Below are 72,089 nucleotides of genomic sequence, written 5' to 3'. Positions count from 1 at the left end.
GGATGGTGAAGACAGGATATTAGCTTGGTGCACTGACATGTATGTGATTAAGTCATGTTGTATGGGACTTATGGATATAATATGATGTCTTGTCATTTGCATCCATGCACGTCAATGCCCTTCAGAAGAAGGGGATATGGAGAGCCGTTACCAAGAAGGTGCAGATCCTGGGGGTACACAGTGGGGGGGGGCGCTTACTGACGGAAGAGTTGGGAGGAACTGAGATGCTGGGCCCAGAAGACCGCAGAGGCCCAGCTAGGGCTGTCCTTCCCAATGAGGACGGGGGCGTGGGACCATGACCCCACTAATGGCCTGCAATTTGGTGGTGGCCAACCCGGAGTTGGATGTGCGTTTGATGGGGAGCACAGCAGCAGAAAGGGGTGAGTACTAGGCAAATTCATGCCTGACCCTTTTCCAGGTCCTTGAGTGAGGGACAGGCTGCTCCTCCTGACAATGTGGGATTTCATGTGTCACAGATCATCTGGGATCAAATTGGTATAGACAGGCCAACGGTTTTGAACTGGTGTGCACATCCTTTTGGAGCTGGGTCCTGGGACTTAACTGTGGGGCACTTTCAGTCCAATTGCACAGCACAGAACACACATGACTGTTTTTAGTGTACAAATCTTCTGCTTTACCCACTCTGCAGGGTGTTAGTTTCCACAAATCGATCACTCCTCCCAAATGTCACAGTCCAAAGCTAGGTAGGATGTGGCTCACTGTCCACTGCCATGTGTCTGGGGATATGTGTAGGTTGACATCTGCAAATCATGTGTAAGTTTTCTCCATTGTATGTTGGGTGCTGGTGCCTCACAGCAGTCTGTGATGCATGGGTGTCCATCATAAATGTGACATGACTTCAATGGTAAAATCTTGGCAGCTGTAACATACTACTTTTCCTTGGTAAGTAGGGAATGTGCGTTGTCATGGGTGATCTGTCACCAGTGTAGCCAACATTCTAGTTGCATACATGTCTGCATGCGCTCCATTCCCACTAGGATAGATGACAATGCATTAGATGTAGGCATGTGCAAGCCATGCAGATAGGATGATTTCTGGAATCTCTAACATACATGTCCAATGGGGACCTGTTGTTATAAAGGTAGATCTATGATGGCTGTCCATTTACTGTGATGCCCCAGACAGGATTGTGTCATCATCATTTGAAGTCTAATAGCATGTTATTAGTAATGTGTAAGTGCAGTAACCATGATGGACATGAAAGGTAGGGCCAGGGTGTGAACCCACTTCATGATCATTTGTACCCTTGATGTGGAATGTTGGTTGTAGGTACTCACCACCTGTGTGTTGATTGGGAATTGTGCACTGACATTTGGGATGCATCATGGATTTACTTGCAGTTATGTTTGTATCATATGTGTTTGGGCTCAGGGATTCATTCACAAAAGATGCCATACTTGCCATGTCTGATATGTGGTTAGTGTTGTAGCTTCTCATTGTACAACAATTTGGTGTCCTTCAGTTAGTGGTTGCAAGGTCTGTGTCTCTTCTTGCTGCATGGTACATTTGTCTACTACAAACACACTTAGAAGTAAACATGGAAATGGGTGTGAGACATTGGTGGGGACTATCCTGAACCTTTCAGGACCATTCTTGTGTGTATTGAGGGGACATCTCTCCATGATGTTTAGGACCTGATTTCATGTGGTGCACGTCTGAGTGGCCTTGCTACCACCCAGGAAGGGTTTTTGGAATTTTGGGCAGGTGTCACTTGTAGGACTGTACATTGTTGTTATCCATCCATAGTGACATGGATGTTTCCAAGTCTCCTAATCCAGGTATGACATGTTTTACAGTGTTGTCTGCATTTACTTAGCAACACCTGATATTGTTGATACATTAAATCAGTGTAAGTTGGATGTGTGCATACACTTGTGTCTGTTAAATTTGTAGGGTACCTTACAATGAGATCCAGTTGTTGCCTATTGGTTCACTGAGATGCTCTGATTGTGGCACAGGTTTGGGGTGGGGTAGTCATCTATTTGTGGTATGGTTAGTGTGGTAGCTAGACTTGTTATTGTAGTTGTGGGTGACCAAGTTTTGCTCTTGTGTTACATTTGTAATTCCAGATGGAATGCATGGTTTGTTATTGGCACATGTTGGTGCCACTTTGCTGGCACTTCATTTGGGGGCTTCTTGACATGATGGAATATGTGGTTTCTCAGAATTGTGATAGAAGTATTTTCATGTCTGTGTCATGACCCTACTTCACTTTCTTTTGTCACCATTAGCACTGGCAGGCATAGGAGATGGGGACATGCCGAAGGGGGAAGGATCTGGCCACAAGAGCTCAGGTCAAGACTCCATCAACAAACAGGGACTCAGATTCCCAGAGGGTGAGGTGAGTGCCATGGGGGAGACCGAATATTCTTCATCATAATTGGATTCCTCCTCCAGTGGCCACTCCAGAGTGGTGGCGGACCCATCGGGGACCAGCCCAGTACCATCTTTGTCCACCATCCCCATTCTATCACCTCTCTCCCTGTTGCTCCCCACCCAGTTGGCCGTGCCTGCTCACCCAAGAGAGTGGGCGTCTGCTTTGCCGCTGGCACCTCTGCCCCAGCCCCTGTTACCCCTGCTGCCGTCCCTCAAACACGCACCCAGGATATCCACTTCTACACTTCAGACAACTACTACCTCAACCTCCAAATCCTAACCCCCTTCTGATGATGGTCCTGTGTGTCTAAAAATGTTTCTATTGTGAGCTTGAGCTTCCCCTATTCACCCCCTGAGCCACCCCCAAATTGATTGTTTCCCTCCCAAAGTCCATCCCTTCCACCCCCAAGGCCTCCCGTGCCCCACCTGCAAGCACCCATGCCCCTCCCTCTGCCAAGAAGAAGTCCACCCCGACCCAGAAGGCTCCCCCTTCCCAGGCCCAAACCCATAACCCCACCCCCAAACCCAACCTCCCCTCCATCGCCCCCTAGATCAACGCTGAGCTGCCCGCCTGCCTGCCCTTTGATGCCCCCACCTGTGGAGCTTACATGGCAGTCAGAAGTTAAGTAGGGGCCCAGCAATCTCCCTTTTGGCCCAAGACTGTTTTTGGACTGGCCACTGGCCTTGGACTTTGGTTGACAAACATTATTTTGTAATAAAGCTCACCTGTTGTTGGTTTACTGAATGCACCTTTGTCCTGCGTTTCCTTCCCTAGCTTTCTGTTGTTCCTGAGTGACATTGGTGGGGTGCCTATAGTTGTGTGTGTTTGGGCTTCTTGCAGTATGTGAGTTTGTGTGCAGTGCTGTTGTCCCCCAAGGGAAAGGTGTGTGTTGTGTGATCGGTATGTGTGTGTAGCTGCAATGTTGGTGTCATGGCACTGTGTTGTGTTTGTTGTGGTATGTGTTTCTTTTTGTGTTCTGCAACATGGGCATGTATGGTGTAGGACTTGCCCCTCTGATGTGGCTGTTGTCTACCTGTGATGTATGTGCCTTGAGTTTTGGCAGTACAGACATGGTGTGTGTTGAGTTGGCCTAGCTTACTTTGCATTTGATTGTGCATGTATATATTTAGGTGTGTGTTCCTCACAAGTGGTTGATGTAGCGGTATGTCCCCTGGAGTGTGAATTGTGTGTGCTTTGTTGCCTTGCCTTTCCCCATTTTGTGACTGTGCATGACAATTGGTATTGGTATTGCTTGTCCCTTAGATCTAATTGGGGCGAAATCCTGTGTACATGTTGTCTGTGGCCCTGTTCAACGTGATGTGTCCCAGTGCAGCCTCCTTCCATGTATGATCCTGATGCTCCTATACCAGGTGTGCAGGCATTTTTCTTCCACTGTGCTATGTGTGTGTATGTGATGTGTGTGTTGATTGCATGATTGTTTTATGGCGGTGTTGTGTGTGTGCCATCGCACATATATGTATATGTGTTGTATGTGTGGCCAGTGTTAAGTGTGAATGTGGAATGTATTTGTATATGTGCAGTAGTTGTGTTGTTGCTGTGTGTGTGAATGTTGTGTGGCCTTCTGTGTCCCTGAGACCGTGCTGTGTAGCCATATGATTATGTGTAGTATTGCTGTGGAGTGTGTGTGTACTGGCCGAAATGTGTGTTGTGACTATGTGGATGTCCGTGTTGCAGTATTTGAGTGTGTGCATGTGGAATGTTAGGTGTAGCTGCTGCCCATGACGTCCTACCCCCTATGATGTGTTTGCTAGCAGTACAAGTTTTTTTGTAATATCAATGATACAGGTAGGTGTTTGTACTTACAGTTGCTGTTATCCACGTCAGCGTTGAATCCTTCTCTTTCGGTGAGCAGGAGCAGCCGCATGATGTTTAGGGATGGCCCCATGGCAGCTCCGGACGTGTATGGCTGTCTGCAGGTGGGTGTCTCCCTTTATACTGTCCATTTCTGTTTTCTGCTCCATGGTGGTGGGACCTCTGAGGTCACATTGGCAGTGTGCAACCTCCTAAAAGGTCCATCGGAAACATGGTCTCCTTTGGCCTGTTTGTGCTTGAGCAGCAGCACCTTACCGCAACATGGAACCCAGAAAATAGACTTAAAATGACACATATAGACTCCAAAATAGAAGGTAGCAGCACAAAATGGCAGCTAAATGAAACTAAAAAAGAAGACTACCTCCCCATAGAAATGAGTAGGAAATAATTAAAAAATGTTGAATAAATGTATGCCAAAATGTAAAATTTTCGTAAACATGTAAACAAATGTTTTTGAAACTGTAAATTATGAGTTAAGTGATAGTATATAATGTATAAAATTAATATATACTTTGTTAAAATGATGTTGAAAATATGTATATAAAACAATGAAAGAAATGTTAAAACAGGTCAAGCAAGTGAAAAAAGTGAATAATGTTCAACATATAATACTTTTTAAGTATGATTTTCATTCTTTATGTGTTTATAAAAATGTTTTATCTATCTATATGTAAAAGTTAATTTTTAAGTTGAACCATATCTTTAAAAGTGTTAACTTATACACATTAAAGGACCTTTGAAAACATAAATAAAGTTACAAAAATGTTAAAACAAAGGATTTCACACTAAAATTATAAAATAAAATAATCACTTTCCAACGTAAATAATTTTTAAGAAACTGTTGTACACTAAAAGAGTGACATTTACTATTCGCACTAAAAGCTATACCAATTTGGGTAAGGTATTTAACACTGAAGCGAGTCACTTACTATTCCAACCCCAATCTAAACCAATTTGTAGAAGGCGATGGACACTAAAGGGGTGACATTTAATATTATCATTGCAATCCAAATCAATTTGGGGAAGGTGTTGGATACTAAGGAGGTGACGTTTGCTATCCCCATTTCATTCTAAAACAATTTGTGGAAGACGTTGGCCACTAAAGGTATGACATTTACTATTATCACTCCAATCAAAACAAATTTGGACAAGGTGATGGACACTGAAGGAGTACCATTTAGACTTCCCACTCCAATGTAAACCAATCTGGAGAAAGTGAAGGACATTAAATGAGTGATATTTAGTATTCCCACTCAAATCTAAAACCATTAAGGGAAGGTGTTGGGCTCTAAAGGGGTGACATTTACTTGTCTGATTCCAATCAATGCCAATTTGAAGAACATGCTGGACACTAAAGGGGTGACATTTACCACTTCAATCAAAACAAATTTGGGAAAGTGATGGAAACTAAACAGGTGACTCAAGTTTCTATCGGGGTGTGTGACACATGTGGGCCATGCCGGGTGAAGCCTGAGTCAAGGGCAGGGCTCTCGTGCACCCTCAGAACAGGGAAGAGGCAGGGCAGGGCCTCCACCCTTGGCTCTGCTTGCTGGCTCATGTTGACTTTATCTGGTAAGCCTGTGTTCACTGTTCTCCTTCCCTCCATGCAAGGCTGTTAAAACTTTGGACCTCCTTATTAAATGGCTAGAGAGTGTGGGATCTCCCGTGAACCCTTTGCTCTCTGTTTGAGGACCTCATTACGAGTCTGGCGGTCTTTGGACCGACAGACTTGCAGTTGTGGTCGGACTGCCATACTCCTGGCGGTCCAACTGCCACATTACGACCTTGTGGTTCAGACTGTCAAGGGACCGCCACCACTGCCAGGAACATGGTTCCAGACAGGGTAGCGACGGTCAGAGTCGTGGTCAGTCATGGCAGCACTGAGTTCAGCGCAGGTCCACTTTCTGCCACCTTTTTCATGGTGGGGTCCCTGCCATGAAAAGATTGGTGGAAAGGAAGTGCTGGGGGCCTCAGATTTCTGAGGTTTACACTGGTCAGCCCATTGGAAACCACATAATAGGGCAGGAGAGAGCTCACCAGCCTAGTGGTGGACTCCTCTCCACAGCGGCTTTAACCATTTTTTATTCCTTTCTGAAATGGGGAAACAGAAGGCGTCAGGTCATCCTGGGGGGCCAGGGAAAGTCCCAAAATTGGCTAGGTGCCATGAAGCAGAAAACTGCACCCTTCAAGTATTTGACAATCGGATAATTAAGGTTGAGTACATGCTCAGTAGTGGGAGGCCGATGCCAGCCCCATCTTCATCCAGGAGAGAGAACATAGGATTATGAAATTCTACAAAGGTCAGGGCCCCATTGTGGACACTGCTCTGGGATCGCAGCCCCTTCTGAGTTGGCAATTAATGTGGAGCCACAGAGAGACCTTGCCAACATTTGCTTGATGCCAGCTCCACTCTCTCCCACCATTATTACTGGCCCATCCCAGAGGGCAGTAGAATCTGATCAAGGCACTACAGGCTTACCCTTATCCTCATTGCACCAGGGATCCACCGACACTGACCTACCAAGCTCTCGAGGCCTGCAACAAATTGCCCTGGTGTGGGCCCCCTTTGACATTGATTGCATGGATGATACTAAAAATATAGTTGTTAAGCTTAGTTCAGAGGTTGTCAAAGAGGAAGTATCCTTGAACACAAGATGTTGGATCTTATTGGAATCAATAATGATTTAATGGGTAAATTAAGGGAAAGAGAGTCCTGTTTTAACCCTCTTGGTGCCAATTTCCTATCACAGATGCTTATCCCTTTTGTCTCCAAAACAAGGGGATTCTCAGCAAGACAGGAACACTAACAGCGAGCAACCCAATATAGAAAAGCCTACCGTTCCCCTGTATTCACAGGTAGTGTCCTCCAGATTGGTTAGTGTCATGAGCCTGGTATGGAGAATCCTATGGGATGCCCAACCCATACACCTGTCAAGGACTCAGTCTAGGGACCCCTTCAGGAATGATTTTTAGATCTGGCTCCCGACTGGGATTCTTGTGTAGTTGTATTAAGGAACTTTCCTCCTTTTGGTAGAAACACTTATGAGGGTTTCCCACAATGTAGGAATAAAGTGTCTCATTGGTTATCTGTGAAAGTTGGAGCCCATGTTAATATCCATATACAGATAAACTTGGGGGCATATTTATACTCTGTTTGCACTGAATTTGAATCATTTTGTGTGAACCCACCTTGCATCAATGAGATGCAAGGTAGGCGTTCTCATCCAAAAAATTACTCAAAGCCCTTCAGCGCCTTATTTATCCTCCAGTGCAAAAAAGGTCCATGGGTGGGAGGCGGGCCTAAATAATGGCGCTAAGCCAGCTTAGGGCCACTATTTAATGCCTGGATCACAGCAGGTGTTAGGGGACCTGTGGACCCATTTCCATGATCAAACACCATGGAAGGGGCCCACAGGTGCCCACCCCAAGCTCCAAAAACACCTCCACCCACACCAGAGGGACACCAGAGGATGGGGGACCCCATCCCAGGTAAGTAAGGTGAGTATTAGTAAGTATTTTTTTTGTTATTATTTAAGTGCCATTGGGTGCCCTGAAATGCCACCCCCCTGCATGACATTGGGTGCAATGGCCATGCCCAGGGGATATTGGTCCCCTGTGCTGACCACTAGGGTGGTGAATATGACTCCTGTCTTTTATAATACAGGAGACATGTGGTATGGATGTTTTGCGTCCGGAAATAACGCTAGTCTGGTTAACAGCAGTTTTTTTTCCTCTAACCATCCTAGCATCAATTTTTTAAGACAAAACCTCATTCCCCCGTACCGCTACCCCCACCCGGCTAACGTCATTTTTCCTGACGCTAGCCCACCCTTAGTGCCGGCTTGCGGGGTTCCATAAATTTGGCACCCTGCTGGCACTTTGGAATGATGAAAGCCGGTGCTATACTTTTTGCCGCAAAACTGCGTTTGTTCAGTTTTGCGGAAAAAAGTATAAATATGGGCCTTGGTTTGTGCGGTGGGGTGAGTTGGCAGTGGTCCTAAGTTGTTTAAAGATGATTGCATTGTGGTGAATTTTAACCACAGATAGGCAGCTGCTACAATTTAGGCTTCTAGCCAGGGCCAAGAGAGACCAGGTATTGAGGTGTATCCCTTGAGTCTGGTCTTGGGCTGAAAGGTACTCCCTAATCCCGGGCATGCCATGTCCCCCAGTCCTCATACACACAAGGTGAAACCAATAGTGGGCAGTATGATTTTCCCATTCCCCTTGCTTCAGGGGTGCCCTCTTAAAGGCGATGAGTCTTCACATCCAGATTTTAAACACTGTTTTCAAGGGAACCAGTTGAATCTTTTCACTCATTCACAGAAGTTGTTTATACCTAACACCCAGGTAGCTCCCACCTATATAGGTAGTGGGGCAGAATTGATTGTGGAGTATTTCTTGAATTCTCTGCCACTTTTCAGCTATCTGTTGAGGTACCAGGTCAAATGTGCTGGTTAAAGTGATAATAACCCCTTGGAGTTGCTGTTAAAATATCAGTCAGTGCCCTTTTTGTGGCGATGTCTGCTACACAACGACTCATTAACTCAGATCAGGGGATACAATTAACTTGGTCTAAAATAATCCTGGTGTGGGTACTTATTCAGTCAGTTGGGTCCTGAGTTAGAAAGATATCTTAACCCTAATCTCCCTGGTAAGGAGGTTTTGACTGCTTTTCCCGCTCCTGGTCAGCATCTTCTGCCATCCCCAGCTCCTCTGGCTGCTGCTGCCTCTACCTTTGCTGGGACGAACTGAGAATCTCCTGACTCCCAGTTCGAAGCTCTCCTCCATCTTCAAACTCCTCCCTGGTGGTCTAGTGGCCATCACAAGTAAGTATTTCTTTCTCTCTGTCGCTCTTTCAATCTTGCTTTTTCTGCCTTTTTCTCTATATTCTCTCGTTTTTCCTCTATTTCTTTTTCCTTTCTCCCCTCTTTCCTCTAACCCTTGTGAAGCACCTTTCCCGCCCTCCCGCCTACCAGCTGACTGCTCTCCCACCCATCCCCTTCTAAATGCCTTTGCTGGGACGAACTGAGAGTTTCCTGACTCCCCTTCTTAATGTCGGCTGCATGCAGCAGGTGCACCACTGGCACGCCAAAGGCGCACAGAATGCAAAACCATCTGTGCCCGTCTGTGCCTGGACTGCGCCCAGCACCAGGAACCCTGGATCTCTGTTAAACCACCCCCTGAACTGCCTCCATTACAACTCCGAGACCCTCCTCCACCTCAACACCGGAAGTCTCATCCACTGCTGCACCATCTCCACCAAGGACACCCACAGACCTTTCACCTGCAGGAACTACAACTTCAGCACCAGCCTAAAAAAGCCAAAGGTATTGTCCGCACAAAAATATACCAACAACCTCCACAGCCCCATCAACTGCCTGATCCTGAACATCCGCTCCCTCCACAAACAGGCCACTGAACTCTGGGACTTGATCGACACCGCTCAACCGGACATCGCCTTCCTTATTGAGACCTGGACCAACCCCATTTCGGGTCCAGTCATCGCCATTCTCAATGGCTACAGCATCCTAACGAGGGACCGGCCCTCCTGCCCAGGCAGAGGACTCACCATTGTACACAAGTCCTCATTACGTGTCAAGGACGTCCCACAAGAACACTGCACCACCATGGAACATCTTCACTTCCTGGTCCACTCCATCCTCAAGTCCTCCATCTGTGGCACCCTAGTGTACAGGCCACCCCGTCCCCGCCCAGCTTTCACAGACAATGTTGTAGACATCACTACCCCCCAGGCCCTGGCGTCGGTTGACTACCTCCTCCTCGGCAGCCTGAATTTCCACCTAAAGGACCGCATCGACCCAAACACCACCACACTACTTGACAACCTCACTGGCCTCAGACAGTTGGTCTACGCACCCACACACATCACAGGACACACACTGGACCCCATCTTCACCTCAAGCAACCGGTTCACCATTAAGACCATCTACACCCCAGACTGTACTGACCACCACTTCATACACTTCACAATCGCCGCACCCAGCAGCCGCACCTCCAGGACCCCGCACAGAAAAATGGAAGAAGATCACCAATGAGCAACTCACCTCATTGCTCGCCCAATCCTTCCCTCCGACTACGCCAACACAGCAGCATGCAATCCCATTGCATGGATCACTGAATGTGCCTACACTCTAACCCCTCTCTCTGGCTGACATCGACCCAACGCGTACCTAAGAAAGCCAGCTGGTTCACCACCGAACTCCAAGAATCAAAGTGTACCCGCAGAAGTTTCTAGAAAAAATGGAGGAACAGCCAAAGCAGCGAAGAACTCACCTCATTCAGAGCCGCAACCGCCACCCACCAAAGAAAAATCAAGAATGCAAGGAAGGGTGCACTATAACAGCGCATCAACTCCTCCGCACACAACTCTAAGAAACTCTGCTCAGTCATCAACAAGTTCACAGATCCCCCCTCTGAAGCCACCAGCATCCCCATCACAGCACCTCTGCTTTAAACTTGCCTTCTTTTTCCACCAGAAGATCTAGGACATCTACAAAAGCTCCCTCTCAGAAAATCCTGGCACTGGAACCTGTGACTGAACCACCCACCCCCAGAGCCTACCCAGACCATCCACAGCTGGTTCACACTCACCAAAGAGGAAACACTCAACATCATGAACAGCACCCACTCCGGAGCCCCCTCGAACCCCTGCCCGTAACACATATACATCAGAGTCAGCACATCCATCGCCCCAAGCTCCATAACACAATCAATTGCTCCAGCAACACGGGCACCTTCCCCGAGAACTGGAAACATGCCAAAATACTCCCTCTCCTGAAGAAACCTTCAGCCAACCCATCAAGACTAAGGAATTTCCAGCCCATCTCGCTGCTACCCTACCCTGCCAATGTACTGGACAAAGCAATCAATGCACAACTACGGAATTTCATTGAGGCCAACAACTCCCTGGACAACTCCCAGTCTGGCATCAGCAGCAACCACAGCATGGAGACAGCCCTCCTGGCAGCCACCAATGACATCTGATTATTTCCAGACCACAGCCACACTGCAGCACTCATACTCCTCAACCTCTCAGTAGCATGCAACCCAGTCTCCCACAGCACTCTGCACACCAGACTCCACAACATAGGAATCCGTGGAAGAGCCCTGGAATGGATCAACTCCTTCCTTTCAAGGACGACTCCTGTCCTACACTTCCAGACCCACAGGATTCAACTGTAGAGTCCCCCAAGGATCTTCACTGAGTCCCACACTGCTCAACGTATACATGGCCCCTCTTGCTGCCATCGTCAGAAGCCACGGTATGAAGATCGTGTCATATGCCGATGATACACGACTCATCATTTCCCTCACCGAAAACCCAAACACAGCCAAAAGGAACTTCCACTCAGGAATGGAAACCGTTGCCACTTGAAGGAGAGAAAGCTGCCTCAAGCTCAACTCCGACAAAACTGAGTTCATCATCTTCGGAAACTCCACCTCAGCTTGGGATGTCTCTTGGTAGTCCACATCTCTTCAGATCCCTCAACTCCACCCAGATGGTACTGGCCACCATCCCTCGCATCAGCAAAACCACCGTCAGAGGATAATCTCTCACCTACACTGAGGCAAAGAGCTGGAACAACCTCCCCCTGCACCTCAGTCAAAGCCTGTCGCTCACCATCTTCAGGAAGAACCTCAAGACGTGACTATTTGGCTGAGGGCCCCCACAGTGCCTTGAGACCCTCACAGGTGAATAGCCATGCTTTACAAATATTGATTGATTGATAGGGGTGAAATGTGCCCTTAGTGTTCCCCTGCTGGGTTAACTGACTCAGAATAGCCCCCGGTGGTTTAATGTGGCATTTTCTAAAGCTCTACATGCTATAAAATAAGTCCTTAAACTTTCTCCTAGAAACAGGGAGAAGATTTTGAATCTCTGAAGTTACTGGCCCTTAGAAGCCTATCCAGCAATAAGGCCCCTGCCCCACCAATGTTTCGGCCTTCTTAAGAATGGCGTAGCTATTTGGGCACCCCTGCTGACTAATATTTTAAATGCTGTAGTGACGACAGGACCTCCCAGCTCCTGGTTCCAATCCGTCATTGTGCCAGTTTTCATTAAGGGTGACTGGGGAGATCCTAAATGTTACAGACACATTTCACTTATTGATACCACCATCAAAGTTTTGGGGCAGGTGGTCCTTAAGAGACTGTCAAATTGGGCAATGGAGAAGAATATCATTATTGACGCCCAGAATGGTTTTAGGCCCAGCTTGGGCGCTATTGATTAATGTTAGTACTTACATCTTGTGACCCAGAAATATACAGCAACCAAAAAGGCTTTACCTTTTTTGGGTGTTATGGATCTCTCCTCAGCCTTCGACTGGGTGAATTGGTCAAAGCTGTGGTCATTGTTATTGTCTTTAGGGGTGCTACGAGATCTGTTTTCCTTTCTGGCAAACCTTCACATGGGTATGTCTGCCTAACATAGATTTAGGGATGGTGGCACCAGTATCAAAAGTTTCCATATTACAAGAAGAGTCAGAGAGGGATGCATTTTGGCCCTTTTGTATTCATCATTTATATTAATGGGGTAGAGGCAGCTTTACTGAGAGTTCAAGGCGATCTCCCTCGGGTACGCACACGGGCACTCTATGTTCTTTTATATGTAGACAATGCAGTCTTTTTGTCAAGGACAGCATTAGGTCTGCAGCAACTGCTTGACTCCTATGTTGAGTTTATGGAGGGTCTGCATCTCTCCGTGAAGACTACAAAATCTTTTGTGACGGTTGAGGGGGTCAAAACCAGTTAAAAATCAAAAGTCATTTTTGCCTTAATGCCAAGATCTCTCAAGTTTGATCATTCACCTATCTGGGTATTTTGTTTGATGAGAAGCCTTCCTGGGGCCAATGTATCCTTTCGAAAAGGTTTACACTGGCGAGATTGTGTAGCTCGGTCCTGGATTCTAGTTTAAGGGTGGGTATGAAACCTATATATAGCCTTGATTAAAATGTATAAAGCTAAATGTGTCTCTGTAATCTGTTATGGCAGTGACATATGGAGTACCAGGAATGTAGTCCTATTAAATTAGAGGAAAACAAGTTTGTAGATCGGGTGCTTTGGATACCTACCTTTGCGGGACATGAGGAACCTGGCCCTGGATATATCAATAACCTAATTAAATTAAGGCCTTTAATATGTTGGTTCTTGATATGGTAAAAGAGGGAGACTTAACTTAAAAGGGTTTTAGTCAGGGACTGCCTCTCTCTCTCGACAACTACAAAGCAGTTCCGTGGTTGAGTTATATTAAGGGCCTGATTACAAGTTTGGCAGTCGGATGAGCCGACTGCCAGATTTGCAGGGATGAGACTGTTGTCATCCTGGCGGCTTCACCCCCAGTCGTGTTACAATGTTTCCTTCAGGCTGAGCAGTGGAAACAGCGCTACTGTATTGGTCTCGGCTCCCTTAAGGAAGCCATGATCAATACTGTAGCACAACAGCACCATCAGAATGCGCACTGTCTGCAACGTAGACATTGAGCATTCTGAGGCACTGGTGGCCTTCACTGCTCACAACATGGTTGTCGGCAGTGCAGGGGCCCGTCTGTGGCCGCCAGCACTTTCTTTCTGCCAGCCTTTTTATGGCAGTTAAATGGCGGTGCTGAATTCAGACCACTGTGGCTGACCCTGAGTCTGACCACCGTCTGCCCTTCAGGAACCATGCTCCTGGTGGGGATGGTGGTTCCCTGGTGGTCAGACCTCCAGGAGTGCAGCATTCTGACCTCCACTGCAAGGATGGCGGTCTCAAGACCGCCATCCCTGCAATGAGGCCCGAAGTCTGAATTAGTAGCCTTGGGCCGTCCTAACTTATTCACCCACCCAGAAGAGATTGTTAGGGATGACTTTCCAGGGTTAAACAGAACTTCCTTCAGTGTCTTTCTATTGTTAAAGAGGGTATTAAAATACAGAAAACAGCTGCCCAGGCATAATATTTGACTAAGGCCCTCATTTTGTCCTTGGCGGTAAAAGCTGCCTACCACCGCGGTGAGGGCCACCAAAATACCATCACCTCAGCTACCATCTGTCCGCCATATTATGATCACTTCCGCCACAAGAAGGTCGGAAATCAGTCAGTGATTATACTGGCGGATGGTGGTAAGATGGCGCTGCTGCTACCAGCACCACCATGCCAGTTGAATGCCACTAGCCATATCATGACCTATTATACGGCCTGGTGGTGTTCTGCTGGCGGACGCTGCTGGCAGTAGCAGCGCCCCTTCCCGTTCCCTGTCAGAAGACCTCCTAGAAGAAGGTAAGTCAGGCTTCCGTCAGGCTTCCGACAGGGGAGGGGGGTGGGGGATGTTGTGTTGTTTGTGTGGGCATATGCATGTGAGTGAATGCGTGTAAGAATGGTGAAGTGAGTGCGTGTCTGCATGTCAGTGTGATTGTGTGTAAGAATGTGCGAGCATGTCTGGAAGTATGCGTGTATGCCAGTGTGAGTGATTGGGTTATACGTGGTACAGGTGTGTGCGTGTATGGGGGTGGGGGAGTGAGAGGATTTGAGGGGGTGGGGGGAACTTGGATGGGGGGAGGTGGGTGGTGTCAAGTGTGTGTTCTGGGGGGTGCGGGAGCCGCACACAGGTGACAGGGAAGGAATTCCCTGTCACTGGTAGAGCCTACCGCCATGGTTTTTGTGGCATTGCTAACGCCACAAAAACCATCATAGTAGGCAGGCTCATAATGCCGCTGGTGGTACTATGCCAGCCGGCGGGTTGGAGATTGACATCTCCGTCCCTGCGGCTGATACCGCCATGGCGGTATGAGTGGAGAAGTGGCAGGTTGGCTACAGCCAACCCGCCATTCTCATAATGTGGCAGTATGAATTGCCAGCCCTGTTGGCAGTACTACCGCCACATTGACACCCACTGCAGGGGTGATAATGACCCCCTAAATGTGTTAAATCAATTGAACCATATTTGGCCTGCGTTACTAACGTCCACCACTGACAGCTCCTAACCAGGTTTAGGATGAACTCCTTCCTCCAACTAGTTAACTTTTCAAAAAGCTGGGCTCCTGCTGGCTCCTTAGGTTCATGTGTGGGTGATAGCGTTTCAGCTCAGACTATCAGCCATGTAGTATTGTTCTGTACTTTATACTCTACTCTTAGGCGAAAGTTTCTGGTTCCTGTATTATGGGCAGCCCACTTTAGACAGATAAAGCCTGCTTCTTTTTATGATGGGGGAGCAGGAGAGCAGGAGCTTTGTATCTGCATACAAATGGGCCATTTTTAAGTTGTATTGTCAAGTTGTGAGGGGCTGGGCCCAACCCCCACCCTTGAACGTTAGGTGAATTCTGCCTGTAACTGGTCTTTAATTATTTTATGGTCATGACTAGATTCTGACATTGTAACTGTTTACAAAGTGTATTTGGCCTAAAGGGCCTTAGGTTTGGTGTTGTATGTTTGCATGCGATTTTATGTTCGTTTTACTGTTTTATGGTTATGTTTTTAACTGAATAAAAAAAAAAAGTAAGTAGATAAGTAAATAGGTGACCGTTACTATTCCAACTCAAATCTAAACCGATTTGAGGAAGGTGTTGGACACTCAAGGGGTGATATTTACTATTCCCACTCCAAAATAAACTATTTGAAGAAAGTGTTGGAAACAAATGGGGTTTTATAGGGTTATGTTTTAAGCTGAATTAAAAAAAAGTAAGTGGATAAGTAAATAGGTGACAGTTACTATTCCCACTCGAATCTAAACCAATTTGAGGAAGGTTTTGGACACTCAAGGGGTGACATTTACTATTCACACTCCAAATTAAACTATTTGAAGAAAGTGTTGGACACTAATGGGGTGACATTTACTATTAGTGCTACAATGTAAAATATTTTATGCAAGGCACTACCCACTAAATATGTAATATACACAATCAATACTCCATATTCAAACACACATTTTTAACTCTAAATAAAAGAAAAATAAAGTACCTTAAAACGCAAACCTACATATTTATAGTTGACCATTTAACTATAATTCATTATTCTTATCATACATAACCTACTTGTAAAAATAAATGCTAATATTCCTAAACTTTTGACATAAAAAATATTCCCAACAACAGCACTCATTCAAATAATAAGCATCTGATAGATTTTTATGACTGATTTTTCATAAATAAACCATGAAATATCAATACACAACAAAATATAAATGTGTACAACATAATTAATACTTATATATTAATTTAAAATTACTATTAAACATTTAAGAAACACTTGAAATAAATCTAACTATAAAAATAAATTTTTTGCAAAAACGTTTTTACAATTGCATTATAATTTTCATATATCAAAAAGAAACCATTTTAATTTAGAAAAAAATGGGTATTTTTTAAAAGTCAAAATATAAATTTTATTTAAACAAATAAATGTATTTCACGTTATTAAAATAATATTTCTCAGATTTCATTTGACATCAATGTGTTATAAATGTATTCTTTATTTTAACATTTACAATTAAATGCTATTTTCTTAATTCAATATAATGAATATATATTCAAAACAATTATAAACTATTATGTTTTCAAAGTATTAATATAAGAAAATGAATTCAAAAGTTTTACTACGTTGGTGTGCATATCATTGAAATAATGAACATTACATTTAAAATATAAATCAGTTATTTTTAAACTTGAAAACAACTAAAAACAGTTATTTCAACAACTTCAAAAGTAATATATTATCTTCTAATAAACCCACAAATGTAAACATATAGGGGGTCATTCTGACCCTGGCGGTAAAAGGCAGTTACCGCCGGTCAGAAGACCGCCAGAACACCGCCGCGGCCAAGGAAAACCGCCAGGGTCATTCTGACCCACAACTGCCAAACCGCCAAAAACCCGACCCCGACTGCAGGCCGCCACATCAGCGGTCAGCAATAAACTGGAGATGACCAAACCTCCACCGTCACGCCAACAGAAATACGCCCATGCCATTCCGACCCACGAATCCACGCGGCGGTCTTTCAAACGCGGTATCCCATTGGCGGTACACACCGCTGCACTCAAAATACACACACATCTACAAAACACTGCCACATTGGACAAATACAAATACACACACCTGATACACATACAAACACCACTCCCACACAATCAATACGATATGAAACACACACCCACATCACCCACAAAACCCCACAAATCGAAATTCAGAGACAAGGCGCAATACACAGAGAGAGAGCACAGGGAACGCAAACCACAACACACACAGGAACCCAACATCATCCCCCACACTACATCTACGCACAAAACACCACACACCACTACACTCATCACCACAAACACCACCCCACACCTCATCCACACCACCCCATGGCACCCCAAAGACACCCCAGGTTCTCGGACCAAGAACTCAGGGTCGTGGTGGAGGAAATAATTAGGGTAGAGCCCCAGCTCTTCGGCACACAGGTGCAGCACACTACAATAGCCAGGAAGGCGGAGCTATGGCAAAGGATCGTCGACAGGGTCAACTCTGTGGGACAGCATCCCAGAAATCAGGAAGACATCCGAAAGCGCTGGAACGACCTACGGGGGAAGGTGCGGACGATGGTGTCAAGACACAACATCGCTGTGCAGAAGACTGGCGGAGGACCCCGACCCACTCCCCCGAATTCACAGCATGGGAGCAAGTGGTCTTGAACATCCTGCATCCTGAGGGCCTCGCTGGAGTAGGCGGAGGAATGGACTCTGGTAAGTCTAATCTCAACTACACCCCCCCAACCACCAGCATGCCAACCCACACCCCCACCCTCACCCCCAACCCCCCAGCACATATCCTCCCTGCTAATGTCTCACCAGCACAACCTACCCAAACCAACACCAACCCCTGAATGCCAACACAAACCATGGACACCCATCACCTAAGCATGACCACTGCACATACCCATCCCCCCCCCAAACCACCCTCACAACTCCTCCCACAAGGGAATGCCAGCACTGGGGGACAAGGGCACCCACAAATCGCACGCCATGGCACACACAGAAGCAATAACCATACTCTTTTTCCCCTGCAGGGCACGAACGCCAACACACCGGCTCGGAGGTTCCAGAAATGTCCATCCCACCCCCAGAACAGGCCCCCAGTGATGACAGCAGCTCTGTCGACCTAGAACCTGATGACCAGCCCGGACCATCGGGGACCTCTAGACAGTCGGTTCCCCTCAGGCAGCCACAGGCCACAGCAGACCTACCCCCCTCTGGAAACCCCAGCACAGCACCCACCCAGCGGGCCCATGCCTCTGTCTCCAGGACAGGTCAAGCAGCGGTGTGTCTACCACTACAGGGCACCCAGGGAAACCCACCACCCCAACAACAACAGGGACCTGGGGGCAGTGGTAGTGGGCACACCGTCCAGGGGACAGAGGCCCAGGAACAAAGGGGAACTGGGAGGGCTGCTGTGCGACAGAGGGAGGACAGGCCTAGTGAACCCACTGTCCAAGAGGCCCTCACCACCATCATGGGAGCGTACCACCACTCCCAAGAGACGATGGCGACGGTCCTGGCCAGGTTCCAGGAGATCCAGGCCATGCAGGAGGGCCAGTACATGGGGTTCCGGGAAGAACTGCGCAGCATCAGTTCCGCAATGGGTACAATCGTGGTGGCACTCAACCAGATTGTCACCACATTGCGGGACCATGTGGCCCCCCAAAGGGCCCCTGCCACTAGCATGGAGGAAGAACAGCCCACCACCTCCGCCGGCGATAGTGGTCAGGAGGCCCAGACACAACAGCAACGGGCCACCCGGACCCCACCCCCTGCAGAACATGAACCACCCCGCAAGAAAGGCCTGAGACCTAGGAAGAAGACAGAGTAGGATGTCAAGACCCCCGCCATACACGGATCCCCCCGGATGTCATCCCACTGTCCCACTTGTTCACCCTGTCCCCCTTGAACTGCCCCTGCTCCACCTTCCACAGGCATATGGACAATGCACCTGTGCGAACGAGAGTCTGGACTCTGCCATGGACATGCCTCCACCATCACCCATCACCCTTTTTGAACTATACACCAATTTTTGCACTTCAATAAACACAATTATTGCACAAAAACCATCTGGAGTCTGCTATTTATATTTTTAAACCAAATGTATTCGATATAACCAACCAAAAATGTCCTGTTACATTGTGATGACAACATACCAGTGTCACACAGCGGTAGTCCATGGGGAAATAAACCAGAGGGCACTCCGTGGGGACCAGATCACTGAAATAGGAAGGCAAATTCACAACTAAGTTACCATACATTGGGGTGAAAGGTCAGACAGTAGAGAGCCAGTACTGTTACAGATATAATAAAATGCAGGAGTAGATTCTTACCTGTGTGTTACTTGAAATACTGCAGTATCACCCGGTCCCTGTTGTCTGTGTCGTCCTCTTCGTCTTCCTCCTCTTTACTCTCCGCAGGCTCCACAGCGGCCACAACACCACCATCTGGACCATCCTCCTGCAGGAAAGGCACCTGGCGTCGCAAAGCCAGGTTGTGAAGCATGCAGCAGGCCACAATGATATGACACACCTTCTTAGGTGAGTACGTTAGGGATCCACAAGTCATATGCAGGCACCTAAACCTGGCCTTCAGGAGGCCGAAGGTCCGCTCGATTACCCTCCTAGTACGCCCATGGGCCTCATTGTACCATTCCTCTGCCCTTGTCCTGGGATTCCTCACTGGGGTCAATAGCCAAGGCAGGTTGGGGTAACCAGAGTCACCAATTAGCCATACACGCTGTCTCTGTAGCTGTTCCATCACATAAGGGATGCTGCTATTTCGCATGATGTACGCGTCATGCACTGACCCTGGGAACTTGGCATTTAAATGGGAGATGTACTGGTCAGCCAAACAGACCACCTGGACATTCATTGAATGATAACTTTTTCGGTTCCTGTACACCTGTTCATTGTCTTTTGGGGGGACCAAAGCCACATGGGTACCATCAATGGCACCAATGATATTGGGAATGTGTCCAAGGGCATAGAAATCACCCTTCACTGTAGGCAAGTCACCCACCTCTGGGAAAATGATGTAGCTCCGCATGTATTTCATCAGGGCAGACAACACTCTGGACAATACCCTTGAAAACATAGGCTGAGACATCCCAGATGAAATGGCCACTGTAGTTTGAAATGATCCACTAGCCAAAAAATGGAGCACTGACAGCACCTGCACTAGAGGCGGAATCCCTGTGGGTTGGCGGATGGGTGACATCAGGTCTGGCTCCAGCTGGGCACACAGTTCCTGTATAGTGGCACTGTTGAGTCTGTAGGTGAGTATGACATGTCGTTCTTCCATTGTCGACAGGTCCACCAGCGGTCTGTACACGGGAACATTCTTCCGTCTCCTCGCAAGTCCCAGCGGACGGTGCCTAGGAAGGACAACATGGAGCACAGACTCAATCAACCCACAGGTAAGTTCCCACAGCCTGCACAGTACACGAATCTCTCTGGATTGAATGGCTTGTATGAGTGTCGATGCAAGGCCTAGCCATGAGTGACGCAGTAGGAATTAAGCCATGTGGGCCCTTGAAATGGCGGCTGCCTGACCTGTGAAGTGTGACAATGTGAAGTGAGGTCATTGCGCTGGCGTGGCACGCCGTGGCGGTAGGCGGTCGAAGACCGCGGCGCAAAGCAGCATTGGTTAACATTGAACCCTATGTGTTTCAGGAGCCAATGACGATGTGCGCCGGCAGTCGCGGTACGCACCGCCGCGGGCGTGAACGCCATTTTCTATCAGCTTAATCACACGAGACCTGAACATCCACAGGAGAGGACCTATACTGCAAGTGCTGCTGTGACCTCGGTCTGGAAGTGACAATGGCTGCTGCGACTGGGGAAGGGCCCCCGCCTTCAGTTCCGAAGAGTTGGAGAAGCTCGTGGACGGGGTCCTCCCCCAGTATGCGCTACTCTACGGTCCTCCAGACCAACAGGTGAGTACACGGGGGCCAATGCATAGTGGGCAATGCCTGTGCTGAGTGGGGTGGATGTACGATGGAGGGGAGGGGAGCGAATTACGAATGCATGGCACGACAGATGAGAGCATGTGCCACATGGCAAGTTTGGGGAGGGGGGGCCACTCACATCGAGCATGCAGAAAAGTGATGATGTTTCTTTCCCCCCCTGTACATGTCACATAGGTCAGCGCCCATCAGAAGATCGATATTTGGCGTGCCATCGCCAAGGACGTCCGGGCCCTGGGTGTCCACAACAGACGGGGCACCCACTGCCGCAAGAGGTGGGAGGACATCCGCCATGGGAGCAGGAAGACTGCCGAGGCTCTGCTGGGGATGGCCTCCCAACCTAGGAGGGGTGCCAGTCGTACCTTGACCCCCCTGATGTCCCGGATCCTGGCGGAGGCCTACCCCGATTTAGATGGGCGCTTGAGGACATCACAGCAGACACAAGGGGGTGAGTACCAGCACATTCAGCTATATTTGCGTGCAGTGGAGGTGCCTGGGTGGGGGAAGAGGGCTGTGGGTATCCCTAGGCCACGGCGATTTCTGTAGGCTAGGCCCCTCCGTGAGGTATGGTCCTGTGGCCCCGCCCCCCACCTCTGTAGGGTGCCTAGTAACGCTATTCATGGACCTGTGTATTCTGTGTGGGCAGTTGTCGCCCATAGGCTTGTAGGGCATGTCCCAGTGAATGAGTAGTGTACCCCAAGTGCGCAGCGTAGTGCAGGGGGCTTCTGTGTCTGTCCTCTCCGCCAACGGTGTCCCCAATGCATGCACTCAACTTGTCTTTATTTCTCCACCCCCCCCCCCATTTCCTTTGTTTTTCTGTGAATGTGTGCATTAGCATCATCAGGCAGAGGAGAAGTGGCATCGGCGCAAGAGGGAGCTGCATCACACATGGCCCCGGAGGGCCATGCAACGGACTCCGACATGACCAGTGAGACGGAGGGCGAGGGGGGCTCCACCACGGGGTCCCGTGCAGACGTCAGTGACACCGACACGTCCTCGGATGGGAGCTCCCTTGCGGTGGTGGCAACATCCGTGCCCACCGATACTACAGGTACAGCTGCCACCCAGCGCACCAGCTCCGCCCTCCCAGCAGCCCCTCAGCGTTTGCCCCGTGCCCGCTCACCCAGGAAGGTGGGCATCTCCTTCGCCCCAGGCACCTCAGGCCCTGCCCCAGTCACCCCTGCTGCCCTCAGTGAGGAGGTCATTGACCTCCTGAGGACCATCATTGTTGGGCAGTCTACCCTTTTGAATGCCATCCAGGGTGTGGAGAGAGAGGGGCATCAAAGCAATGCATACCTGGAGGGCCTTCATTCGGGTCAGGCTGCCCATCAGCGATCGTTCAACGCTCTGGCCTCAGCACTGACGGCAGCGATTGTCCCTGTCTCCAGCCTCCCTCTTCTAACTCCCTCCACCCAGTCCCACTCCCCTGTTCCTCTGCCTATCCCATCCACACCTACAGACCAGCCTGCACACACCTCAACACCCAAGGGAAGCTCATCCAGACATAAGCACCACAGAACACACAAGCATTCACACAAGCAACATACAGATGCAGACATGCCAACAGCCACTACCTCCTCTGTGCCCCCCACCTCCTCGTCTCCCTCCTCCCTCCCTGTGACGTCTACACTCACACCTGCATGCACACCACCATCCGCCAGTACACCCATCACCAGCACACCCTCCAGACCAGTCCGCACACGTGCAGTCACCACCCCCACTGCCATGTACACGTCCCCTGTGTCCTCTCCCAGTGTGTCTGTCACCCCCGCTTCCAACCCACACAAACGCAGGCAGGCACCCAACCAACAGCCATCCACCTCAAGTCAGCCTCCAGCCCAAGCACCTGCACCCAAAGACACCAGACTTGACTCTCCTACAACCACATCCTCTTCCTCCACTCCCATACCCACTCCAGCTACCCTTCCCATTGCTCCTAAAAAACTATTCCTCTATAAAGTGGACCTCTTTTCCTCACCTGACCCACCCCCTCCATCTCGTAAGAGTTCCAAAAACACCTCAGCCACTACCAGCCCAGCAACTCCCAAGAACGTCGTGCCTGGTTTTTGGAGTCCGCCCTTTCCTTGGGCAGGGACATCGGCCAGCAGCAAAGGCACAGCCAGCCCCCCCCCCCCGGGAAGAGGAGCAAAAAACTGAAGGGCAGGTGCGACAGGCCTGATACGCCTGCCCCCAAGGAGGGTAGCCTTGCACCGTCACCTGCCACATCGGGTAAGGGAGCCTAGGGCCACGGAGAGTCTGCCAAGGAGGGCAAGGGCAGCAAAGCGCAAAAGGCAGGGAGCAGCCGACCTGGCCATGAGGGCCCCACCAGCCCCATTCCGGGGGTATCGGAGGAGACCCAGGGCCCCAGGACTCCATCACAGGAGGGCCCCGCAACGGAAAGGTCCGAGGCTGACTGAGCGGGAAGTATTGGCCAGGTGTGGTTCACTCGAAACACAAGACAGGCACCGCTGAACAGGGCCCGCCGTGAGAAGCACCGTTGAACAGGGCCCCGCCGTGAGAAACACCGCTGAACAGGGCCCGCCGTGAGAAGCACCGCTGAACAGGGCCCCGCCGTGAGAAGCACCGCTGAACAGGGCCCGCCGTGAGAAGCACCGTGAGAAGCACCGCTGAACAGGGCCCGCCGTGAGAAGCACCGCTGAACAGGGCCCCGCCAAGACAGGCACCGCTCCGCTGGGCCCTCCTGTCAAGCACCGCTGGGCCCTCCTGTCAAGCACCGCTCCGCTGGGCCCTCCTGTCAAGCACCGCTCCGCTGGGGCCTCATCTCAAGCACCGCTCCGCTGGGCCCTCCTGTCAAGCACCACTCCGCTGGGCCCTCCTGTCAAGCCCCGCTCTGCTGGGGCCTCATCTGAAGCACCGCTCCACTGGGGCCTCATCTCAAGCACCGCTCCGCTGGGCCCTCCTGTTAAGCACCGCTCCGCTGGGCCCTCCTGTCAAGCACCGCTCCTCTGGGGCCTCATCTCAAGCACCGCTGCGCTGGGCCCTCCTGTCAAGCACCGCTCCGCTGGGCCCTCCTGTCAAGCACCGCTCCGCTGGGGCCTCATCTCAAGCACCGTTCCGCTGGGCCCTCCTGTCAAGCATCGCTCCGCTGGGCCCTCCTGTCAAGCACCGCTCCGCTGGGCCCTCCTGTCAAGCACCGCTCTGCTGGGGCCTCATCTCAAGCACCGCTCCGCTGGGCCCTCCTGTCAAGCACCGCTCCGCTGGGCCCTCCTGTCAAGCACCGCTCCGCTGGGGCCTCATCTCAAGCACCGCTCCGCTGGGCCCTCCTGTCAAGTACCGCTCCGCATCGGCCTCATCCTAAGCACCGCTCCGCTGGGCCCTCCTGTCAAGCACCGCTCCGCTGGGCCCTCCTGTCAAGCCCGCTCCGCTGGGGCCTCATCTCAAGCACCGCTCCGCTGGGGCCTCATCTCAAGCACCGCTCCGCTGGGCCCTCCTGTCAAGCACCGCTCCGCTGGGCCCTCCTGTCAAGCACCGCTCCGCTGGGCCCTACTGTCAAGCACCGCTCCGCTGGGCCCTCCTGTCAAGCACCACTCCGCTGGGCCCTCCTGTCAAACACCGCTCCGCTGGGCCCTCCTGTCAAGCACCGCTCCGCTGGGGCCTCATCTCAAGCACCGCTCCGCTGGGCCCTCCTGTCAAGCACCGCTCCGCTGGGCCCTCCTGTCAAGCACCGCTCCGCTGGGCCCTCCTGTCAAGCACCGCTCCGCTGGGGCCTCATCTCAAGCACCGCTCCGCTGGGCCCTCCTGTCAAGCACCGCTCCGCTGGGCCCTCCTGTCAAGCACCGCTCCGCTGGGGCCTCATCTCAAGCACCGCTCTGCTGGGCCCTCCTGTCAAGCACCGCTCCGCTGGGGCCTCATCTCAAGCACCGCTCCGCTGGGCCCTCCTGTCAAGCACCGCTGGCCCATTGGCAGGCACGGGTCTGTGTCGGGCAGGGCTTCACGAGGCACTCTGCCCACCATGCCTCCTCCATGACCAGTGGACTATGTAATCCACCTGATGGACTGTGGCTTTGCACCCCCCAGGATGGCACAGTGGGCAATCCACCCACTTGTGAGACTTGAGAGACTGTGGCTTTGCACTCCCCAGGATGGCACAGTGGGCATGGAGGCCCTTCGTGGATCTGGCGTCGTGGACTCATGTGGCTGAGGTGCCCCCCCTTCCCTTCCCCCTGAGGTGCCAGTATTTTATTTTTGTGATGCCCCAGCAGTGTTCTCTCCAATGGACTCGATGTCGTGTGTGGGCTTTGCCCATGTGTTGCTGCACATTGGCCCACGGACATTTGAACTTTGCAAAACTGTGCTGGACTTTTGCTACTTGTATATATATAGTTCTAGATGTGTAATAATTCTTTATATATTGTTAAGTTCGCTATACTTAATTTTTGCTATAATATAGTTCTATTTTTACAATCATTGCCTTTCGTCTTTGCATTTTTGTTTTGGGGGTTTGGGGGTGTCACTCTGACTTTTTAATCTGCATTGGTGTGTAGGTATTTCGGTGGGGGTGAGGGTGGGGGTGGGTGTGTGGCGTATGTGTGTGCCCGTACCCTTTCCTCCTCCCCCCTCCCCTGTGTCGTAGGTGCAGTACTCACCGTTGTCGTCTGCGGCGACGTTCGTGATCCTGGAAGAAGAGCAGGAAGGCAATGGCTGGGAGGATGTGGAGTTCCGGTTCCATGCTGTCCCGATTCCGTGTGGAGTGTGTCGAGGTGAGCGTTTTCCATTGGAAATGTCTGTTTCGGCCGTGTTTTTATCGGCGGGGCTCCCGCCCCGGAAAAGGTGGCAGATTGGTGAGTCGTGATAGGGTGGGCGGTACATTGTCTGCCGCCTGGCTGTTGGCGGTGACCGCCGCGCTGTTTGTTTGTGCCGCCGTGGCGGTCGGAGTGTTAAAGCGGCGGCCTGTGTTGGCGGTTCCCGCCAGGGTCAGAATTCAATTTTTTGGACCGCCAGCCTGATGGCGGGTTGGCCGCCGCTTTAACACTGACCGCCAGGGTCAGAATGACCCCCATAGTATCAAGCATACTACAAACAATTACAAACAAAATAACACAAATATATATTATATGCAACTATATTTTTGAAATTGCTATTTATGCAACAACATTATAAACAACACTTAAAACAATATTCCTGTTGAGGATATTGTTGATATCCAGTGATTTTTGGTGCAATATTTTTTATCACAATATTTTTTATCCAATATTTTGTTCAAACACCACAGTAAAACCAACACCAATATCACAATGCCATCACTACCAAAGCAACCACCAAACTAACCACCACAAATACTACCTATACCACAACTACCATACTCCACTGACATTAACACATCATCACCACCTATTCCTTTAATAGGATCACCACAATACCAGACTAGCATCAATGACACCACCATACTACTAATATCAAAATCTTCAAAGCCAAAATATCAGAACAACCATGAGACAATTCCAGTATCACCAACCATACCACAACCAGAATAGCAATCAAAAATACAATGCCCATACTACCACCAACAACACCACACCACAACCATCACCAACAACACCACTATATTGACCACCAACACCATACTGCCCAACCCCACCACCAATAGAATTGCCATCCATACCACATCATCACATTCACAACTAATACTGCCAAAAATTCAAACACAATATCACTGCTACTAGTTGGGATTCCAAAACCCCTGTTGATACGCTTTATACCACATCTATCAGATACCTCCAACAGTGCAACCAACAGCATCATCAAAACCAACATCATCAATACAAACACTACTGCCCATATAAACACTCATATAACCAACAATACCATGCCCAACAATGTATGTGGGCTTATATTCTAGTTAATATTGCATCTATAATTTTTCTAAAATCCCTTGATAATGTTACTATGTCCTACCAATGTGGCCATTTTGTATGGATGTTCTCATGTAAAATGCCTGCTGAGTCTGCACTTATATAGCTCCCAGTCTGTTTAGTCAATGGTGTAACTCTGACCCTAAAAATCCTCCTCTGGCTCTTTCTTCTCTCTCCTCATTTAAGTTCTTGAAAATCCTCTTTCCCCTATTGTAGTCAATGAAAAACAGCCATGTTTAAAGACAGTGGTGCATTTGGGACCCCTTTATATACTTTGCGCCTGATTACCACCTAATTCTACAGGATGGTAATTTGCAAGTAGAAAATGCTCTTTTATTTTTACTATTCACAAATTGTGAATGTTTAGTATTTTTAATTTGTGATTTGCTATGTGATAATTTCACAAAATAAATAGCTCTAATTTGTCTATTTGCAATAGTGTTTGCTGACTTTGAAATTTTAGTGAATCTAACATTTTAGAAGTTTAGCATGTGATAACATGGTGAATTTGCTGTTGCAAACCAGCTTGTGAATCGTTTGCGACTTGCAAAGTTTTCATATATAGGGCCCTAATTTTCTTTAGAGATTCAGGGCCTCATTTTGACTTTGACGGTCCCACCAAGGGACCGCCAGAGACGCGGGGAGGAAGCGACCGCCATGTCAGTAGAAACCCCCCCATTACAATGTTCTTGCCGGTCTAACCGGTGGGCACAATGCAATAGACCATTCCCGCCAGTAAGACTACCAGGAACAGTGCTATGAGATATGACTCAGCTCCCCTAAAGGTGCTGAGTGCCGAGTCCTATCTCGAAGCACAGATGGTAACAATCAGCACCCATGGAAAGCACACTGTCTGCATGCCATGGTCATAGGCAGTGCAGCCCCCCCAAACCCCAGAACACCCTCACCACCAACCTTTCCATGGCGGTGAAACTGCCATGGAAAGGCTGGCGGTGAGGGGAGGTGTAATCAGCCAGGCAGAGCTGAGTTCAACCTGAGTACAACACTGACAGCTGTCATGCTGTCGGGAGCCATCTTCTGGTGGGGATGGCAGTCGGACCACCCGGAGTGTGGAGGTCCCACTGTCAATGCAAGTGTGGTGGTCCTCAGACTCCACACTCATACGAAGGCCCTCCGTGTTGTAACCATTGGAACCCCTCAATCTACATGTGCCTGCTGGAAGTGGTTGTACCAAATGAATGGCAATATACTCACATATTTGAGGATAGGTTAATTTTTATTACATATCCAGCCCTCAACTATTTGGCAATAGGGATTTTCGGATATACACATAAATATATGAACGGAAATATACCCCACATTTGTGGGCAGCATAACTTACTATTATATATCCAGTCCTCAACTATTTGGGAACATATATTTTCCGGAGCCTTGCAACACTGTCAGCCAGTGGGGAGAGTGAAAATGTGGCATAGAAGGGTACATGTGTGCTAATCATTTGCATGTTCAAGCCCAAGAGGTGGGGCATAGACAAATATGGATTTTAACACCTGGAACACCTGTTTTTTCCACAGTTATTGTTCTTTCACATTGGAGTTAAAATGCTGCATTTTCCATAGGGTGTCTATTCTAAAGACACCTAGGGGGTCATTCTGACCCTGGCGGCCGGTGACCGCCAGGGTCACCGACCACGGGAGCACCGCCAACAGGCTGGCGGTGCTCCCAAGGGCATTCTGACCGTGGCGGTTCAGCCGCGGCCAGAAAGGGTAAACCGGCGGTCTCCCGCCGGTTTACCACTGCCCTACAGAATCCTCCATGGCGGCGGAGCGTGCTCCGCCGCCATGGGGATTCTGACACCCCCTACCGCCATCCTGTTCCTGGCGGGTCTCCAGCCAGGAACAGGATGGCGGTAGGGGGTGCCGCGGGGCCCCTGGGGGCCCCTGCAGTGCCCATGCCAATGGCATGGGCACTGCAGGGGCCCCCGTAAGAGGGCCCCACAAAGTATTTCAGTGTCTGCAAAGCAGACACTGAAATACGCGACGGGTGCAACTACACCCGTCGCACCTTCCCACTACGCCGGCTCAATTCTGAGCCGGCGTCCTCGTGGGAAGGTAGATTTGCCCTGGGCTGGCGGGCGGCCTTTTGGCGGCCGCCCGCCAGCCCAGGGCAAATCTCAAAATACCCTCAGCGGTCTTGCGACCGCGGAGCGGTATTTTGACGGGGGAACATTGGCGGGCGGCCTCCGCCGCCCGCCAATGTTAGAATCACCCCCCTAGTATCTTGTAATCACTGTAGTGCAGACACAAAGCTATTGGTTGTGTTACACATAGAAAATGGAAATATAATTCTCCTGAGTAATTTCACTCATAAACATCTGCAACAACTAGCAAAAATGAGGTTCAACTTATGAAATCAATTTGTAAGTAAAAACACATTGTTGACACAAAAAAGAAAAATAGGTGACATGAACTTTAGCTAGAATTTTGATTTTGTTCTACAAAAATGGAAAGAAATTGCCTAGAGGAAGAGAAAAAATATATTCTTACCTCCTTCCTTCCTCACATGACAAGATGGATGGCACACTCTACTGTATGTGAATACAAGAAAAAGCAATGAGCTACAATCAATATTCACTTTTATCTAACATAGAAAAAAGCTGTAACGAAATTTCAAAAAAAGAATATTTATTACAAATGTATGTCAAACAACGGCACAAATCAGTATTCGAATATACAAATATATAAAAATAAACATGGGAAAACAAATAAATATTTCTATAAATATTTACACCTATACACAAATTAATAAACGGAGACAAACTAACACATCAGACAAAACAATGAAAATAATAAAACCATGACACTACACAAACATACACACAAATTATCTTACAGTACAGTGAAATACAAATTAAGAATATACAATTTATTTTTCTGGAGCTGAAAAGATATTCACATAAATATCATATTATTATTCAATTCCTGGTTGTATCTCCATCTTTCTTGATAAGAGAAAAACTTATTTTTTAACCCCATAAATTCAGGGTCCATACAAAAACCAAACAATAGTAGGAACAAAGCCTAAGCGCGTTTCGGCGGAAACCACCAAATTTGAAAAGCCGCCTTCTTCAGGGCCGTTCCTTTTCCATACTTAGGGGCATATTTATACTCCGTTTGCGCCGATTGTGGGTAAAAAATTTTGACGCACAATCAGCGCAAACATTGCCCCGTATTTAAACTTTGACGCCCGAGCCCGCGGACGACAAAATTCCGCCGTGTGTGTCATTTTCCGGATGCAGCAACCCGCCCTGTGTTAATGATATGCAGGGTAGGCGTTCCCGTCCAAAAAATGACTTAAACGGCCGTGCGTCGTATTTATGCTTTCGGGCAAAAATGACGCACGGCCGGGAGGCGGAGCGAGAAAATGACGCACAGCCCGATTTGCATCAAAATTTAACCCCTGGGTCAGGGCAGGCGTTAAAATGGGGCAAACACACCTGTATTTAATCAGAACACACAGAACAAACAGCAGAGCAGCAGAGCAGCAAAAGGGAGACATGGAGGTGATTCTTATCCAGCGTGCATGCAGACGCAGAGCCCAGCAGCAACAACAGCAGCTACAACAACACCAGCAGGGACCCCAAAGGCAGCGCAGAAGGCAGGAGAGGATATTCCGCCCAAGAACCACCCTTCAGGGCCTCAGGGAACACAACATCATACAGAGGTACCGGTTGAACTGGCAGGCCATACAGCAGCTGCTGAGAAACATTGAACAGCAGTTGGCCCCCACTTTGATGACACCCCACACCATACCAACAGAAACAAAGCTGCTTGCCGTACTTCACATGCTGGCTCTTTTCAAACAACTGGTGCCCTGGTTGGCGGAATATCACAACCATCATTCTCCGCATTTCTGCCCAATGTACTGGATGCCATCATTCGCCTGACACCCCGCCACATCTGCTTCCCTAACACACTGCAGAAGCAGCAGGAAACTAAACAGGGGTTCTACGCAATCAGTGGCTTCCTACACGTCCTTGGTGCAATCGACTGCACACATGTACGCCTTGTGCCACCTGCTGCAACAGAACACCTCTACCGCAACAGGAAGCACACACATTCAATCAATGTGCAGGCCATTGTCGATCACCAAGGAATGTTCACCAACATCGTGGCTAAATATCCTGGGAGTGTCCATGACTCATTCATCTTCCGTCACTGCACCATCAACCAACACTTCCAGGATGGACGGTATGGCAATGGACTACTTGTTGGTAAGTACTAAAACCTACTGATATACACACTGCACAGCAACCCTCTAGGACACACAACACATACACCACAACAGCAACATCTAGACAGGAACACACTGAGGTCCTGACATCACTAGCCATGTTTCTTAAGTCACCATTGAACCTGTCACACATCGGAATTTACTGTACATCCTAATGTGAAGACATTAATGAGTGTGGTAACCGAAATGTCACCTTGCAAATTGTAAGTGTCCCAATGACCTTTACATTAATACACTGCCTAAGTCTAAAGGTATGGGATGTCCAGGGTACTTTCATATGAACGTGGTAACAACACTTATAAATGAAACTCTACATTGAACTATCTACTCACCCCAAGTGAAGACACAAGGACACCTGTATCACAAGTCACAATGCTATGGAGGGCACACTGCACTGAAAATCCCAAAACATACTGATGACAAAGAGTTAGCAGACAAACACTTGCTCAGCCAAGGAAACAACACAATGCAGCTGGTATAGCCTACAAGTATAGGATGTCACATTAGTACACTAAATAGTTACAGACAACACAAGACAACTACTGCCATTGAAGGTCTTTTCAATAGTGCAAGCTACATCAACATGATCCCATTGTTTTTCTCTTGCAGCTGATCAGGGGTATGGCATCCAGCCATGGATTATGACACCATTTGGCAACCCGAGTACTGCTGCAGAGCGGGCATACAACGACGCCCATAAGAGGACACGCAGCATTGTCGAGCGGACCTTCGGCATCCTCAAGTCGAGGTTCCGCTGCCTCGACTTCACTGGTGGTAGCCTACTATATTCCCCTGAGATGGTCTGTAGGATCATCCTCACATGTGGAATATTGCACAACATTTGTGTAAAAAGGAACATTCCTCTCCTCGAACCAGACCCATACATGCCTGAAGATGAGGAAGAGGAGGATGCTTCCCTGCAACAGGAGGGGGAACAACCAAACACGGCTGCTGGAGTGCGTAGGCGCCAACACATTGTGAGCAATTTCTTTTCATAATTATCACCATCACCACTTAATGAACTATTGTAAATAAACACTGATAACAAACACCACATCATGGTCTGGCTATTAATTTCTGCACACCTTTAGCTCTAAATATCAGAAGAAGAATGTCGTCTCATGGAGCATTAATGATATAACAATCAGGACACAGAAAAGTACACTACAAATGTAATGCCTATCATACAACGGTCACATACACACACAATGTAAATGACTGACATCATGTACAGTTCACCTTTGAAGATCAATAGCTGAGGACCACACCTATTACACACATACATGTAGGAAACATGGTGCATCGCAGCAGATGGCACACAACTAAAACACCATCACTCAACTAGGGGAAAACAGGCCTCATACATCAGGCAGTTGACATGCTTTTGCTTCAGGAACAGGAATGTTTTACCAGACTCTTGGCAGCAGTAATTCCAACTACTTACAATCTTTGCAATGACTATCTGTCACTAGAGTTACACATAAGCAGAACATACACAGCACAAGTGCCACACATATGACAAGCATCCAGCACATCACATCCCATCTACATGTCAGCCCTTTTCTAAAAACCTTACACACCCATGCGGCTGGTTACACCCCACCTGTCTGAAGAGGTCCCTGGAATGCTGATATGTGTACCCTGAGATTCCATCATCTACATACACACACTCACAAGAGTCATCCAGTGTGCCACACCCTTTCCTATGCCTACCATTGTCATAGTTCCATCTGACTGCATGGAACTCAGCTCATATAATACACTGGCTTGGAGGTTTTAAGGCCTGGTATCACCTGTAGATTGATTCTCGTGTGAAAGGTACTGTAGGCCATTTTAAAGCAAATCTCAACCGACAGGACTAGTGAGACACTGATGGAGGCCACACCAGTGATCCCCTCCATGCACACCACCCAAACTTACATGCCCCGTCCCTACTGATGCCTCCTACAGCATAGATGTAGACATTTGGGCAATTACACAATTAAGCATTGCTACTAATGTGGCCGTGTAACACTTTATCAGGGTTCATGTGTCACCTTCAAGACAACACAGGACATACACAGTGTGACATGTCAACTGTCTACTCCTCCCTCTGACCAGTCCTAGTCAGACCACTGATCATGTAAGTTGTGAAAGAGCTGGCTCCTGATTGACCCAGCATCCTGTCAGCCTGACTGGCACCTGTCCGTGGGTCACCCTAAAGATACCCGGTGTCCACCTATGGACCACACTTGCTGTCCAAAACCTCTCGTACCTCAGAGGCTAATTTGTCATTTGCCTCATCAATGTATACTCAAATACATTGTATTGCATCATCTGACTGTTATTTGTATCATATTTGTGACAGTGCCCTTGAATAGCTAAATCATGGCCCTTCCATTGTCTGGGCCTCATTAATGCCTAAACTACAAAGTGTGACAGTGTACCTGGCCCATAGCGTTTGATGGTGTACGTGGCCTCCAGCAGAACCAGCAACCTCAGATAATGTTCATGAAAAGTCAACACATATGAGGACCCTGACAGTTCACACGCTGAGTAACATTGTTCAAATAATAGAGATGAGTCGTGTGTGCTGAATACCAGCCATTTACTTCTGCATAGAGGCTATGATGTTTCCTGATGCATTTCCATCCACAGAGGCCAACTTGAGTACAAATGTTGCAATGACACATGCCGGATCCAGACACCTGAGACATTCTCTCACTCAGCACACCACGGTTGCCCAGTTGAAAGTCTCATTACACGTCTTCGGTGACAGGGTGGGACCATCCACGTGTAGGTTACCATGTCCTCAATGACTTTTGTCACATTTAGCTACAAACGATACTCATTAGATACACGATTAGCTGCCAATAATTCATGATGAGACATGGACGTTACAGTGACAACATACACCTTAACAGTTGATACTGGATCAACATTGGACCACACACATGTACATGTACCATCCAATCAACAAAATGGTTGCAAGCAGCCTATCACAGTAGTGTCCCAGTTGTAACCTAGCAGGAAGAATGAAACATGCCACTAAACCAGGTAATGCATAAAGGGCCACATACATCAACAACCTATTTGCTATCATGACATAAGGAACGTTGAGATTTTGCTATTAAATCAATGCTAAATGGTATCTCAGAATTCTCCAAAGAATCAATAGGGCAAACGTCAAATGGGCAAATGAGGATTACAGATTAGCAAACAGAGAATCATACTCAATTTGCTTCCATGGGCCTGCTGCCAATGGTTTAGCATTACTGAATTTGGGAAAACCTTGGATAAAGTTGCAAGTCAGGAACAGCAAACCCCAGGGTGCTGGGGGCCTAAGTCCCCCTCTGCTGCACCCCAAATATACATTTTTTGTGCACATGTGAAGCAAACACATGCATAAGGCGCATTTGTGCCCTACATGTCAATAGTGAAACACATTTTAGCTACATTAACTCGTAATTAGGACATGGTTACCCCCAAAAAAGGTTTATGCGACAATTGCATTACCTATTTGGCCTTTATGCAATTTGGAATAGCTTGATACATGTGCTCACAATTTTGCTAAGGAATACATCCTGGTATCTCTTTCATATTTTGAAATTTGCAATCAGCAATTACCTACATATGTGCACAATTATGAGTAATATCCATTCTGGCCAATCATTACTATTGCACAGTGAATAACTTCAATACATCCTATAAGGGACATTTGCTATAGCTAACCCCAAAGTTTATCACTTAGCACCGTTTGGTCATGCAAAATTCCATTTCTCATTTGGACAAATGAAATACATATTTGTCATAATGCGTCATATTTTCACGCATACAGCTTGTGCGTCATAATTTTAGACGCACAGGAGTGCAAATAATGCAGAGTCAAAAATATTTTTCATAAATAGATATCATAATTGGCTGCGGCTTAATTTTCACCTCTAGAACTGTAAAATATGCCGCAAACAAATATTAATTCCCAAATATGAAAAATATTTTGACTCTGCATTATCTGCACTCCTGTGCGTCCAAAAATATGAAGCACAACCTGTATGCGTGAAAATATGACGCATAATGGAAAAATCCGGCGGCCATGTTATGCAGGATGTGATGTAATAGGATATCCTGTTTACAGATTCTGTACAGTAGGTGTACTTTCACTTTCACTTTGCAGTCTCTGATTATTCTAGACTGTGTGGCTGTGTGCAAAGTGTTGTCCTGTGTATTAGTGCTTTTGTGTCCAGAGTGCCATCTTACTTGTTGTTTTGTCATCAATATATTGTTGTAGAATACTGTCTGAGTCTGTGTTGTATAAATTTGTCCAGTCCAGTGTTGTATTTATTGTCTGTGGGAGTCTGTTGTGGGTACTGTGATATAGGGGATAGTTGGGCTCTTCTATTTGTTAAGTTTTCTTTGTATTTCTTCACTCTAACTTTCCCCATTTCCCCCTTTTCTTTTTTTCTACTACTTTTTCCCCTTTTTCAGTGCTTAAATGTCTGGTAGGCCACGGCTTTCCAGGATGGGTGAGGAGGAATTGGGGGGGTTTATGTGGCTGGTTTGCCATTTCCTCCCACTCATGCTGGAGGCTGGGGGTAGGGTGATACAGGGGTATCACACGGAGGCCCGAAAAGTCAGGTGGGGGAAGGTGCGCCATCACTTGGTGCGTCTGTATGGGAGCCAACGGAATGACCATCAATTGAAGCACCGCTGGGCTGACCTGATCTCCAGGGAGCAAGATCTGCTGGACCACCTAGGAATCAGGATTGGTGGCCATGTTGGTGAGTACAGATCATGTAAATGTGCACAATTTAAAGCTGTGTAGTGACATGTGATGATTGGTACCCAATCTGCCAGATAAGTAGCTGACTGTGTGTAATGCTAGGGAAACATACAGCGTAATTGATGCACTATGTGAAGGATGACAAATGCTAGCAGTCAGGCAGCTCATGTTTTCCACACATACAGGTTGCTTGTAGCAGAATGTAATGTAGTGCCGCCTTTGTGTCAGACAAGCGACACATTAATGACGCAATCAGGACTCTACAGGTCACAATAGCCAGTGAAGTATGGATGTGGTAACATCATACCTACATATGTTGACGCTATAGCTAGACTGACATTTGAAACCCTACATGATGCTGAAAATGAGTGCTGCCTTCACGTCAATTGAAGTTAGCAATGTGGCCCACACATATGTCACATGTGTGTCTGGTTAGTGTGTAGAGAAAGTGTTCACGGAAGTGCCATGCCTGTTCATGATAAATGTGCTCCTTCACATTTTATTGATACATGCCAGATCTGAACATGAACCATATTTGTAAAGGACTCAGATGCCCTCAGCTAACATATTAGACAGGTATTTATTGTCGCTTGTGCCGAAATCCGAATAGGGATGGCAGTCCAAAGGTATGGACTAGGGTGCAAACATCTATGTTTGGTGCCAATCACCATTGTTTGGACACATCAATTTATGAAACTGTAACAACATGAGGTATTGCCAAAGTACCTGGCCCTCTGTACCATGTACCTAACTGTCACAAATGTGTCATGACCACATAGGCTGTTTGACAGGTCATGCAGTCCTCAAGTAACCAGCTTTGGGATGTCTCTCTTGGATGCACATGATGAGATGAATACACACCTATATTGTTGCTGCACACTAATGGAGGTGCATGTTTGCCACCACATGACAGTCCGGGCCACTGCATGTGTGTAGAAGTGTGTGTAACTGTAGCAGGAGACCCATCCTATGTAAAGGTTGCACAGGAATTATTCCATGCAGAATGAGCATGTGTGAAAGTGTTTCATTACTCATGTCAGATTATCACATTGTGTTTGTATTTGAAATTGTTTGTCAGTGCACGGATTCTGAGCATATTCTTCCTTCCATGCTTTACAGGTGGACCTGCACCGTACACAGTGGGAGAGGTGGCTCGTTTTGAGGACCCCGACACCTACAGTGAGTGTTTACATGTGTGGTATGTTTTGTGTTTGCTGGTGATGTGTGATGGACTACTGTGTGTTGAACAGATTGCAAGGTTTGATGCGCTGCCCAATCATTAGTCTTGTTCCATTAGTGGGATTTCAGTTATCACTTCATTTTGAGTTGACCTATGCTTATCCATTTGTCTGATCTTGGCTCTGTAGGCCATTCCTGTAGGGCCCGCTATGGGAAATGGGGTGAGCCATGTGGAATACACTAGTTACTTTAAGAGTTGCACTGGGACTCGTCTCGGACTGAGTCTGCATGTCAGACTGACATTCTCCCAGATAGCTTCTGCAAATGGCTTGTCTGAAATCTGCTGCTTCCCTATTAACCGATGTACTGAGTACACTGTAGGTTGGATCTTCCGGGAGCATGTACTTCCACAAGTTGTACTAGAAGTGTGTGGGACTAGAGTGCAACGGCCTAGGTGTGCATGCTATTCATGATCATGGGTGTTCTTGCTCCTCTGTGTCTGTAGAAAAATATGCCTCACTGGAAGTATGTGATGTTAGCCTAGGTCAGTACATTTTGACATGTGTGGACCTTGGATAGGACAAGGTTTAGCTGACTCCAATTTGTTGATAGCCCTTCACTGGTGGTGTGTGTGTGGAGGCAAAAACATGGTGAGCTTTCTATACACTCCTGGGTGTGCATCTATTTTGGGATTGTTTGTTGTTCCTCCCACCCCCCCTCAAAGACAGGCATGGGTTTGTGAATAGGGTACCTAGGACTGAAGCAACCAGTATGTTACACATACTTGTGATTATATGAAATATGGTTTTGAACCTAGTGTACACACTCAGTTATGGCACATGAGTTCTATACTAGCAAATCCCATTACAAATTGCAGACCTTGAAGTTTGTGATTGTTATCACATACACTGACATATGTAGTCCAGGCAATAGGCGGAGGAGGTGCAGCATGATTGTTAGCTGCAACTGTAAGTACTTTGATGACAAGTTATTGCCAGTTGTTACCCATCATGTAGATTATTGTATATGCTATGTGTGAGATGACCTTTGTATGCAGGCTTCCCATGTACTTCCTCTGAGACTTTCAATGATCTGTATGGTGATATGAGCTGTTACAAGTACAGTAAATGTATTGTCAGATTGACCACTTGAGCTATTCCACACAATGCAGTTCCTATGGTAAATAGTTGCCCTTTGTCTTCACAGCTGCAAACATGAGTGCCGCACAGAGGCATGAATTTGAGAGGCGGGCCATGAGGTACCGACACATCCTGCAGTTGCAGTCGGGGTTCCGACGGATGGCCCGTAAATACCAATCGGATCGGTCCTCCGGAGCATGGTGGGCTTCACCACAGGGTGGCCCAACGTTGCCCACTACAGCCACCACCACCACAACCACCGGTTCTCCCCAAGTGGCCCCAGCCACAGCGGGGACAGTTGTCCCTGCCTCTGCAGCACAACCAGGACCCAGCAGTGTGACAGCTGCAGGACAGTCCAGTGGGCTAGGCTCAACACCCACACAGAGCACCTCTGCCGGGACCCAAACAGCAGCAGCACCTCCAATCGACCATGCGGCATTCCAGGCTTTGGAACGCAAAATGGACAAATTTATGAGGAAGGTGGACAAGCGTAGCCAGGATGTGGCCTACATCAAGCAGCGGGTCAGGTCTATCAGGCGGACCCTCCGGAGGGCCAACCTCTAGGACTGATATGTTTAATGTACATTATTCCCTCCCCTCCCTCCTCTTTCCTTGTTATCATGATTAGTGGGCTTGGGGGATTAGTGTTAGGTTAGTATAGGTTGTTAGCTTAGTTAGTGTTAGGGAGGAGGGTGGGGGGTCCTGATTCTTTCTACTTTTCATTATTAAGTGTGTGGGTGGGTGGGTGGGGGTCAATGTTGGGGTTCCTGTGTGTTTAAAAAATAAAGAAAAATAAAAATAATAAAACAAAATTCAAAAGTTACAAAAAAATATATGATTGTTTAGGATAGTATACAGTAGTATGTGTGTAGGTTAGTATGTGTTGTCCTGCGTGTGTCCTGTCTCATAATGGTGGGTGGGGGGTTGATGTTTAGATCGATTTGTTATATGTGTAGAGTAAGTTTAGCTTAGGTTAGTTAGGGACAGTTGTGGGTAATGAGTAGTCAGGTTAGATTAGTGTAGGTATGACTTTTCCCTTAGTTGCCTCTGGTGCGATTAGTTATGAGTAAATATATAGATAACCCTTTGCAGTATGTGTTAACTGCTACTTGATCATGGCCTTGCCATCAGTGTAGGTGATTGTTGTTCTATGACATTTGTGTCCTATGCCACAAACCAAAACAAACTGAGGTGTAAAATGGCAGCTACCCCTGTGCTACCTTGGTAAGTATCCACCATTTGTTAGAACCACCAATCGGAGTTGACATGGATCACAAAGGATTTGTGTCGATGAGTATGTTTTCTACGTCACAAAGTGTGCTTCCAGACTTGGTATTGTGGGGAAATTTTTAGGTCGGACTGCAGTGTGATGTTCAGGGACATCTTTGAAGATGAGGTCTTGTTAACACTCTTGTCTTCTTGTCTTCATAACTGACATGGATCATTTGTGCTAAAATTCAGCATGATTACCTATTTGGATGTTTACTCAGAAAGGTTGATTGATGCTGTGTTTTGTAGTGTTTGCTTAGATTAGACTGCATAAATCAATGTGTTAGTATTGCATGGTGACAACATTTATCAGCCACTATTAGTTGACTTTGATTTCTCTTGATGAAGCATTATTCTGTACAACACAGCATGATTGTGTGTGGTTTCTCCCTTCATCAGTTATTCTCCTCAGGATGGGCAGGCTATGATGCAATCCTGGCCACTGCACAGATGTATCTGACTACATGATGTCAGGACAGTTGTATTGACAAGCTACATGGTTGTCACACAGGCACATTTGTGTTATCTACTGCACAGTTGATGTGTCAAATTACACAGAGACATATTTGGTGTGCAAGTGCAATTTATTGATAGGTGCTGTAGTGCAATATGTACATTGTCCATGTTTGCTGAGTCCGTTCTACTGCAATTTTACATGGTGATCCTACAGAAGGGGTGTGGATAATGCTCATGACATGCTGGGGTGATGTTACAGACAGTGCAGAGGGACAGGATTTGCCGATTAGTAGGAGAGAGACATTCACTGGCAATGCTGACAAGTTATACAGTGGTTAGCAGAACAGTCATTGAGTATAGTTGTAGTAAGACTGGCATTTGACAAAACGTAGGACCTTGGTCAAAGTAGGCCATGGTGCAGGGACTAGTGCTTCCGGGTACTCTTCCGTGTGAATGTGATCTGTTCCATGTCTTCTTCTTCTGATGTGTGTGTTGCCTGCTTTGTCCTTGTTGTTGTTGGTTGTGAAGCGGCAACACACACCTCAGTGTTAGAAGACGTGGAGTCAGACATCCCGGTCGCTGCTCCCTGTGAAGGTCTTAAGGGCAGTACTGCAGCAACGACGGTCTGCTGGTTTTTGAGAATAGCAGCCACATCACGATGGTAGGCAGCCAGGTCGGCCTTGAGGGAGTCATGATTGCATTCGTGCATGCAGTGGAAGGTTTGGGGTGCGAGGTGTTGTGGCAACTCCCTTACTGCAGTGGTGAATTCCTTGACAGTTTCTTGTAGTCCTTGCAGTATGGATGTTAGGGCTTGCATAGCTGCTGCCTGATCTGCAGATGACATCATGCACGTGCGCACCCCCTCAAGGCTGGCTGCCATAGTTTACATCCCCACCCGCACCTCCTTGGCCAGCTCCCGCTGTACTCCAACTACAGTTCTTTCAAAGCTGGTGCCAGTGTCGTCAGAGTCCTCAGCTGTATTGGAGCTGGCAGGTCTTGAAATTGGGGTGGTGGGTGGTTCTTCTGTGATGGCTGCTTGTTCTGTGCTCCTCCTTGTGACTGAAGGTGGGGTCTGGAGGGTTTCAAAGACCTTTTGGATGGTCTCCTGGGGAATGTTTATGGGCTCGTCATCCATGTCATCAGGGAAATCTGGGACAGGCATATCGGCAGGTGATCCATCTTCCTCTGCAATGAAACAGGGTACAATTAGTGTGTCTGTGTTGTGACAATTTTGACGTGACGTGCCTGCCTTTTGATGAATTCACTTTGTGATCTTGTTTGGTATTGGTATCTGCTGTACTTCAGATGCGCATTGTTATAGGCCTATGGCCCACCTGTGTGTCACATGTATGTTATTGAGTTATCAGACTTGTCAGCCTCATCGCCTCTAGGTGTTGCTTTATACCAAATAGAGAATAGCCACTTTTTTGTCCTTCTCGACCCTCCGTGTATATCCATTCTCATGGTGAGATCTTTCACTGGCTATGGGTGTTCTGATGGTCCTGGCAGCACAATTGACTCTCAGGACCTGCCCCAATCCCTGATCTTTCACATTGACTTAAATGTAATTGACATGTAGCATATCCTATGCATGGCAATGTTATGATGTGATATGGATGTTGATATTGTTAATGTGTCCTGCTGATGTTGGGTAATGTGTGTTACATTGGATTGCCCTGATAGTCGTATCAGTGTCCTATTTCCCCCTCTGACTGTGCAGGTGTATTTCAGTGACCAGTTCCATGTGTCCCCTCCTCAATGCTGTTGTCTGAGCAGTATGACTTTTGTGATGTTGCCTTGTTTGCCAGGCACGGGAAGGACCGTGACATATGCAGCATGGGTGTGTCCTTAGTGCTGTGTCACTCCTATTGTTGTTTACATTGGCTGATGTTTGTGACACCTATGGGCAATGACATTTGCGTGTACTGGGGCCTTTGTCTTGTTTCAGGAGATTGTTACAGATGTCATCCTCACCCCCTAATTTAGGTATGTATGTTCCATGGAGCGGTTACTGCCATTGGCTACTTGAGCTGCACACAGATCAGAGGTGGTAGTGTCAACTGTTGTGGCAGTTACATTGCATTTGTTGTTTTGGCTAGAGGATTGCTAATAGGGCCCTAGTTAATGTAGGAGATATGTTGGCTGACGAGTGCCAGGATGTAAGTTTGACGTAGTGGCCTTCCCTCCTATCAAGGCTTTTCCTTTGCTAAATTGTTGGCATGACAGCATGCCCCCAAAGGACTGTTGTTGGTGTAGTGTAATGTTGTGCCCCAGCTTCTGTCTCTGCAGGCCATGCCCCCCTGCAGTGCCCCTTTACCCATGCCACTCCATGTATATGATGACTTACATGCAATGTGTAGTAGGTATTTCCCCCCCTGCTTACAGTCAACATTATTGTATTTTATTTCCCCATGCGACTTACACTGCATGTGTGTTGTCTCGTGGTAGTCTGCGCTGTCCTGTCCTTGAATCCCTGTGACGATCTCCTCAGGGATGACGGCTGTGACCATCTCCTCCATGTGGTCCAGTGCCTCCTGGTGTGCTGGACTCCCACCTCCAGTCTGCAGTGCTGCCTTCCTGTTCCTGGCCATTTTTTCCTTTGTCCCACGTTTGCAGTCATGCCAGCGTTTCTTACACTCAGTGACTGTCCTGCGTACTTCAGCCACACTGTTGATCTTGTCAACAATTTGTTGCCATATGACCTCTCTCCTACTGATTGGCAACTTTGAGGTGATAAACAGTTGGTGCTGGTGTTCCGTCACCTCTTTAACCAGGATTTCCTGCTCCTCTGCACTGAAGCGACACTTTCTTTTCTTTCTATAAATGTCCTGGTTCTTGTATGGATCGTCCTGGCTGGTTCCTGGTCTGCTGTCATCTTCCTGGGTTCTGTAGTGGCATCTGGGATCCATTTTGGCTCTCCTCTGGTGCACTTGCAGTGTTCGCGTTTTTTTTTTACGCTATTGCGTAAAAAAACGGCGCATATCCAGGTTGCGGTGTCGTAAATCGGCCCACAGTCATTTCCACTGCGTTAACGTCGTTTTCCTTTATGACTTGACGCCGCGATGTGCGTCAAAAATAATGACTCCCATCTGTTGATTGTGCCGCCGTGCGTCAAAGTATACATTTGACGCCCGCATGGTGCTACGAAATGGCGTTAGCCGGCGGTAAATTTTTTGACGCAAAAGTGCGGCGCCGCAGTTTTGCGTCAAAAAGTATAAATATGGCCCTAAATACATAATGTCGTAGATTAAATGAGTTCTCATCTTTCCCATTGGATAAGTCCTGATAGATACAAAGTAAAACAAGATAATACATTTTAATCCAGGTCCTTGAGATTCCACTATCCACCCGTGACTAGTAACAACAAAATCGACAACCAATAAATTATGAAGTGAAAACAGAAAACAGCAAAGCAAAAATAAAGTGAGATGTGAATAAATAAAAGAAAAAAGTAAGAAAACTTCAAATAGAAGTGAATTGAACAAATAATTACACCGACCACCATCTCCCTTGTGTATATAATCACCAATAACAGCATTCAAAAAATAAATAATCAATAAATAAATACCCAGCAACGGTGTTGCTGAGTTTCCTCAATTATAGTGCAAACAAGATTCAGTTTTCTAGTTTCTACTTCAATTCGCGAGTAAATCCTTGTAAAGACACATAACCGGGTATATATAATCACCTCATTTTGTTTACCAAAACATACTAAATAACTGAAAAAGGGGGAGGGGGGCAGGAGGGAGAGGGGGGGGGAAGGAAAAAGGGGGAGGGGGAGTGGATGGGGGGGTTGGGGAGGGGGGAGGGGTGTGATGCAGCCTGGTACTCTACCAAGAGACAAAAAGCTAATTCGTTAACCTACCCAAATGATCTTTTAAGTAAGAAATTTCTCTGGGGGGTTCCTCCAAATAATTCTCACACCTCCTCTGTCTGCATACAGAGAGAAAAACAACAGTACGGTAAAAAAATGGCTGGTCCCTCCTGTCTCTTTACCAAAAAGTCTGTCTCTCTACATTTACTCCAATTAGAAAATCCGCTCAATTTAAATCCCACAAGTTGCATAGCCTCATGTTCTTACTAATAAAAGACATAAACACACAGATCTTAATCACTTTGTAAATTTTAAAGGGAACTCAAATATTAGCGCTACACCTCTACGTCTCCTATATATTTTCAGCGTGGGCTTAAATTCCTATCAACGAGCATACCTTCAATTTTCGCCAATTCTTCCAAAAACACAGATCACAGGCGCCCGATGTAAAGATTGCCGAATGGTGCTGACTCCATTTTAAAGTCAGGCAACATATTCTAAATCTCGGTCAAAAAAACGCGATTCTGACAACAGCAGTGCCGGCCATCTTAAAATGGTGTTAAATACAAATGTCCTTTGATTCTAATAGTACCACAGTGGAAGTACGCTCTAATGGATGCAAAGATTTGTTCAAATGCAGTAATTCATATTACTAATAATGAACCTGGGGGACTTCTAAAAAATAAAAAATAAAAATAAAATAAAAATAAAAAATAAAAAATAAGACACTTTGGGGGTCCTTCTAACTCTGGCGGGCGGCGGAGGCCGCCCGCCAGAGTTCCCCCGACAGAACACCGCTCCGCGGTCTGAAGACCGCCGCAGTGATTCTGTGTTTCCCGCTGGGCTGGCGGGCGACCGCCAGAAGGCCGCCCGCCAGCCCAGCGGGAAACCCCTTCCCACGAGGAAGCCGGCTCCGAATGGAGCCGGCGGAGTGGGAAGGTGCGACGGGTGCAGTTGCACCCGTCGCGAATTTCAGTGTCTGCTAAGCAGACACTGAAATTCTTTGTGGGGCCCTCTTACGGGGGCCCCTGCAGTGCCCATGCCATTGGCATGGGCACTGCAGGGGCCCCCAGGGGCCCCACGACACCCCATACCGCCATCCTGTTCCTGGCGGGCGAACCGCCAGGAACAGGATGGCGGTATGGGGTGTCGGAATCCCCATGGCGGCGCATGGAGGATTCCTGAGGGCAGCGGAAAACCGGCGGGAGACCGCCGGTTTTCCCTTTCTGACCGCGGCGGTTTGGCCCTTGAGAGCACCGCCAGCCTGTTGGCGGTGCTCTCGTGGTCGTTGACCCCCTTTAACTTGGGAGTCACACACTTGACTCTTAGTTACAGTCATTGAGCCACAGCCCCTTCTATCTGGTCAAACTAATAAGAACACAAGGAAGAGATTCAAGCGGCCATTTGGGGTTTGAAATACAGGAAAACCCCAGGTTCAGATGGGTTTTCCCTCAAGATAGTTCTAATCAAAGAAAATTCTGATCCCTCACCTTTTCCACCTCCATTCAGAGGTCACACGGAGGGGGTCCTTCCCCCAGGAGCTTGATCTTGTGACTATTGTTCTCATTATTAAAACAGAGCAACCATCGACGTATTGTGGGCCATACTGCCCCATCTCCTTGATCAATGCGGACATCAAAATTTAGGTCAAAATCCTAGCAAGCATGTTTCAGATGGTCCTCTGCTCCTTGGTCCACCCAGATCAATGTGGCTTTATGCCAGGCCACAGCACTTGACCCTATATATGCGTCTGCATGTAGCCCTAGCTAGTGTTGGTGAAATTGCAGAGGTGGTGGCCTTGTTGCGGAGCAATTTTGAAAAAGTATTCAAGACTGTTGACTGGCATTATCTTGGAGCGGTGCTATCCTGGATGGGGTTTGGCATCCAGTATCAGGCAATAGTGTCCCTTTTATATTCCTGTCCAATGGCCCACACCATGATCAACAGTGTATTTTTCTGTGCATTTCCAATCCACATGGTACTCATCACGATTGTTCCTATTCCCCACTCCTTTTCGCTCTTTCCATTGAGCCCTTGGCACATTTGATCCAATGTGATGTCCAGATGAGGAGATGGCAATGGGAGAGGGCCTCTGAACCCAGGATTGCATATATGCAGACACGTCCTTCTCTTTCTTAGCAATCTCTGTGGTCCATGAGCCCTTAGTCTTCTCTGTCTTTTTGAGGAGGCCTCCAGCTGAATGAGAAGTCACTTCTCATCCCTTTATAGGGGGAGAATACGTTGAGTGGCTGGCAAATGGGCATCCCTGCTCAACGCCTCAACTTTAAATATGGATATGTACATATCAACTCTGCCAGAACTTACTCGTGCCCTCAACATTGCACCCCCCCCTTGAAGGGGACTAGATCCAGCCTGGCGACGTGGCAACAACACCCTCTCAAACCTTTGGACAAATTTGCATCAATAAAGATGATGATGATACTGCTTCAGTTCTTCTATATCCTGCAAAACTTCCTGCTCCAATTTCCTAATAAATGGTTTAATGAGGGGGTATTTTTACTGGAAGAGCCGTCCTACCCACATTGCCCAGGCTAAACATCACCGGTTTGTCTATGATGAAGCCATTGGAGCAGAAGATGTCTGTCTATTCTATTCGGCATCCCACCAGCTAGTCATAAATATCTGACTGAGGGGTGGCAGGGATGAGTCAACATACCAGTTGCGACCTTAGTCTTGACAGGGTGATGCACTATTTGTATGGCCAACAGCTCTTCCTCAATCTCCCAGAGGTTACTAAAGTGATCTTCTTGGTGTGGAGAGGGGCTTCGCGTTTTACAGGCTGGGATGGCTACTTGGTTGGACAAACTCCCCTTTGGAGGGGACATTGGCTAGAGCAGGTGGTACGGTTGGAGGGTTTCCATCTCTGGGATTTTTTAGGAATCACTGTGCTGGGGATGTGTGGCATGGTTCCACCATGTATTCATTTGCCAGCCTTCAAACTCAGGGCCTCATTTACAAGAAAATGATGCAACAGCATTGATGTGTCAGATTTCTTGTGATTTATGTAATTCGCCTAGCAATGCCATGGATCTGCTATATTTACAATACAGAGCTCCATGGTGCACATTTTCACAGATGTGTCAGAAATTCTGACACATCTGTTGGGGCTAAAGTGACGCAATGCTGAAGTTTGTGGTGGTGTAATCAGTGGTAGTGGTATTGATGATATTGATGTTGGGTGTTGTGCTGGAGGTGGTTTATTGTTGGCTATGTAGGTGTTGTGAATTGGTGACTGTGGTAGTGGTGTTGGGTTGCATTGTTGGTGGTCTTATAGGTACTATTGTTATTGTGGTGCCTAGAGTGATGGTATTGGTGGAGTGAGCAGATAGGTGGCTGTGGTTTTGTTGGTATAGTGAATCCTATCTTGGTTTAATGGGAGACAGGACTTAGCTTAGCCTTCTGGCTTCCGGACCTATGCCCCGTCACCTAGTGACTTTTACCCTACTTAACTTGCTCTGTTTTAGCACAATTATTTAATCATATGTTTCCAAGATGGCTGCATTGTTTCTAGTTAGGCCAATGTTTTAGTTTCACGATATCAGTGCCACCACTCTAAGTCATCAGTATCAAGCGATAAAGATAAACAAACTGTAGGTATTCACATTAGGTACTTTCACTCTTCGTACCTTCAAGGGAATTGTTTATATAAATTGCCATGCCAAGCATATCTTGTTATCTATTGTTTGGGAACAGACCTACGTCAGGGGTCCGAGCAGATCTGTATTGATGCACCTCAGTTAGATAGATAGTCAGAGGTATTCCAACCGGATGCCGTAGCTGCTATTGATGCTGCACGTCGCCTTGACGCTGACCCAGTCTTCGTGTCCCTACAGAGTCTGAGCTAGAGACCTTATTCCAAGGTAATGAAGGTCGAGGGGCTCTTCTCATAAACATGGCATTGGCAGATTAGGTTTACCACACCCAGTTCCTTTAGGTTAGAGATTAAGTTCATCATGCTAGGCTATTAAGACATATGTCACATATCATGTCATTACAGGTCATTGCAAGATAGTGGGGGTCTTTGTATTAATGACTCTTTTCTTCACAATTCTGTTTCTTGCATTGTTTATTATCCTTATCATTTCAGCCCAAGCAATTTATCGTAGATTGCAGTTTTGCTAATAAAACCTGTTGAAAACTTTACTGCATCTCCTTCATTGCCTGTGTCTGATTCAGACATGTTGTTAATGTGAGAAAGGGGTAATCTCCGTTTAACCACGATTCTCCCTGAGATGTCACACTCTTGAGTCCATGCGTAAAGGCTGCCACAAATCACCTTTCACTGTTTGTGTTTTGGTGAGGTGCTGCTTGTGAGCCGGGAGGGTTGGGGCGACAGCTGCGACTTGTTGTAGGACTGGCATAGTCACCTTCAAACATAATTACTGTCATCTTTAAACTAGCAGTCTTGCCTAGAGCAAGAGTCAAACTACGACATTGGTGCTATGAATGTTAGTGCTAATATTGATGGTGTGGTGGTATTGGTGGTAGTGGTGTTGGTACTGATGGAGGTAGAGTGGTTGTACTATTAGTGATATTGGTGGTGCCTGATAGTAGTGATATTTGGTATAAATTGGTGGTGGTGCTGTGGGTGTGGTATTGGTAGTATTGCTAGTGATGTGGTATTGGTGGTCATTGTTTTGGTGTTGTGGTGTGGATTGTGAAGGTACTGGTCATTGTATTGTTGGTGGTATTTCTGATGGAGGTACTTGTTGTGGTCCGGGTAGTGGCTTTGTTGTTGCTCCGGATAGATATTGTTGTAACTTTACTGATGGCATTGGTGGTGTCTTCTGATAATATTGGTGTTGATGTGCTGGTATAGGTGGTGAGAGTACTGGTGTTGTCAGCATCTTTTTCAGTGTTGTTGATATTGATGTTTTTGGTGGTATTGGCAGAGGTGGTTTTATTCATGAAGTAGCATTGCTGAGAGTGGTGGTGGTTGTTTTGTTGCTTTCCAGTGCAGGTTCAGCAGATAGGTTACCCAGAACGTTTATGTGAACTGGTCACAGTATTAGAGACAGACAAACACAAAAACCAGGCCCTTCTAACTCATGTGCAGATCGTTTTTTCTGCTGGCTGGTGGATTACCCCAAAGTGTGTTATAAAGGGTTTTTAGAAAATTCCTAGATGCAATGTTAACTATATTAGAAGACCAAATAGCATTCCCTAACACACCAGGAGACCTTCAAGGCACACAGGTAGGGTTTTATCACATAACACCATCCACATAAGTCATTAACCATACTGATAGGTCCTATATATCAAGATGTCATGTCAGAATACCCTTTCATGAATAAATAAAATTGCATTTGTTGGCCATTGAGGTGGTATGTAACTCTGAGTGCCCAACAACAGACCTTGAAGTGTGTTACCCTGGCAGCATCTATGATTCATAAATGCTGTGTAATATATATGAGTCATTAGGAAACGTTGGAGATGGGTGTCCTTAGGCATGTAACAATTCTTTACCCATATTACATAACATATCAGGTCCTTGCCACAATGTACATAAATATCATGGGCCTGATTCACAAAGGTAAACTTAGACTTTTTGTCTAAGTTTAGATTAAAAGTCTAAGTTTACGATTTTTCTGTATTCACAAAGGTAAGTTACGAGTAGTATCTTTACATCCGCACTAAGGACAGAATCTCTGCATTCCAAGAGGAGATCTGCCCCGAGTGTGCAGAGTTCACTCTGGGTGTGGAGAGTACACTGTGTGTGTGGGGATTAAAGTGTGGGTGCAGAGTGGTATCTCTGAACTTGAGACAGAGATTCCACCACCAGTGCGGAGATTTTGTCCTAAGTGTGGACGTAAACATACTACTCGTAACTTACCTTTGTGAATACTGAAAAAGTCATAAGCTTAGAGGCTCATTTACAAGCCCCTTGCACTACCGTAGCATAATTTGGTTTATGCTACAGTAGCGCTAAACAGTCCCCCACCCTGCGCCGTATTAACAAACTAGCGCAATATCACCATTGCACCAGTTAATAAACCCTTGGGCCACATTATGCCTGCGCCAGATATAGGGGGTCATTCTGACTCTGGCGGTCAGTGTTAAAGCGGCGGCCAACCCGCCAACAGGCTGGCGGTCCAAAAAATTGAATTCTGACCCGGGCGGGAACCGCCAACACAGGCCGCCGCTTTAACACTCCGACCGCCACGGCGGCATAAACAAACAGCGCGGCGGTCACCGCCAACAGACAGGCGGCAGACAATGTACCGCCCACACTATCACAACTCACCAATCCGCCACCTTTTCCGGGGCGGGAGCCCCGCCGATAAAAACACGGCAGAAACAGACTACGAACGGGAAAACGCTCACCTATACACACTCCACGAGGACGGAGAACAGCATGGAACCCAAATTAAACATCCTACCAGCTCTTGTCTACCTGCTCATCTACCACGAGTACGAACGCCGGCGCAGACGACAACGGTGAGTACTGCACCTACGACACAGGGGAGAGGGGGAGGACGAAAGCTTACATGCACACACATATGGGCCCCCCCCCCAACTATCTACACACCAATGCAGAGCACCAAGTCACAGTGACACCACCCAAACTCCCCGGAATAATCCAAACACATAATTAAAGTGAGAATCAAAATTTATGTATAAAAGAGGGTCATTGAAGTCATGGTACAATAGCAATATGAATTGTAAAAAATCAAGTAAGAACCTTGAGAAACCGATAAACATAGGCAAAAAGTCCTGCACAGTCACTTAAATTTCCACTGTCCGTGGGCCAAAGTGTATCAACACATGGGCAAAGCCCACACAGGAGACCTGAGTCAGTTGGAGAGAACACTGCTGGGGCATCAGATGACAAAACTACAGGCACCTCAGGGGGAAGGGAAGGGGGGGCACCTCAGCCACATGAGTCCACGACGCCAGATCCACGAAGGGTCCACCATGCCCACTGTGCCATCCTGAGGAGTGCAAAGCCACAGTCTCACAAGTCTCTACAGTGGGTGGCCTGCCCACTGTGCCATCCTGGGGAGTGCAAAGCCACAGTCTCACAAGTCTCTACAGTGGGTGGTCTGCCCACTGTGCCATCCTGGGGAGTGCAAAGCCACAGTCTCACAAGTCTCTACAGTGGGTGGTCTGCCCACTGTGCCATCCTGGGGAGTGCAAAGCCACAGTCTCACAAGTCTCTACAGTGGGTGGTCTGCCCACTGAGCCATCCTGGGGAGTGCAGAGACACAGACCATCAGGTGGACGACAGACTCCACAGGTAATGGAGGAGGCAGGGTGCCCCGAGTGCAGCGTGAACACTAGCTCGACACAGAACCGGCACTGTCAATGGGCCAGCGGTGCTTGACAGGAACGGCCCAGCGAAGCGGTGCTTGAGACGGTGAGGCCCAGTGGAGCGGTGCTTGACAGGAAGGGCCCAGCGGAGCGGTGCTTGAGACGGCGAGGCCCAGCGGAGCGGTGCTTGAGACGGCGAGGCCCAGCGGAGCGGTGCTTGATAGGAAGGGCCCAGCGGAGCGGTGCTTGAGACGGCGAGGCCCAGCGGAGCGGTGCTTGAGGCGGCGAGGCCCAGCGGAGCGGTGCTTGACAGGAAGGGCCCAGCGGAGCGGTGCTTGAGACGGCGAGGCCCAGCGGAGCGGTGCTTGACAGGAAGGGCCCAGCGGAGCGGTGCTTGACAGGAAGGGCCCAGCGGAGCGGTGCTTGAGACGGCGAGGCCCAGCGGAGCGGTGCTTGAGACGGCGAGGCCCAGCGGAGCGGTGCTTGACAAGAAGGGCCCAGCGGAGCGGTGCTTGAGACGGCGAGGCCCAGCGGAGCGGTGCTTGACAGGAAGGGCCCAGCGGAGCGGTGCTTGAGACGGCGAGGCCCAGCGGAGCGGTGCTTGACAGGAAGGGCCCAGCGGAGCGGTGCTTGAGACGGCGAGGACCAGCGGAGCGGTGCTTGACAGGAAGGGCCCAGCGGAGCAGTGCTTGACAGGAAGGGCCCAGCGGAGCGGTGCTTGAGACGGCGAGGCCCAGCGGAGCGGTGCTTGAGACGGCGAGGCCCAGCGGGTGGGTGCTTGACAGGAAGGTCCCAGCGGAGCGGTGCTTGAGACGGCGAGGCCCAGCGGAGCGGTGCTTGACAGGAAGGGCCCAGCGGAGTGGTGCTTGACAGGAAGGCCCAGCGGAGCGGTGCTTGAGACGGCGAGGCCCAGCGGAGCGGTGCTTGAGACGGCGAGGCCCAGTAGAGCGGTGCTTGAGACGGCGAGGCCCAGCGGAGCGGTGCTTGACAGGAAGGGCCCAGCGGAGCGGTGCTTGAGACGGCGAGGCCCAGCGGAGCGGTGCTTGACAGGAAGGGCCCAGCGGAGCGGTGCTTGACAGGAAGGGCCCAGCAGAGCGGTGCTTGAGACGGCGATGCCCAGCGGAGCGGTGCTTGACAGAAAGGGCCCAGCGGAGCGGTGCTTGACAGGAAGGGCCCAGCGGAGTGGTGCCTGAGACGGCGAGGCCCAGCGGAGCGGTGCCTTTCTTCACGGCAGGGCCCTCTTCAGCGGTGCCTTTCTTCACAACGGGGCCCTCTTCAGCTGTGCCTTTCTTCACGGCGGGCCCTCTTCAGTGGTGCCTTTCTTCACGGCAGGGCCCTTTTCAGCGGTGCCTTTCTTCACGGCGGGGCCCTCTTCAGTGGTGCCTTTCTTCACGGCGGGGCCCTCTTCAGCGGTGCCTTTCTTCACGGCTGGGCCCTCTTCAGCGGTGCCTTTCTTCACGGCGGGGCCCTCTTCAGCGGTGCCTTTCTTCACGGCGGGGCCCTCTTCAGCGGTCCTTGTCCAGTCAATCAAGGGAGCCAGACCTGGCCAGGACTCCCTGCTTAGTCGCCCTCCGACCGTGCAGTTGCTGGACCCTTCGCTGACGGAGTCCTGGGCCCGTGGGTGTCCTCCCTCACACCCGGGATGGGGCTTGTGGGGCCCTCCTGGTCCGCGCCCCTGCTGGCTGTCTTCTCCGCCCTGCTGCCCTTGCCCTCCTTCGATGAGGCTCTCTGGCCCTTGCCTCCCCTGGATGTTGTGGCAGGTGACGGGCCAGGACTTTGCTCCTTGGGGGCAGCCGTGTCAGCCTTCTCGCGGCGGCCCTTCTGTTTACGGGTTCTCTTTCCAGGGGGGGGGCTGGCTGTCCCCTTGCTGCTGGTCGATGTATCTGTGCTGGGAAAGGGTGGACTCCAAAACCTGTGCACAATGCTGACACTTGAAGCAGGGCTGGTGGTGGCTGAGGTGCTTTTGGGACTCTTAGCAGATGGAGGGGGTGGGTCAGGTGGGGCAAAGAGGTTAAGTTTGGAGAGGTAAACTTTTTTAGGACCAATGTAAATGGTCAGTGTAGTGGGTATGGGAGTGGAGGAAGAGGATGTGGTTGAAGGAGAGTCAGGTGTGCTGTCTTTGGGTGCAGGTGCTTGTGACGGAGGCTGTCGTAAGGTGGATGGCTGTTGGGTGGGTGGCTGCCTGCGTTTGTGTGTCTTGGAAGAGGGGGTGACAGACACAGTGGGAGAGGACACAGGGGACGTGTAAATGGCAGTGGGGGTGGTGACTGCACGTGTGCGGACTGTACTGGAGGGTGTGCTGGTGATGGAAGTACTGGCTGATGGTGGTGTGCATGCAGGTGTGAGTGGAGACGTCACAGGGAAGGAGGAGGGAGACGAGGAGGAGGGGGACACAGGGGTGGTAGTGACTGTTGGCATGTCTGCATCTCGGTGTTGCTTGGGTGAATGCTTGTGTGATCTGTGGTGCTTATGTCTGGATGAGCTGCCCTTGGGTGTTGAGGTGTGTGCAGGCTGGTCTGATGGTGTGGATGGGATAGGAACAGGAGACAGAGACAGGGTGGAGGCAGTCAGAAGAGGGAGGCTGGAAACAGGGACAATGGCTGCCGTCAGTGCTGAGGCCAGAGCAGTGAACGATCGTTGATGAGCAGCCTGACCCGAATGAATGCCCTCCAGGTATGCATTGCTCCGATGCACCTCCCTCTCTACCCCCTGGATGGCATTCAAAAGGGTAGACTGCCCAACAATGATGGTCTGTAGGAGGTCAATGACCTCCACACTGAGGGCAGCAGGGGTAACAGGGGCAGGGCCTGAGGTGCCTGGGGCGAAGGAGATGCCCGCCTTCTTGGGCGAGCGGGCACGGAGCGAAGGATGAGGGGCTGCTGGGAGGGCGAAGCTGGTGCGCTGGGTGGCGGCTGTACCTGTAGAGGCGGGGGGCCCGGATGTTGCCGCCACCGCTAGGGAGCTCCCTTCCGAGGACGTGTCGGTGTCGCTGGTGTCACCACGGGTCCCCTTTGTGGTGCTCCCCTCGCCCTCCGTATCACTGGTGACCTCGGTGTCTGTACCATGGCCCACCGGGGCCTTGTGACTTGCAGCTCCCTCGTGCTCCGATGCCAATTCTCCTCCGCCTGATGATGCTAATGCACACATGCACAAGAAGATAAAGAAAAAGGGTGGGGGGAGAAATAAAAACAGGTTGAGTGCATGCATTGCCAACACCGTTGGAGGAGAGGACAGACACAGGAGCCTCATGCACTACGCCGCGCAATCGGGGTACACTACTCTGTACTTGTGACTAGGCCAACAGGTCTATGGACAACAAATGCGCCCATGGGTGATGCTGGACCATGGATTGCTGTACTTGGCACCCTACAGAGGTGGGGGGTGGGGGCACAGGGCCATGCCTAAAGGAGGGGATTACACTACAGAAAGCGCCCTGGCCTAATGTCACCCACAGCCCTCCTCCCCCACCCAGACGCCTCCACTGCGTGTAAAGATAGCAGAATGTGCAGGTACTCACCCCCTTGTGTCTGCTGTGATGTCCTCACGCGCCCATCCAAATCGGGGTAGGCCACCGCCAGGATCCTGGACATCAGGGGGGTCAAGGTACGACTGGCACCCCTCCTATGTTGGGAGGCCATCCCCAGCAGTGACTCGGCGGTCTTCCTGGTCCCGCGGCGGATGTCCTCCCACCTCTTTCGGCAGTGGGTGCCCCGTCTGTTGTGGACCCCCAGGTCCCGGACTTCCTTGACGATGGCACGGCAAATGTCGACTTTCTGATGGGCGCTGACCTATTTGACATGTACAGGGTGGGAAAGAAAATTTCAACATTTTCTGCATGTTAGATTTGTTTGCCCCCCCCCTCCCCAACCCTGCCATGTGGCACATGCTCTCATCTGTCGTGCCTTGCACTCCTCATTCGCTCCCCACCCCACCATCTTACATCCACCATACACAACCCAGGCATAGCCCATTCAACGTGCACCCAGTGTACTTACCTGTTGGTCTGGAGGACCGTAGAGTAGCGCATACTGGGGCAGGACCCCATCCACAAGTTTCTCCAACTCTTCTGAAGTGAAGGCAGGGGCCCTTTCCCCAGTCGCAGCAGCCATGGTATCTTCCAGACCGAGGTCACAGCAGCACTTGCAGTATAGGTCCTCTCCTGTGGATGATCAGGTCTCGAGTGATTAATCAGATAGAAAATGGCGGTCACGCCCGCGGCGGTGCGTACAGCGGCGGTGCATACCGCGACCGCCGGCGCACATCGTCATTGGCTCCTGAGAACCATAGGGTTCAATGTTAACCAATGCTGCTTTGCGCCGCGGTCTTCGACCGCCTACCGCCACGGTGTGCCACGCCAGCGCAGTGACCTCACATCCCACTGTCACACTTCACAGGTCAGGCAGCCGCCATTTCAAGGACCCCATATCTTAATTTCTACTGCGTCACACAGGCCTAGGCCTTGCATTGCCACTCATACAAGCCTTTCAATGCATAGCGATTCGTGTACTGTGGAAGCTGTGTGAACGAACCTGTGGGTTGCTTGACTCTGTGCTCCATGTTGTCCTTCCTAGGCACCGTCCGCTGGGACTTGCGAGGAGAAGGATGAATCCTCCCGTGTACCGACCGCTGGTGGACCTGTCGACAATGGAAGAACGACATATTATACTTCGATACCGACTTGACCGAGCCACTATACATGAACTATGTGCCCAGCTGGAGCCAGACCTGATGTCCCCCATCCGCCAACCCACAGGGATTCCCCCTCTGGTGCAGGTTCTGTCAGTACTCCATTTTTTGGCAAGTGGGTCTTTTCAGACAACAGTGGCCATGTCATCAGGGATGTCTCAGCCTATGTTTTCTAAGGTTTTGTCCAGAGTGTTGTCTGCCCTGATGAAATACATGCGGAGATACATTGTTTTCCCTGAGGAGGGTGATTTGGCCACTGTGAAGGGTGATTTCTATGCCATTGGACATATCCCCAACATCATTGGTGCCATTGATGGGACCCATGTGGCTTTAGTACCCCCAAAAGACGATGAGCAGGTGTACAGAAATAGAAAAAATTACCATTCGATGAATGTCCAGGTGGTCTGTTTGGCTGACCAGTACATCTCCCATCTAAATGCAAAGTTCCCGGGGTCAGTGCATGACGCGTATGTCATGCGAAATAGCAGCATCCCTTATGTGATGGAACAGCTACAGAGACACCGTGTGTGGCTAATAGGTGACTCTGGTTACCCCAACCTGCCTTGGCTATTGAGCCCAGTGAGGAATCCCCGGACCAGGGCAGAGGAACGCTACAATGAGGCACATGGCCAAACTAGGAGGATTATAGAACGGACCTTCGGGGTCCTGAAGGCCAGGTTTAGGTGCCTCCATATGACTGGTGGATCCCTAATGTACTCACCAAAGAAGGTGTGCCAGATCATCGTGGCCTGCTGTATGCTTCACAACCTGGCTTTGCGACGCCAGGTGCCTTTCCTGCAGGAGGATGGTCCAGATGGTGGTGTTGGAGCAGCTGTGGAGCCTGTGGAGAGTGAAGAGGAGGAAGACGACGGGGACGACACGGACAACAGGGACACAGTTATACAACAGTATTTTCAGTAGCACACAGGTAAGAATCACCCACGCCATTTTACATTTACTTCTGGCCTCCTGCATCTCTACTTTCTGTGTTTCCCCCCAGTTCCTTTTCACTGATTTTTGACTTTCCCTTCCCTTTTCAGAGCTGTATGACCCACAGCGTGACCTCTGCTTTGTTTGCCCATGGACTAATGCTTATTGACACTGGTATGTTGTCATCACAATGTAAATGAACATTATTGCACCGTTATGTGTAATACATTTGTAAAGAATACAAGCAGACTCCTGACATTTGAAGTGCAATTGGTGATTTATTTAAAGTGCTGCGTATAGGTCCATGATAGTAAAACGGTGATGGGTGGGGGTGGAGTAATGTCCATGGCAGAGTCCAGTTCTCAGACGCACAGGTGCATTGTCCATATGCCTGTGGAAGGATGGAGCAGGGGCAGTTCAAGGTTGGACAGGGTGACAACGTGGGACAGTGGGATGACATCAGGGGGTATCTTATGCTGGCGGGGGTCTTGGCATCCTACTCTGTCTTCTTGTGTGATCTCAGGTTCCGCTTGCGGGGTGGTTGATCTTCAGCAGGAGGTGGGGTTCTGGTGGCCTGTCGTGGTGTGGGGGCCTCCTGTCCACTAGCGCCGGCGGAGATGGTAGGCTGTTCGTCGTCCGGGCTGGTGACAGGGGCCCTTTGGGGTGCCACATGGTCCCGCAATGTGGTGACTATCTGGTTGAGGGCCAGGACGATGGTCCCCATTGCGGTACCGATGGTCCTGAGTTCGTCTCTGAACCCCATGTACCGTTCCTCCTGCTGTGCCTGGATCTCCTGGAACGTGGCCAGTACCGTCGCCATCGTCTCCTGGGAGTGGTGGTATGCTCCCATGATGGTGGTGAGGGCCTCTTGGAGAGTGGGTTCCCTGGGCCGGTCCACCCCCTCTCGCACAGCAGCCCTCCAAGTTGCCCTGTTTCCCCGGGCCTCTGTCCCCTGGACAGTGTGCCCACTACCACTGCCCCCAGGTCCCTGTTGTTGTTGGGGTGGTGGGTCAGCCTGGGTGCCCTGTAGTGGCAGACACACCGCTGATTGACGTGTCCGCGAGACAGAGGCATGGGCCCGCTGGGTGGGAGCTGTGCTGGTATTCCCAGAGGGGGTTGGGTCTGCTGTGGCCAGTGTCTGTGTGTGGGGAACCGACTGTCCAGAGGTCCCCGATGGTCCGGGCTGGTCATCAGGTTCTAGGTCGACAGAGCTGCTGTCATCACTGGGGGCCTGTTCTGGGGGCGGGATGGACAAATCTGGACCCTCCTGGCCGGTGTGTTGGCGTTCGGGCCCTGCAGGGGTAAAAGAGTATGGTTATTGCTTCTGTGTGTGCCATGGCGTGCGATTTATGGGTGCCCGTGTCCCCCAGTGCTGTCATTCCCTTGTGGGAGGAGTTGTGAGGGTGGTTTGTGAGGGGGGATGGGTATGTGCAGTGGTCATGCTTAGGTGAGGGGTGTCCATGGTTTGTGGTGGCATTCAGGGATTGGGGTTGTGTTGGGTGGGTTGTGCTGGTGAGACATTGGCAGGGAGGATGTGTGCTGGGGGGTTGGGGGTGAGGGCGGGGTGTGGGTTGGCATGCTGGTGTTTGGGGGGGGTAAGGTAGTTGAGATTAGACTTACCAGAGTCCATTCCTCCGCCTACTCCAGCGAGGCCCTCAGGATGCAGGATGTTCAAGACCTCTTGCACCCATGCTGTGAATTCGGGTGGAGTGGGTGGGTGTCCGCCGCCAGTCTTCTGCACAGCGATGTTGTGTCTTGACACCATCGACCGCACCTTCCCCCGTAGGTCGTTCCAGCGCTTTCGGATGTCTTCCCGGTTTCTGGGATGCTGTCCCACAGCGTTGACCCTGTCGACGATCCTTTGCCATAGCTCCGCCTTCCTAGCTATTGTGGTGTGCTGCACCTGTGTGCCGAATAGTTGGGGCTCTACCCTTATTATTTCCTCCACCATGACCCTGAGTTCTTGGTCCGAGAACCTGGGGTGTCTTTGGGGTGCCATGGGGTGGTGTGGGGTGGTGTTTGTGGTGATGAGTGTGGTGTGTGTGGTGGTGTGTGGTGTTTTGTGCGTGGATGTAGTGTGGGTGATGATGTTGTGTTCCTGTGTGTGTTGGGTTTGTCGATAGCTGTGCTCTCTCTCTCTCTCTCTCTCTCGCCTTCTCTCCGAAATTCTAGTAGTGGGGGTTTGTGGATGATGTGGGTGTGTGTTTTATAGTTGATTGGATGTGTGGGAGTGGTGTATGTATGTGTATCAGGTGTGTGTATTTGGAATTGTCCAATGTGGCTGTGTTTTGTAAAGGTGTGTGTATTTTGAGCGCGGCGGTGTGTACTGCCAATGGAATACCGCGGATGAAAGACCGCCACGTGGATTCGTGGGTCGTAATGGCATGGGCGTGTTTGTGTTGGCGTGACGGTGGAGGTTTGGCCATCTCCAGTTTATCGCTGACCGCTGATGAGGCGGCCTTCCGTGGATGTCAAGTTTTTGGCGGTTTGGCAGTTGTGGGTCAGAATGCCCGTGGCGGTTTACCGCGGCCGCGGCGGTAGAATGGCGGACTTCTGACCGGCGGTAAGAGCCTTTTACCGCTGAGGTCAGAATGACCCCCAGAATGTTCATTCCCCCTCAGGGAGGCCCAAAATAGTGGCACAGTGAAATCTACAATATTTCACTGCGCTATTTTAAAGTAATTTTTTAATGCCTGCCCATTGCAGTCATTTGACTGACACTAGGCACTTTTTAAAGGGCCTCCCCAAGCTTCGCTGGACTAGTGGCAAGAGTTTTTACGCTAGTGCAGAGAGTCCAATCTGGGTGTGGAGAGTACACTAAGGGCGCGGGGATTACACTCTGGGGTCCTGTAAATTTTTGAAGTCTGCCTGATTTTGTTGCCATGGATGTTGGGTCAGTGACTCTTGGTGGACTGCTACATGGAGACCAATTACTGCCTTTATCAATGTTTCTATTTGGAATTCTGTTGCTTGATTACCTTCTCTAATGCTTTTGAAGCCTTCCGGTCTGATCCTACTCGGGCCCGATCTTTTTCCACAGTACTCTCATGCCTTTTAATTGTAGTCATTGTACCATGAGGATTAATCATTCTAAAGCCCTGTACTCCCTAGTAATTGGACTAACTCTGTGATCCTTTTTACATATGTGCTTTCTTGCACTACTGGCTGACCTCTGCCTAGATCCAGGTCTGTTACTCATGAGATATGACTCAACAGCTGCTATGATTGTCCAGGGGAAGAATACATTGATCATAGTATGGGCTACACTTGTGCTGCAAACTTCGACAGCTTGTTGCAGGCTACTCCTCTGTTGGGTGGTTATGGGTGCTGATGTTGGTGTCATTCCTATGTTGAATTCCCTAGATTTCATCTCTATCTCAACTTCCTTTTTCTCCTGTTGCGATGATGTATGCTTTGGAAGATGAACTTCTTAGTCGTCATTTACATGAGCCTAACATAAGCACATGCTTACATGTGATGCATGCAGTCTTTGGAAGGAGGTTGTTCAAACTAGGTTATGTATGCACATTTTCATAGCCTGGCTACACGAAGATATCATTGTAGGTTTGTTACAGTTTTGTTACTCCTAAAATTATTTTGTACTAAAACTCCCAGAATGTCATTTCAAACCATAATTATATTATCTTATAGACTTCATGTTAACTGTGCAAGATATGTGTTGATATGAAAATCAATTATGCACGACAGTTGTAGCAATTAATACTGTCAAAGGTTCATGTACAGGTTCATTGTCAAGTCCTGTAGTTTTCATTGCATTCTAGCACTTTTAATCATGTTTATTTGCTAAAAATACACTGTGAGTCTCAGCATACCCTGTAATAAATAGACTATGCAAAGATGTGTGAAAATGCCCATTTTTGCATGGTGTTTTCCAATTTGCTTGCTGCATTGTATTGCTAGTTGCTAGACTACACACTACAGTAAGGCAGATAGGGTTTGCTGCAACAGTGGGGAGGATTGCCCATGACAACTTTTTCCATATTAGTTAGGGAGTGTTGAAGAGTCACCTCACCCACTAGATACTTAACCGAATGAAAACTGACCTCATCACTAAATCCTCATATTACATTTTAGACATGCAGAAGAAAAGAAGAAGACAGGACCTGCTGTCATAATCCTGTGAGAGGACAGACCTGAAGGGATAGACCTGCTCTCACTTGTACCCAGGATTAAGAAGTGGGCTTCTAGGGTCAGTTTGCTGATGTCCTGTGTGGCAACAGGGACACAACAAGTAGAAAAGGGTGTTTTTTCTAAAGTATACAGTTGACTAGTAGTAAATGGAACTGGGCAGGACTCTGATCGTAGTACCTGCTCAGGTGATTCCTGGCCCCAGAGTGATGTCCCGGAGATCTTGGGAGCCTTAGAAGTGCTCAATAGGAGCTTCTCCAGAGACTATATGTTGGGACTTGGAAAACGTTTCAACTTCTAGACATCCAGAGAATAAGAACCAACTGTATGGACCATGGCAAGAAAAATATGGGGCTCCTGAGCCTAATTATATGAGCATAAAATTTGAAACTTTCCCTCTCCAACCTTTTCCTGCAAAAACCAATGGCTCCAGCAGAACCTCATCCCACTACTATCTGGCTTCGAGAAGAATTCTTTGGTTATAGTCTGCAACATTGACAGGCTGGAGGATTTTGATTTATATTGCAGAGACTGAGTCAGAAGCTACAATCTTTGACTAGGACAAACCTATTACATTTATCCGACCAATGCTCAATCGTGTTTGAAATTGCATCTAGGTCCCCGTCACATGATAACACTACCTTCTATTGATAATTTACTTTTTATTGGAGCTTTTCTCTTAAATCTTTAACTTTTTACACCTCTGGTTCCCTTAATTGATTGTGGTCATTTTGGTGTAATTTTGCTTATTACATATTCCTCTATTTGTATAAATTAGTGTAAATTTTAATTATTTTCTGCTTTGAAATTTTAACTATTTTGGTACTTCTAAATGATTTACACATTTACACTATGTGGACCCTGTTTGATCTAATAGAGGATGAGCTACCAGGGTCTCGTTTCAGGCTTAATGATTTTATTAGTTATGTTGGACTACCATCCACCCCAATTAATAATTCACTTAATTACAAATGCAACTTAAGCATAAACCCAATGCACATAACAAGTCTGCACATTTCACCAGTATATCGATATATTTGTTCTACCTGAATGAAATAAAAATGTGGGTTGGGGACATTGCCTTGAGGTGCAGCTCCAGGACTTTGAGCAGATGTATCAATTAATCTGACTTTAGACAGTCGCTGTTGTATGAATTTTGTTTTGATAATTTCCTTATGTTAGTTGTTAATGGTTCTGGAAAAGGGCTACCTTCAGTGCAACCTGCCATCTCTCCTCCTAACACTAAGCTTCTTTTTGGTGCGAGACCTGAGGGAGTATGAATGGGTGCATATTTCCTCTGCTGTATGTTATATCACAGAAACAGCATTGATGCACTTATGGATTATTTTCTGGATCTTCTGTTTGGTGAAAATGGCACCATTAACTGTATATCTGGGCTTTTGATTTAGAAATTGCAATTCAGTATTTTTTGCAATTACCAAATCACAGAAAACTATGTACAGCAGGCCTAAAATGTAATCTATTAGGAGCGAGGGTAATTCAGCACTCCTGCCTGCTCTATATGGCCGGCAATGACGAGGTTTGAAGGAGAGTGGAGTAATGGAGGGACAAGGAAAGGGAGGGGCAACCAAGAGATATTTATCAACAGTCTGCAGATCACTTATGGCTTAGAGTGTATGGGTTAATTTTGCTTTCTGTTTCTGCTAGAGACTTGCAGGGACTTTACATTTTACTGCTGAAGTAAGCTTTACTCACACATCTTTCTGCACAATACTAAAGCAATTAACACACAATGCTGTTTGATCACAATGAAGTGCTACACTTATTCACGCAAAATGTATGTTGTATGTAATGTGAATGTTTTATAGCCAAAAACCAAAATATTTAAATATGTGGCAACAGCAGAACTTAAACACACCTCTCAGTTTGCTAGGGAGGCATTTACTCAATATATAGGTCAATATAGAATAGGTGTTGGGAGGATGGTCTGTCTCTGAATCTATATGGTGGAGGTGGCACACTTGCACATATAAAAGCCTCTGACTTAGAACACTCACAAAGGGCTTGACACTAGTCTGTTGTATCCCTAGACAAGCTGGGGCCCGGGTAAGGAGGCAGGAAATTCAAAACAACTCTGGGAGGGGAAACCTCCAAAACCTTCTCCTACTTCAAAACTGGTCCCAAGTATAAATATTGGACTCTCAGACCCAACTCTTCAGTACACCTCATATTCTTTGTAAGACTCTAAAGCACTGCTAATCTGCTGCTCTGCTGCCTGAGTGAGACAGAGTGGTCCTGCAACCTGAGCCCAGGATCACTAGAGTGACATTGAGGGCTGTTTGGATGACCTGCTGATCAAAGCCTAAGGGACAGAAAAAGGCTCCAACCATCTTGAACCCAGTCTTGCTCCGCAGTGGTGTCACCCCAGTCCTCAACCCTTGGAAATGAGCCTGAAGGTGCTCTATCAGCCCAGTTGTGGCCCCAGCAGACCCAATGCAGCACATCACCCCTCTGGTCCACCACTGTGCGATGCACCTGGAAGCAGGAGTTTGTATTATAGCCCTGGAGTTTCTTGTGCAACGCATCTTGACTCAGGAGCTCACAATGCTCCACAGCCAGGATTTAAGCTCTGTTCAGATGGCCTATCTGGGTCCCTGTAGCTGGCCTACGTTCCATTGTGGCAAGAATGAACTTGAGACTTTGTCCTGGTCCAGCGTGACTAGATAACCACAGTTGGTATTGTGTGCTTCCAAGCATTGTGTTTACTGAAATATTTTAAATTGCATATTTCTGGTGCTACTGATTCAATCTTTATTGCTTTGGTCTTAAATAATGTATTTATTTTAATTTATTACGTTATACTCTATTTATCTAAATTAGTGTGGTATGTTTCTTGTGCTGTGTATTCACTTTATTCCTGTTTGAAGTGCTACATAAATACTTAAAACAACACTCTAAATTAATCCTAACTGCTTTGTGCCAAGCTACCAGAGGGTTAAGCACAGGTAAAATCGGAGTTGCTTGTGACTTCACTCTGACAGAAATTGTGGTTGCTACTTCCAGTAACACAGTTTCCTACAGCAGCCTGCTGTGAAAATGTACTTTTATATTTGTTTTATCCACCACCCTTGAAGAAATTCTTTCCCTACATCCACATAAAAATCTGAGATTGTTGTCCTCCCATTCACACCTTGGAATTGGAGGTGTTCTAGCCTATTACTGGAGTACATTTTTAACCAATTCCATGGTGGGAAAGGGTTGAAGTGGAGTTAGTTTGTGAATGCCAACAAACTAGCAAGTTGGTTGAGGTTCAAAGACATTCAAGGAAAACACACCTTGAATCTTCCACCCCACATCCTAGGCTTGTAATTTATTTCTTTGTAATTTGGACACAATTGTGGAGAGAATTACACAGAAATAAAACTATGCCTGACGGGTATCCTTTTGTTGATATCTGTCAGATAAAACTAGAGGCATTTTCATCCTAAGAGTGGGTTTACAGCTGTAAATAACTTTGTGTAACCACAAAGACAGGCTTCTTGCACAATAATTCATACTTCAAATGAGGCTCAGGACAGCCACATATTCATGACCTGTAGAAGCAAATCAATGCGTAAGTGAAGGCCTGCACATATATACACACACACACAAAACAACCTTAGATATTCAAGGCATCCCTATATATGGACCTCTACTAAATTAAACTATGACTCTAAGCATGAAGGCTCAGAGGCAATTTCCAAGGCAAGCATTTTCTAAAGTAACTATCCTTTAGTATGTTTCAGCTTTTCAAATTGCAACAAAGTCCACATTAAAGTCTCTTAAATAGAAAGTGGGTAACTCTCCCCATAAACTCTAAATGTTGTTCACCAAATAACTCTCCATATTTTCAAATAAAAGGCAATTATCATTCTTCAGGTTTATGCCCCTTAACTGTAGCACTAGAAATCTGTGCATTGAAACAAAAAAATCCCTAAGTGCTGAATCTGCTTTATAATAATAGTTTCCTGAGCAGATTGGACAGTTCACTTTGCTAAAGTGTTTGATTTTTAAATCATAGTTGATCTTGTTACATTTCTACTTGCAATAATTAATGATTACATGTAATTTTATGTTTATAGACATAGGATCCATAAGCACATTGACATCCGATTATGAAAAAATGTCACAATGAGCCACACCAAGCTTTGCAGAAAGGTATTCCTCTTCACAATGCCTCAGGATGATTGTCGGTATAAATCTTAAAAATCAGACAAACGTACACACCCATGTTTCAACCCTTCAGCCACACATATTTTGTGTTTCAAGACCAGCTGGTTCCTTAAACAGACCAGTACACAAAAAATCTTATAAGGCAATTTTGATATCACTAAGGGTGATAGTTTGGCCATAGGTAAGCTGTCCTGTGTTAGTGTTTATGTTTTGTGAACGAGAGCTGTGTTTTCTCAGTATTTTCAAAACCTTTTGAAATCAGTGATTCTCAGGGCCTGATTTATGCTTTTTTAGCACTGCATTTGCGTATTTTGACACAAAGTGGCACAAACTTACAAAATATAATGGAGTTTTGTACATTTGCACCATTCTTGCATCCAAAAATTACGCAAATGCGGCGCTAAAAAAGTATAAATCAGGCCCTCAGTGTTTATTCAGCTGCCAAACCCCCAAAAAAGACACAACCTGTTTCCCAGTGATTCAAAGCTTGTTATTATAAAGCAAGTATTTCATTGAAAGGACATGTGATGAGGGTAATGTTGTGTCTTCCCATTGGCATAATAGACAGGGTTTCCAATGGACTTAAGTTAGACTGTTTTACACACAGAAAGTCTGTGTATTTCACTCTCATGTACACTCACATCTCATACCCTCTCAGAAGTGTTGAGCAGCCCATGTAATTCACTGATAATGGGCCTAAAGAAACCTTGTGGGAAAGTACAAATTGTGCAAGATTTGCGAGAAGTGAATGACCTGGTGGTCAAGTGTTGCCCTGTAGTGCCGAACCCAGAAGTAATATTGTTTCAGATTCCTTGCGATGCAGAATGGTTCACAGTGGTTGATTTGTCACAAGCTTTCTTTTCTGTGCCTCTCCATGAAGATAGTCAGTTTCTTTTTAGTTTCAAATTCCTAGACAGAGTCTACAGCTGGTGCAGGCTTCCTCAAGGGTACACGGAGTCACCGTCTCTGTTCAATCCGATTTTGAATAAGAATCTGGAGTCATTGGAACTACGGTACCAATCGACTCTGGTGCAGTACATTGATGACTTACTGATTGCATCCAAAACAAGGGACGAGTGTAAATATGACCCGATTGCCCTGTTGAATCATTTCGGAAAGTTCGGACATAAAGTGTCACCTTTAAAATTGCAGTACTGTCAGAAGTCGGTAAAATATCTGGACACCAAATTGAGAAAGGATCAAGGAGAATTTCCAGAGAGAGGATTACAATTATATTTCAGAGAAGCCCCCCGACTTCACAGAGAGATGTCATAATGTTTCTGGGAATGGTAGGTTATTGTTGTCAGTGGATTCCAAATTTTCCTGAGATTGCCAAGCCATTACAGCAGCTGACACATAAGGAGGTTACAGATCCCATTACATTAGATCAGGATAAGATAAAGGCATTCACTGAGTTGAGAGAGTGTTTGTGCAGAGCTCCAGCGTTGGGTATGCCTGATTATACAAATCCATTCATATTGTTTTGTCATGAATGTGATGCTTGTTCTTTGTCTGTCTTGACACAGGTCCATGGAGGTGCTTATTGCCCAGTAGCCTATTTTTCAGCTACCTTGGGCCTAGTCGCGCAGTTGCGGCAGTTGTCACAGTGTAAGGGAGTGATGATGGGATATCCTTTGACGGTAATGGTACCTCACTCTGTTGAGATTTTACTGACAAGGACTAAAACACAGTATTTGACTGGTACCAGACTGACAAGGTATGAGACGAGCATTCTAGGTGCTCCAACTGAAACATTGAAAAGATGTACAGTGCTGAACCCAGCAACATTGCTTCCAAGTGAGATTGTTGAAATTGAAAAAGAGGAAGACATTGAGCATGATTGTCTTGAGGTAACTGAATTGTGCACAAAACCCAGACCAGATATCAGAGATACACGATTTGAAGAAAATGACCAAATTGTCTTTGTCGATGGCTCATGTCTCAGAGATGGTACAGAAACACTGAGAGCAGGATGTGCTGGGTGCACGATCACAGGTACTTTAGAAGCTTCTTGGCTTTGAGGTGTATATTCTGCACAAGTAGCAGAATTGGTAGCTCTTACTAGAGCGGGCCATGTATCTGCTAGATTGAGAGTTACCATCTACACAGATAGCCACTATGGATTTGGAATTGTTCATGATTTTGGACAATTGTGGTCACAAAGAGGTTTCCTGACCTCTACTGGTTCACCATTATGAAATGGCAACAGAATAAAGGAATTTCTGTATGCAATACAGTTGCCTGAAGAAATTGCCGTGGTAAAATGCAGTGCACATCAAAAGACACAGGACTGCATCTCACTAGGAAATGGATATGCAGATCAAGTCACAAGATTTTGCGCACTGAACTGTATATCATTCAAAGATAAGTAGGAACTGATGGCAAAAGAAGACAACACATGTACAAGTTTAGCATTGAAAGTGATTGATTAATTGCAAGAGTTAAAAACATTGCAAAGTAATGTTGACAAGGAAGAGAAACGACTCTGGTCCAAATTAAAGTGTGTTCAACGTCCTGATGAGATTTGGGTTTCTGAGGAGGGTCAGATGGTCCTGCCCAATAGTTTATTGTCACAAATGGCCCACTACTACCATGGCCAGGCACACATTGGGAGGGGTGCCATGGTTCGATTGTTCAAGATTGACTGGTTCATTCCTAAGTTTAGACAGGCAGCAGAGGCAGTATGTCATCGCTGTATAATTTGTCAGCAGCTTAATGTGGGAAAAGGACAGTGGTGAATTTGAGCCACATTGGAAGAGCAGGAGGTCCATTCAGCAGAATGCAAGTGGATTTCATTGAGATGCTTGTGTGTGGTGGTTTGAAGTCTGTGTTGGTGATTGTGTGCATTTTTAGTCACTGGATTGAAGCATACCCCACAAGAAGGAATGACAGTCTCAAGGTAGTTGTTGCTCAGGGAGTTGATACCAAGTTTCGGGTTTCCGATCTCTTAAGAATAAGATAGGGGAACTCACTTCAATAACAAGGTGATTGAACTCTTATGTGCAGCACTAAACGTTGAGCGGAAGTTGCATTGTATTTACCGCCCTGAAGCATCAGGACTAGTGGAACAGATGAATGGTACCTTGAAATCAAGAATTGCAAAGATGTGCACAGCTAATAATCTGAAATGGCCAGATGCATTGCTTTGGTGTTGATGTCGATGAGAAATACACTTGACAGGAAGAAAGGTCTGTCACCCCATGAGATCCTCATGGGCAGAGCAATGAGATTACCAGCAATTCCAGGCAATGCACTTGTAAACATTACAGATGATATGGTGTTGGACTACTGCAAGGGTCTGGCTGATGTGGTTTGCTCTTTCTCTCAGCAGTTGAAGGCCACCACCCTGCCACCCATCCACAATCCAGGTCACAAGCTGAGAACCGGAGACTGGGTCGTTGTCCATAAACATGTGCACAAGATGTGTTTAGAGCCACATTGGTGAGGGCCTTACCAGGTGGTCCTAACGACTACGACAGCTGTGAAGTGTGCAGGACTCCCGAACTGGATTCACGCGAGTCATACGAAGAAAGTGGTATGTCCACAGGATCATGAAGAATTGTTGTTGTGAGCACCAACAACAGCGAAACAGGTTGCTGCATCTGAACCAGAAAAGGAGCCAAGAGAGCCTGAACTCGAACAAGAACTTGTGGAGGATGGTTCTATTACCCCTGTAAGAGACGAAGGTGAAGAATTACAGTAGCGTGCGGAAGAATCAATCTTAACGGATACAGCAGGAGAGCCTAGCACAGCAGAGGTTCTCCCAGAAGCAGATGGTGTTGAGAAACAGACACAGCAAGTGCCAGACCAAGAGGTGGAAAGAGTTGAGATGGATCAAAGTCAAAGTGACCCGACTACTCCTGAGCCAGTTGCAAGTCAATCAAGAAAAAACACCATAGAGAAAGAGAAGGATAAGAGCCCAATCCTGAGGAGAATACTGACAGAAGGATTGAGAAAAGGAGATAATTGGATTGAGTCGCAAGTAGGAAAAAGAAAGGAATTGTTCATAAATGAAACAATAGAGGAAGAAGTGGATACTACAAGAAAAGAAGAATTGAGTGAAGGAGAACTAAGTGGTGATCGAAAGTTGAAAAGAAAGAGAATAGTAAGTCCTGAATGGGCGTATGCTACTACTAATGAATGGCAACACAATTTTATGTCCTTTTGTTTTGATAGAGAAGTTCAGAGTCAGTACTTGGATGTAACCTGAAGGGAAACAAAAAGTTGAATTGTTGCGCCAAACTGAAAAACGTAAGAGAGACTGTTGAAAATAAACCGAAAGAGACATTGATAACTTGATTTGACATAAAACCGGATGTGACAAGCTGCTAATCGATTTTGACAAGGAAAAGGGTTCCTGGATGCAAAACTGAACTGTGAGAGAAAAATGTTTTCTTTTTGATTTTACTGAACCTTATATAAGAGTTACTTCTGCTTTCTGATTCTTTACAGATCATGGCTGAATTAAATAATGAGGTTAGGAAAGCTAGGCGCTGTAAAGATATGAGCATTGGATTGACGATTATGTGTGGGATTTTGTTTATAGTAGTGATTGTGGGAATGTCTGTTCTTGATGTGAAAGGGGCCAATCATGCTTCTGTTCCTGAGACTACTACACTAACAGCTTTAGAGAGGTTTAAATTAGATGAGAAGTATTTGCATGATCACTAATGCTCAAGGAGAGCTTTCTTCTAACGTTTTCTAGCACTTGTTGAGTGAGTATGTTGAAACGATGGATGCAAGGGATTGTCTTGTGTATACGCAAATTCCTTCATCAGTAGAGGAAGGAGTTACGTACCACAGCTTACCATAAACATATGGAATAAGCTGTAGTTTGATACTAACAAGGTTCTATAATCAAGAGTATATACAGTATTTTTACTCTAATTATGATCTAGTGTTTTCATTTGTCCCTATTATTAGATATCTGAGTAGAGTAGCTAAGGATCATGATATAGTATTAGTTAGAGGATTCTTTGAGCCTACGCTAACATTTGGAACAGCATATGCACATAGAAACAATCTTACATGCTTGCTTACACCTTTAGAAAAGAGCTTCATAGGGCATACTGATGACAGGAGAAAAGCATTAAAAGAACAATTAGAAAAAGGTTTAGAGAAAAGGACTTACAAGAATGATTATGCTTACACTGCAATTAAAACGCAAGGTAAATTAGCATTAGATGCTTTACAAGTAGGGAAGCTTTGTATATATAGGCCAAAATCACACATTGACACTTTATTTGTGGGAACAAGTGAATGTAGGCATGTGTTTCTGTTTCAGAGTAAGTGGACTTTCATGTTGAATGGTCAGGACCCTGCTATTCCTGGGATCTAATATATTTGTGGACTTAATGCTTATTACCTTTGTCCAAGAGGATGGTATGGGACATGTTACTTGTAGATAGTTTTCCCAAAGATTTATCAGATAGATGACTTAAAGAAATTCTGAAATTGACTGAATTATACCATAAGCGACAGAGGAGGGAAACCTCTTCTGCTATTGTATGAGATATATTTGGTGCAGTGATTCCTTCACTGGGAGTCAACCTGAATTTGATCAAGATACAAAAGTTGTCTACTATTGTGGATAACATGCTGACAAACTTTACATGGGCAATACTCCTGATAGATACAGAATTAGCTGCAGACAGAGCTATGACGCTTCAGAATTGCATTGCTTTAGACATCCTTCTAGCGAAGGATGGCGGAGTCTGTAAAATGATTAACTCTAGGCATTGTTGTTCTTACATTCCTAACAATAGTAAGAAGATAAGAGACTTAGGGCCAGATGTAGCAAAGGTTTTTCCCCATTCTGTGTCTATGGGAAAAAGTGTTCGTACATATGGCCCTTACTTACTAACCTGACTAACTCAAGTAAGGATTTGAAAGAATTGAAGGAACCAGGTGTTTGGGAAAAGGTTGGAAAAGGGTTTGCTTCAGTGGAAATTGGCTTAGTAACATTTGGAATGGGGTATTATTAAAAATCATACCGGGAATATTAATTGTGATTGCTTGCGTATTAGGATTATGGGGTTCATGTAAATTGTGTCAAAAGATTAAATTGAAAAGGTCTAAAAATAATCAGAGGAGGGACGAACAAAACAGGGAAAGAATTTATAGAGAAGATTTGAGAAGGAGACAAAACACTGAGGGGATTGAATTATGAAAATGATGATTGTAAAGGTGGTGTGGTGACATATTTAGTCATTAGAGGAAGGACTGTTGAGCGGATATGTTAATTAGAAATATTAATGAGTGTTATGTGTTTTTTGATAAACTAGGAAATGATAGAAATAATAAATCCCTAGAGAAATTAATGTGCATGTCTGAAAATGTGCCCACAAAGAGTGGCTGCAAACTCACATGAATTATACTAAAATGCTAAAAAAATGCATGAAATATTGAAAATGCATAATATAAATGTGGTGATATGTCCTATCGAGATGTATAAAGTATGTTTTGCAATATATTGTAAATTTAACTTAGCCGAAGTTGTGGCCTAGTTTTGCCAGGCCTCATGCAGAAGCTGAATAACTGTGCAATGTAGAAAAGCTGATGCATTGAACTGACCCTCACCACTTATGTTAATAAAATCTGCGTGGCTAGAGTATTCTGCAATGAACCGATGGACAGGAGATGGGGGAATCAAATTTGTATAAAAAACTGTGAAAAGCAGACGAGATGTACTTTCCCAGGACTCGAACAATAGAGACACTGACTGGAGAAGAATATGCAACATTTTCGATACCTGATGAGCTGGATGATGAGGGCATCGTACAGTGAACCAATGGAAAACCTGAGAGCGAGGAAATATTAGAACTCATAGATTTGTAAAATAAAAGACATTGGCTAACGTCACATATGGTGACTAATTGACCAATTAGGTTTTTGGGGATAGGCTGGGTAACTTTATTATAATGTCATGACACAA

Source organism: Pleurodeles waltl, chromosome 11, assembly GCF_031143425.1.
Source record: "Pleurodeles waltl isolate 20211129_DDA chromosome 11, aPleWal1.hap1.20221129, whole genome shotgun sequence".
Taxonomy (NCBI): Eukaryota; Metazoa; Chordata; class Amphibia; order Caudata; family Salamandridae; genus Pleurodeles; species Pleurodeles waltl.
The sequence above is the reverse complement of the archived record's forward strand: the minus strand, read 5'-3'. Positions refer to the sequence as shown.